At 29.7% G+C, this 72,089-nt stretch overlaps 3 protein-coding genes and 2 long non-coding RNA genes across 7 annotated transcripts in view; 2 read left to right on the top strand and 3 right to left on the bottom strand.

Moving 5' to 3' along the window:
• Positions 1–33,766: 33,766 nt before the first annotated feature.
• Positions 33,767–36,081, bottom strand: LOC131647335 (transcription factor MYB30-like). Its single transcript, XM_058917238.1, has 3 exons — positions 35,572–36,081; positions 34,948–35,077; positions 33,767–34,666 (listed from the first exon to the last, which is right to left on the bottom strand). Exons 1-3 carry the CDS (start codon positions 35,702–35,704, stop codon positions 33,970–33,972), a joined length of 960 nt encoding a protein of 319 aa, XP_058773221.1. The 5' UTR covers positions 35,705–36,081; the 3' UTR covers positions 33,767–33,969.
• A 3,082-nt stretch (positions 36,082–39,163) lies between these two features.
• Positions 39,164–40,663, bottom strand: LOC131647334 (uncharacterized). The gene is made up of 2 exons (XR_009297795.1): positions 40,479–40,663; positions 39,164–40,153 (listed from the first exon to the last, which is right to left on the bottom strand). It is a non-coding gene; the product is annotated as an uncharacterized LOC131647334 (long non-coding RNA).
• Positions 40,664–44,102: 3,439 nt separating this feature from the next.
• Positions 44,103–46,073, top strand: LOC131652848 (uncharacterized). Of its 3 annotated transcripts, none has more exons than XR_009298849.1 (5): positions 44,104–44,650; positions 44,738–45,265; positions 45,507–45,620; positions 45,698–45,784; positions 45,881–46,073. It is a non-coding gene; the product is annotated as an uncharacterized LOC131652848 (long non-coding RNA). The 3 variants fall into 3 exon arrangements; XR_009298848.1 differs by having other exon boundaries at positions 44,105–44,650; positions 44,738–45,295; XR_009298847.1 differs by having other exon boundaries at positions 44,103–44,650; positions 44,738–45,620.
• Positions 46,074–49,970: 3,897 nt separating this feature from the next.
• LOC131650566 (uncharacterized) lies at positions 49,971–50,573 on the top strand. The gene has a single exon (XM_058920272.1). The coding sequence runs from the start codon at positions 49,971–49,973 to the stop codon at positions 50,571–50,573; it is 603 nt and encodes a 200-aa protein (XP_058776255.1).
• Positions 50,574–71,718: 21,145 nt separating this feature from the next.
• The window catches only part of LOC131652847 (chlorophyll a-b binding protein of LHCII type 1-like), a 1,061-nt gene continuing 690 nt past the window's right edge, over positions 71,719–72,089 (bottom strand). Inside the window, exon 1 of the mRNA XM_058922826.1 lies at positions 71,719–72,089. This exon is cut by the window's right edge and continues 690 nt beyond it. Coding sequence (XP_058778809.1) covers positions 71,899–72,089 — 191 coding nt within the window. The 3' untranslated portion in view covers positions 71,719–71,898.

Below are 72,089 nucleotides of genomic sequence, written 5' to 3'. Positions count from 1 at the left end.
TGAAGTTAACTAATCTTTGAGCTAAACCTCCATCCAAACACTTTCTCTTCACTAATTCTCAAAATAAAAGCTTGGGGTAGTGATTCTTGGAGTTAATTTGAAGCAAATTTTGAAGTTGATCGGTGAATTGCTAGATCCACATTTGGTAAACTTATCTTCATGTCTCACAAAGTGATCTCTTGTTGATTTTGGTTGTTTGATTCTTTAAGCTTTCTTTTGTGATCCCATTGGTGTTAATTGCTCATGATTTAATGAAATTTGTATGCTCATTTGCAACCAAGATCATAAGGTGTATATTAAAATGTGTGATCAAAGTTTTCTCCCTTTAGATGTTTTTTTGAAAAATTCGTACAGGAAATCAGTTCCCTATTTGGGTAAATCAATCTCCCTCACTATTTTTACGCCAGATTTGAAAATTTCGTGCATGAAATCGATTAACAGATAATAGGAATCAATTTCCTGACATCAGAATGCAATTTTTTCCTTTTTTCTAAGTTGTTTTGGTTCCTTATCTCCATCTTTTTTCTCTTATGGATGCAAGTCTTAAATATTCATTGTGTGGGGGCTATGGTTTTACCATTACTCTAATGAATCATTAAGATGAAGTCTCACAATGACAAAGGGAAATTCACTTGAACTTGTGGTTTTACTTTTAATCCATTCCCCTCCCTCTTCCTCTCAATCTCATTCCCGTTTTTTATTGTTATTTTACATGTGTTCCAAGTACTAGGAGAATAACTCAATATATCATTTCTCTAACTTATTCTTAAACACGTAAATTGTTATTAATCGGCCTCATTTTAGGGTGACTTCTATATAAGTTACTTGAACAATAAAAAACTTAAGGCTCTATATGGACTATGGTTATTATCCTTTGGCATCTCGAAGTTTTGGACCTCTTAGACTTATTATTAGGAGCTTTGTTGCCTTGATACCTCTGGACCTTATGTTATCTTGTTGATACCTTGTATGAAGTCCTTGGAGTTTACTCCAAGGCATTGGTTTGATTTTCTCTGTGTGTAGGTCATCGTTCTATGTTTTGTTTGAAGTCCTTGAGGTTTATTCCAAGGCATTGTGATTGGAAATTACTCTGTATACAACCGTTACTCTGGCCGATTTTTGTCTAAAATCTTTAGGCGTGGGTTTGCAAGTTATTCATTTGGAGATGTTATTTTGAACTCAAGGAAGTTCATCTGATGCATTGAAACTTTGAAATAAAAATGAAGACTTTTCTTGATTCAAATTTCATCTTAGTTTTTTTTATCTGGTACTGAGAATTATACTTGCTTGGTTTTGTTAATCCAAAAGATGGGAACTCTATACATTGAATTTTTTATGTCAAGTGTTGGCTTCTCGTTGGTTAGATATTTCTTTGCTTTATATTTTATTTTATGCTTTTAGCATAGTCCCTTCATCTCCTCCCATCTTCTTAAATTTTCAAAATCTTCTCCCTTTTTCAAAATCTTATGTTTGCAAAATCTTTTTGTAAAATCTTCTCCCTTTTTACACAGATATACAAAAAGGTTTCAATGGAGTACCACAGATGTGAGGGGTGCTAACACCTTCCCCTTGCATAATCAATTCCCGTACCTAAGATCTCTGTCTTGTTTTTATTAATTTTGTTTTAAAAAGTTCTTTGGATTCTATTTCGCTCTTTTCCAATTTTCTTTGGAAACAATAAAGCGCGGTGGCGACTTTCACTAAAATACGAGTCAAGTAAATTCAATGTCTTTGGTCTCAATTTCCCCCCGCTACAACCAAGAACATTCGCAAGAATAATCTTAGCCAAAAACATGTGGATTGTACTAGAAGATCTCAAATGTAGTTCCTCCCACATATCATTGTTCATGTTGAAAATGTTTCCTTTCAACGCCTTGTGTAATTCTAATTATATCAAAACATCTTTGGCTTGAAATTTCCAAAAGTCAAAATTGATTCTTCCATCAACTTTTTTTCTAAGTTAATCTTCACTGCACTTAAAAAAATTTGCATTGCAACAAAATAAAATTTTCCAAACCAACACAGAGTATAAAATTTATTTTCTGAATATCGGACAAAACTACAACTACAGGGCATACTAAAATTTATAATCAACCAAACTAGAATCTTAATACCACTTATTAGGGGAATCCGATGAGCATCGGAAGTGTCACTGGGCAAAATATTCATGGCTACTAGAGATCTTGATAGCACATATCCGCCAAAAACCTTAAGGCAATAGAGGTATGGATCCCCTCTCTTATAAACCCAACATTTCTCCATGCCTAGTGGATGTGGGACTTTTAACACTTTCATACTTGAAACCCAACAATATCTCCTCCACAAGTGTGAGTCATCCACATCACTAGCCTTGATCCACACTAGGATCCACTTCCGCTCCCCCAATGAACCAAACAGGCTCTGATACCACTTGTTGGAAAAAATAAATCATAGAGAAAAAAGAGGAAAAAAATAACAACACAAGAGATTAATGTGGAAACTCTAAAATCGGAGAAAAAAACATGATCATTGTCAAATGACCACCAGAGAATAACACTATGAAAATTATTACAACATATAAACTACCCTCAACCACCCCAAAATCCCAATACACCCGCACTCTCCAAAGAAAATATTTAACTACCCCTTACAACACTCTAAAACAAAAGTATAAAAGAAAATATAAAAAGGTCAAATACAAGCTTAAAGTGCTTTTGACTGGTACATCTTGGAACAAAGAACTAGCTTGAATCCTATATATAGCCTTGGAGTCCCTTTTCCTTCAAAAAACTAAGCGATGTAGGACTTAGAAGAACTTTAATCCTATATGTAGCCTTAACTCCCTCTTCCTTCACAAAACTAAACGATGTGGGACTTCTTCGACATGTATATTTTGAACCAACCCTTGACCTGATCACATTGTATAAAATAGTTTTTTATTGTTTGCAAGTAGAACATACTCAATATTTTTTATTGGAATTTCAGTTAATGTGTTGGGCCAACATATGTCATCGATAGAATACCGTACTATCCTTAAATATCGCCTCAAAAGTTCCCTTATTTTCTGCTGATGAGGTTTGTCATGTTTGTCATAAGACAAGCTTAGATTCATTTGGGAAACATGCAATTTAATGTATGGAGCTTCCAAGGATTTAAATATTGACATAATTTTGTTAAGGATATCTTGTTTGACATATTTTGATAGATGGAAGTACTTGTGAATAAAGAAACCCATGTGAATTTCTCGATCGGCCTTTTGGATAATAGATCAACACACAGGCCAACTAATGTTTTTGTGAACGGTTTGGTAAGAGGAAAAAATGCATGTGTAAACTCTATTGGGATTTTCCCACTAGTTAGATTAAGTATCGGAGATTTTACTATATGACAAACAACTCTCAAAGTTGCCTTCAAGTAAAATGGTCAAAAGGGGTAATAAAGCAGCTAGTTGTCGGATTGCTTTTAAGTTGTGTGTAATCCTTATTTCTCATTTTTTATATGTAACGAAAGGAATATTGACATACTTTCAAACACATGTTTTAAAATAAAAAAAACTAAATCTAGTTATTTCATCTAAGAAAAAGTTATTTTGACACCAAATCGTTACATCTACACCGTATGTCAGTGTTTAAAATATGATGAATTATATTGTATAAAATAGTTTTTTATTGTTTGCAAGTAGAACATACTCAATATTTTTTTATTGGAATTTCAGTTAATGTGTTGGGCCAACATATGTCACCGATAGAATACCATAGTATCCTTAAATATCGCCTCAAAAGTTCCCTTATTTTCTGCTGATGGGGTTTGTCATGTTTGTCGTAAGACAAGCTTATATTCATTTGGGAAACATGCAATTTAATGTATGGAGCTTCCGAGGATTTAAATATTGACATAATTTTGTTAAGGATATCTTGTTTGACATATTTTGATAGATAGAAGTACTTGTGAATAAAGAAACCCATGTGACTTTCTCGGTCGGCCTTTTGGATAATAGATTAACACATAGGCCAACTAATGTTTTTGTGAACGGTTTGGTAGGAGGAAAAAATGCATGTGTAAACTCTATTGGGATTTTCCCACTAGTTAGATTAAGTATCGGAGATTTTACTATATGACAAACAACTCTCAAAGTTGCCTTCAAGTAAAATGGTCAAAAGGGATAATAAAGCAGCTAGTTGTCGGATTGCTTTTAAGTTGTGTAATCCTTATTTCTCATTTTTTATATGTAACGAAAGGAATATTGACATACTTTCAAACACATGTTTTAAAATAAAATAAAAAAACTAAATCTAGTTATTTCATCTAAGAAAAAGTTATTTTGGCACCAAATCGTTACATCTACACCGTATGTCAGTGTTTAAAAATATGAAGAATTATAACATTTTTAATTTCTCTCTCTAAAATAACTTTGATTAATGGAATATAAAAATTTGACTAATATAATTTATAGTTTAATAAATATGTGTTTTGACATTAAAAAAAATAGTCGTAAGTGAAAAAGTAAAGTTAGTTTATTGAATGTAATAAATTAGATAATCTAATTTTTAATTTGATTATTGAGTACCCTGACATCTAAAGACAAAGTCTAATGTGGTGAATCAACTTTAATTAATGCTTTATATAATATTGGATAAAATAGTTCAAATTTAGTAAAAAGAATATTGGTTGAGTGTAAAGACTGGTTACTATGTTTTATAATTTAATGTCTGATAAAGATTAATATTATATATTTTATTGGTCAAGCAAATAGTTAAAATGATTAATAAATTATAAATAAATTAAGGAGTTAATAACATATGTTTGTAGTTAATATAATAATAAAATTAGCTAATTACACTATTTTATATTTATGTTATAATTAATTTTTTTTATAAAACTAAAAATTTAAAAGAAAAATAAAAAACTTTGTTTACTGTATAAATACAATATATAGTGTATATATTGGTGTTAAAGTGTAAAGTCAAGCTAAAAGGTAAAAGAGGAGAGATATATACTAGGCATTACTCCTTAATTGTTACACCTTCTTATCACTATAAAAAAATAAATAAAAAATAAATAATTAATGTATCTGGTATATAATAATGGTTATATATATATATATATATATATATATATATATATATATATATATATATATATATATATATATATATATATATATATATATATTATTTACTCAATAAATATAAAAAAGTATTTTGTTGTTTACAATAGTGTTCAAAGGTAAATGTATTTTAGCATTTTGCTTACCATGAAATTTTGAGGATTTTTAATCGTACAATTTTGATCCCTCATGTTTCAATTGATTTTGGTACGATAAGTTTTGTAATTGATTGATTTTGGCCATCCAAATTCCAATTACTTGATTTTGACCCCTCAAGTTTGTCTCCTTTTACATTTAATAGTCTCCTGATGACAAGTGGACTAAATTTTTTTTTGTGTTTTCTCTTTTTTTTTTAATTTTCTTTTCTTTTTAATAATTAAACTTTGAATGTAATATTTAAAAAATATTAAATATTTCATCTAACTTATGTGTAATGGAAAATTATTTTGACAAAATAAAATAGACCATTACCTAATTAAAATAACAAACTCTTTGGCCAATAACTCTCACATAGTTAAGCATAAAGTCCTAAAGTCTAGTAATCTTATTAGTCATATAGAATTTCAATTTTTTATAAGGGATATTGCATCTTTGTCCGTATATTTTAAGTTTAATGAAAAATTTAAGATTTTCAAAATATTCCATTCAAAATTTACCTATTAAAAAAAATAGAATTCTAAAGAAGAAAAAAAAACAACAAAAACAAAGAGAAATTTAGTCTACATGTCATTAGGAGACAGTCAAATACAAAAAAAGGCAAACTTGGAGGGTCAAAATCAAGCAACTGAAACTTAGGGGGTCAAAATTAAGCAATTAAAAAACTTAGTGGACCAAAATTAAGCAATTGAAACATAAAGGACCAAAATCAAACAATTGAAAAATTTGAGAAGACAAAACTGCATTTAAGCCTAAAATATACTTGTTACTCAATTTATCCGTTAACATATGTTTGATTAAAAGGTAATGAAATTAATAATAATAATAATAATAATAATAATAATAATAATAATAATAATAAATTATAATTATAAGTGAGTTAAATATAAATAGTTTATATTTCAAAATATTTCCAAAAAAATAGTTAAATAATAAATTTTAGTATAACACTCACGTTTGTATTCAAAAGTTGTAACTCATAGTTTTAAAATTAGAATGAATTGTCAAGATGAAATAAATTATAAGCAAATTTTAACTTTTTAAATTCATTTAATAATTGATGTAGTTAGCTTATATATAGTTTGAATACATCATTTATTTAATAAATCTAAAAAATCAAAATTTGCTTATAAATAAGAATTGAAAAAATAATATTTTAAGAATAACGATTCAAATTAAATTTTTATTTAAAAATTTTTATGAAAAGTTTCTTTATAAATTATATAACACTATAAATATTATTTAAGAAAAAAACAAAACAAACGGGTCCTTTGTTGTCTTCTTTCAAGTCGTTGTTTTTCTGGAAATGTTTTCACTCTTGTTTGTTCTTTTCATCATTTTTTTCACCTAACCAATTTAAGTATGTATGTATTTAATTATGGCTTAATACATCTTTTAGTCCCTTAGTTTAATTTCAGGTTTCAGTTCAGTCTCTTATATAATAAACGTTACATTCAGGTCCTTTATTTGTAGTTTCGTTAACCATATTGATCTTGTCTGTTAAATTTTGTCAATTTCCGTTAGCTTGTGCATATGTGACACTCCAACTGTACATTTATTACTTGACATGGAATTATTGTATTACATATTGATTTAAAATTTTAAAATTAAAAACAATTCAAGCTGAAACATATTTGTAACTTTTGTTCTCTTCTTCCAACCCTAGCCGTCACCCTCTCACTTCTTCTTCTCTCTCTTTCTCTCAAAGACGCAATCAAACATTCCTCCACTGGTCTCTTCATCCATTTTACAGTAACTGAGCCAAATTCCTCCACCCTCTCACTTCTTCTTGATTATTTCTTTTTTGGATTTTAGCAAAAGATTCATGGAGATCTATTTTAAAGAGATTGTTCAGAGGATATACTTTTGCAAGAAGACTAGATGAAAGATCATGTTTGCGGTTAGGAATGGACGGCGACGGCGAGGAGTTGACGGCGTAGGAAACCGCTCTTTATGACCGTCAAATTAGGGTTTGGGGAGCAGATGCTCAGAGAAGGTTTCTTCTTCTTTCTATTTTGTAAATTGTTATTATTTTTTAATTTGATTTTGTTACTTTTAAACTCTAACCTAAAAATAGTGTTCTAAACACCTCTAATTAGGGTATTGATTTTAGGTTTCAAAGTGATTATGTTGTTTTAGATTAAGCAAAGCTCATGTCTTAGTCTATGGAATGAAAGGAACTATATCTGAGGTATACTGGGTTTTATTTGATTTTTTTATTTAATGCATTTTTATTTTTTCTCGTAATGTGTAAGGAGTTTTGGTTTTCTTCTGGTTATACAGTTTTGCAAAAATATTGTTTAGCTGGAGTTGGTAGTCTTACATATGGTTTGTGTTTTTGTGGAAAAAAGGTTATTATTATGCTCTCCCTTACTGATTTTTCTTCTACATTTACGTGGTATCTGGTTTTTTTATATCGTATTTTGTTTATCTACATTTTTCTTCTACATTCATGTAGGGTTTATTTATGCAGATGTAGGTTTTGATATTGACAATTGTAAACTTCTTGGTAATATTGAGTAGCAGAGTTGTGATATTGTTCAGGATGTGCATGGTCATTTGTTGATTATTGGGATAGCAATGTGGTGTTATATTTTTTCCCAATATTAATAATTTGCGGGGGTTTTTAACTTCCGAAAACAAAACCTCTCAAGTTTAAATAAAATACTAGTTTTTTAATATATATATATATATATATATATATATATATATATATATATATATATATATATATATATATATATATATATATATATATATATATATATATAGACTCAGCTTATTAAAAAATGCATTGCTGTCATGCCACATAGGCGAAGTTAACTTTTTTTCAAAAAATTTAACAGCAAGGACCAATTTAACTAACAGAAGAGTTTTTAAGGGATTAAAATGTTACCTTTATTAGATAAGGGACTAAAATAAAATATCAAATTAAGTTAAAGGACTTATGTACTAATTAAACCTTTAATTATTTATGTGTTCATCATATTTTAATTAATGTCCTAAAATATTGTGACTGTTTAAATATACTCTCATCTGTTTTTTTATCTAATAGTTAAATGGCCATAATTCCATTTTTTAAAAATAAATAAGTGAAATGTCGTGTGTTCTTTTACATCTCTATAATCGAATATTTTTACATAATTATCAATTAAATTGATTTAATAGAACCATATAGTCATCTCTTTTGCTGTCACTTTTTCTGGCGGCCAGATTTACTCTTTACTCATTAATATAAATAGATTACAAAAACAATTAATTAAATATAATTCAAAAACAACATATAAATTTGAACAAATGTCCTATTAAAATATTGAAAACTAAAGATAATGAAACGAAGAATCTTGTGCTGGGCTTAGACCAACAACAAATTGGGCCAAGATCAGTCATAAGCCTCTTTTGGCACTTTCTTCAATTTAGTTCTTCTGCACATTTTGACCCAAAAAATAAGAGTTTCTCTGCATGCAATATCAATGTTGGACCTATTTTGAGAAGAAAGCTCATTGTTATTTTTTATTTATTTATTTTTCTATCATGCCTTGAAATTGCTTCCAGAAATAATGCAAAGTCTCATTCACAAATTGTTCAAAATTAAACATTTATTAATGAATTTTAATAAAAGAGTGCATTTTATTGAACAAGGATATATTAAACAAAATAAAAAGCGTAAAGGTGTGAATGCAAGGAGGCTTAGGAAGTCAAAATATACTTCTGCAGACCCATCTTAACTCTCTGAAGAAACAGAGCATTTGTTGGGTCTGGCCCATCTTATTTACTCTGTTGGTGTTAGAAAAATCCATGTGAAATGTGTGTGAGGAATTCTTTGTTAAAGTAACAAAAATATCTTGTTTTCTTTTATTTAAATTTTTTTAAAGGGTTAAATATGTTTGAGGTCCTTATAAATATTCCAATTTTTGGTTTTAGTCCCTCTAAAATTTTCCTTCAAACAATAGTCCTCATAAAATTTTCCATCCACAATTTTGGTCTCTGCCGTCAACTTTCCTTAATGGAAGCTGACGTGGCACGCCACGTGGAAGACAGTTTGTCAAAAATCTGAAAACACTTGAAATTGAGGGGGTTTTAAACCTCCTCTAAACAAATCCAGAAAATATTACAAATATATTGGTTCTGAACTTTTATCAAACACCTTGCGAGTATGTTTTGCAACAGCGATTGTAATACACAAATTCATCAATGGCAGCCAATCTTACTTCTTTTTAAGTATATTTAAGTTAGTGTGTTTCTCTGAAGATTGTTTTCTCCTACGCTATTGTTAATAGGGTGAGAAAATCTCGACATTGCTGCTCCAACCGAGAAGAAGAAGGTAGGTTTTTAGTAGTTATGTTAGTTTTTAGAGTTTGAACCCTGAGCCTTCTATTTGAAATTCTTTTGATATTTCCTAGCCGATTAGTTTCGTAAGATCAATTCGCAGCAATCTTCACACGAGTTGTCTTTAAATTAATCCAATATGAAGTTTGATATTATACTGGTGGTGGTGCTGCTATGGTTGTATATGACATTACAAGCATGTCAACTAAATATCCACTTTGAATGTGATATTTATGAAAGCATTTTATAGGAAATCATATTCATATAGCTTGTGATTATTAGTTGTTTGAAATATGAACTTAAGTAAAGGATTTTCATTTATATACCTATCCTAAAGTTTTTCGTTGAAGACAATAATAATTGTCTCTCATGAGATATATTATAAAGAACAGAGTTTGTAATGTTAATCATGTTGCATATGTTCATTAAAATTTTCCCTCTCAAAATACCATATCAGACATAATCAATGGTGCCATTTTCTGTCTCAAGATTCATTTCTATGGGCAAAAGAAGTGTGTTAGAGAAGTGAAAAGACATGGATGGTAACAGACTACACATCCTAACTTCTAATCTTAACACTAAGTAAGATCATATATAAATAGAGAGGATAATAAATAATTGAATATGTATGTTAAGAAATAGGTTTCATTAACAATAGCAAAAGCCTGCGGCAACCAATTAAGATCAAGTAAAGTTCTTCACAATTGACGGTAAGCAATGACCAATAGAAAACAATTTGTGATGAGAAACATGCCTTGGTAAAGGAAAAAACAAATGTTGAGCGGAACAGTCAGCTTCTTCTAATTTTGCCTTCCATATATCTTCAAAGGGAAAATACTACAGTAAAAAACTAAAAAAGCATTGACTTAATCATGGAGATAAAAGCAAGGCAAACATTAGGGAGCATGATTGTTCTCAAACATGACTATAGCAAAAACTTAGTTCACCAACACCGAAATTTAGAATCAAGTACTAAAATGTGTAAATTTTACAGGGAGTGCTCTTTCTTAAAAATTTGAACTTGCAATTGACAGCACCTTACACGCTTAATATTGCTAGATTGGCTGCCATTGATGAATTTGTGTGTTACAATCGCTGTTAGAAAACTTGCTCGCAAGGTGTTCGACAAAAGTTCGGAACCAATATATTTGTTCTATTTTCTGGATTTATTTAGAGGAGGTTTGAAACCCCCTCAATTTCAATTGTTTTCAGATTTTTGACAAGCTGTCTTCCACGTGGCGTGTCACGTCAGCTTCCGTTAAGGAAAGTTGACGGCAAGGACCAAAATTGTGGATGGAAAACTTTATGAGGACTATTGTTTGAAGGAAAATTTTTGAGGGACTAAAACCGAAAATTGGAATATTTATAAGGACCTCAAACATATTTAACCCTTTTTTAAAATATAAATATTTTATAATATTTTATTGATATTAAACATTTAAATTTTAAAAAGATGAAAATAGTAGAACTTATTTTGTATATATGATGATAAATAACCATATTTTTTATAATAAAATATTTTTAATTAAACTATGAAAGATCTGTCACTAGTTATCAAATATTTTCTCTATTTCTTTTTAAATGTTATATTTTAGAAAAAAATTTATCTCTTTTAAGTATCATTTTAAAGTTTAAAGTAATATTGATTGTTGTTTTATCAAAATTATCCCTAGTTATTTATTACGGAGAGAGAGAAAATCAAATAAATTAATAAAAAATTAAAAGTACTATAGACAAAAAGATAATTATTACTTAAAAAGTAACAATACTAATTAGCTTTTTTTAGTATGTATAAAAAGAAAAAATAACAATTTAATAATAATTAAAATCTTAATCAGGTGATTATGTGTTTTGACATGTGATCTAAATTTTAAAATTGATAAATGAAATTATGTTTTTCCTTTTTTTATTAACAAAAGTATATTTCAAAAGCTAATCCAAAAAAAAATTCTAAAAAAGTAAATAGTTTTAAAATAACTTATAAATAAATACAACTAAAATATCAAAAGTAATTTGTTATGAATCTTTAATAAACTGAGACCTTATGTTTTTTTGCCACCAAAGAAATTATTGGCTCAATCGTGCATTAGGACTTTTTCTTTCTTTAAAGATGTTTTTCGACATTGTTCAAAATTGTACAATCACAATATCAATCCCAAAGTCCTTAAGATAAAACAATCTAGTTAGTTAGGTATCCTTAGCAATTGTTCTAAAAATACACCCAAAATATGACACATAAACCACTTGTAATAATTTTTCAAATAAAGAATTTATTTTTTTGAAATCTACTATTTCCTAAAGGCAATTTTCTTCATACATAAATGTTTTTGAAGGTAACTAGTAATTAATCGAAAAGCTTAACGAGTAGAAAATGTAAAAAAGAAAAAAAAACTCTGAAAATTCAAGTTCTAAAAAAGATATAGAATGGAAAAATTTGAAGTTTTGGTGTGAGTATAAAGATGAACGAAGTTCTCTATCTATACTAAAACAAATCTTAAGTCAATTTATGAACATATGACTTAGATCAATTGACCGTAATGGAAATAAATTGTTAAAAAAAGAAATGTTGAGAGAGAAATAGTGAATGGAGGCTTAGTCAAGCTGACTGAATATATATTATGCATTAACTTATAACCAATAGTCAGAAGTGTGTACAAAACGCATGTTGACATGTGGCGAAAGTAGGTATTGCAACATGACATGTCGATGATAATTTTTAGCTCCCTATATCCCAAATTCAAATTTCAGAACACTCGTTCTTCGCCCCAATCATCGACGAGGATGAAGAAATAAAATTCAAACTCAACCCAAACAGGTTCGAGTATCCCAGCCCGTTACCATCTATGTAATGGAATCTTTTTTTAAATTATTTTTTAAATAAAAAAATCTCAAAAATTCCATACAAATATTTTCAAATAATAAAGTATAAATTAAAATATCAAAGCATTGATCATATATTTAATTTCTCAAATTATCAAAATGAATTAAGCGCGGGGGGGGGGGGGGATTGCGGGATGCGTACTAGTGTCCGTCCTTATATTTTATAATCGAGGAAAACTCAAACCTAGTCAGAAGGAGTTTTTCCATGAAACTATAGGTAAATTCGGGTAGGTTTCCACATGTACAAGTTATGTTGCCATGCCTAGCAGAAAGTATAATGTGTTAATTTCAAATATTTATTGTTTCTTTTCAAAAATTGAAGTTTCTAGTGCAAAACAAAAAATTAAGACCAAATCAAGTTACAAGCTCAGGCCTGACCAACACCGACGGTCATACATATGGTGCTAAATATAAAATTGCTCACTCTATTTGTAACGTTTCTATAAGCCTTTGGAAATATTCTAATGATACTACTTCTGCTAAATAAACACTTAAAAATGTGAAAGTTCTTTAATATGCGGAGTGAAGGAATTTTTTAATTCGCTACACACACTTATACTTAGCACATGGTATCGCAAATATTCTAATAAATCCTCACTTGAATTTAAAAAAAAAAAAAGATTTTATAACTAGTATCAATCACTTCTCTAAAGCAAAACATTAGAAAATGTGTCATCATACTTGAACATTTGCATAACAAGTAAGATTCAGATTTAACAAGAGTGATTATGGTTTTGAACTCTATCTCTAACATAAGACCCACATACAACACATGTGCTATAATAGTCGTGCATGTATTTCCCCTATTAGTGAATGCTTCAGAATCTTTGCCCTAGTACTATCCTAGTCAAGAAACATTAGGGGTATTAATTTTTCCATAAGAGAATCTATGCTAGCAAGCATATCAACCAACTTGATTCTTGACTAGAGGTTTCAAGCACTATAATTCATGATTCAATAATGGATTGAGAGAGAATTATTTTCTTATCATACTTCCAAGAGACCTCTCCTCTGATCATCCAAAATATGTAACCATTAGCTTCTTTGGAAACATATAACCAGGTGTTCCAATCAACATTAGTTTACCCCTCAAGGACATATGAAGGTTTTTCATAATGTAATCTAAGGTTCATGGTCCATTTTGGGTACCTCATGTGTCATTTAATATTGTGTCAATGCTCTATAATTAGTTTACTGGTAAATCTATCCATCTGTCCTACAACATAGTCCATTTTGCGTTTAGTATAATAAATGACAAACCCGAGGCTTCCAATGTTGCTCGCATATCTAGATTGTCTTACACTATCTCTAGTGTTTTTAAAATTTTTAGCACTTGGATCATATAAGGTGTACGAAGGTTTATAGACAAAGTAGATTTATTTATTTTTTATCTTTTCAACATTGTGAGACTTGTCCAAAAAAATTCTCTTTTTTTAAACTTAAATCTTACTATCAACAACGATAACAATCTCTTCTTTGAGGTCTTTCATATTGAAGTTATTATACAACAGCGCTTTCAAATTATTTACGACATGAATGTTTGAACCAGATATGAGAAGATCATCTATGTAGAGAGATATGATAGTACTCATGTTATTTTTAGACTTATAATTAATTTGTTTGTTACTTTCGTTCATTCTAAACCCATACGAGATAATCAAATCATTACATTTTTCATGATATTATTTAAGAATTTGTTTGAGATCATATATAGGTTTATTTAACTCGTAGATATTAATTTATTGTTCATGAACCACAAAGTCTTCTAGTTTCTCCATATAAATTCCTTCTTCTTAGTCACCATTTAGAAAAGAAATTTTAATATCTATTTGGTGTGTACCTCTAAATTATGAATAACGACAAATGAAATAAGTACCCTAATGGATTTTATCCTTGTAACTAGTGAAAATATGTCAAATAAATATATATTTTCTCTTTGTCTAAAACCTTTGACTATAAGATGAGCCTTGCCTTTCTTAACAACTATATCATATTTTAGTTTTTTTTTTCAAAATTTATTTACAACCTATAGTTTTGCATCTAGGAAGAAAGTCTATGAAGTTATATTTCTTTTAGATATTAGAAAGTACACTCTTCATTTATGGCCTCTGGACATGCTTTTACATCCAAATAAGACAAAGGTTCTTGGATATGTTGAGTCCATAATCTTTATTAACTCTTGTTGTTTTTCTTCTTCAAAATTCTTCTTCTTGTTTATTGCTTTCATTTCTTCTGATCACGAGAACGTGACTTGTTATGTTGCTTCCACTATTTCTTTATTTAAAGGGGAATTTCTATTTATGAAACTTATTATAGTTTATCTCTATGATCACTTTGGAATTCATGTCATAAACGTGTATGTTTTATTGTTTACTTCACACCCAATGAATACACATTCATATTTTTTACTATAATGAATTTAACTTGCTTGGAATATAGGATCCTGACATAAAACAGACAATTACATATTTGAAGATATGACAATTTAGGTTGCCTTTTATTCAAAACTTTGTAAGGTGACACATTGCTGTTATATTTGAGAACTTTATTCAACACATAAGAAACAATAAATAATATTTCCTCCCACCATTGAGAAGCAGCACCAGAATTCAACATAAAAACAACAAATAATTAAATTAATGATATATTATTTATTTCACCTTTACCATCCATTTAATGATAATATGTTGTAGTGGTTTTATGTATAATTTTATTGAGATTATAAAACTTGTTAAATAAATTGGATTCATTTGTTTGTGCCTCTATCATTACAAATTTATTTTCATTGAGATTAACACCAACACTGTTGACATCGTCGGGAAGAAGAAAACAACCCTAAAACTCATTGTTGTTGTCCATTTTTTTCTCAATGTTGCATTTGAAGAGTAACTCATCCAAAGGTGTAAGATCTTGATTTGGAAATTTCTATGGTTGTGACAGTCGTATGGTTTCGTACCAATGCAGGAGGGGTTAGAATAAAGGAAGGTTTTTTGGAGATGTCCAAATTGGTGGAGTGGTGAAACGTGTAGTTTGTTCATATGGGATGAAGAACAAAAATTGGAAGATGAGAGTAGTATGATGCCAGAGTTGGAATCTGTTAGGTGTTTGAAGGTTATTTAGACAAATTCAAAAAATAAGAACAAGAATTTCAAGAACAAATTGAAGTCCGTGAAATTTTCTGGAAATTTGAAGATGTTATGTTTTCTTATCTCCTTTATGTTTAATATTTACTTTGTTATAAAATGTAATAGTTGAATTAGGGTTTGAAATTTGAAAATGTTATGTTTACTTATATCATTTATGTTTAATATTTACTTTATTATGAAATGTAAAAGTTAAAGATGCAGTGAACTTGATAGGAATATACAACTATCATAAGGTTTCTTACTAGTAAGTTCATCGCAATAATTTTCATTATGTGTTTTATATATTTTGTAGTTTAAGTTGATGGGTTAAGTTGAATGTTTAAGTTGATAACCTTAAGAGAGTTAAGCAAATTAAAACTTCATAACATAAGACTTTCATTACATGATCAAAAATCATAATCAAATCTAAATAATCTCGCTGAGATAAAGTTAGACCAATCATAGTCATCCTCCTCCTCATCATGATTAGAATTTAAAAAAATCATCATTTGCCTTCTCAACCTTCTTCTTCTTCTCTTCGTCCTGTGAGCTCTCATTAGTCTAAACGCAACACCTTTTACAATAACATCTTGAGTTTGAGGATGGTTTTGCATCAAAACACCCTCTACAACTACATATATCTTGATTATGAGGCTGATTTTGCACCACAACACCCTTTACAACTATATCTTGATTCCGAGGCTGGTTTTGCACCACAACACCCTCTACAATAATATTTTGATTCTCAACATTGTTGGTAGCTTAAGCAGGATAACACATGTTGATTCCTTTGGATGAAGTTGTTTTTGTGTTTTAGTTCTTCTGCTAATATATTGTTTCTTCCGATTCTTTATCTTCTTCTCTTGGAAGTTTAAAAACCAAACTCATCATTGTTTCTTTAATTCTATACTCTATCTGTTCAAATTTTGATGTGCTTAATGGTATTTATGTACTTGTAATACAAGTTTTTATATCTATTCAAAATTGGTTTAGTGTTGATTCTGGTATTATAATTTGACATTTATTAATATGAAATATCACAACGGTTGACAAGAAGAACTGTGATGCAATGATTTGACTTTACACCACGGTTGAAAATAATAACCATAATGATATACAAGGAGTTGGAATAATGAATGAATTGGGATTCGAACCCTGTAACTCCTGGTACATTTAACTACGGAGTTTAACAGAGACCGTAGTGAAATACCTTTTAGTAAAAACAAAAAAAAAGAAGCCCAAAAATGTGTTTCCACCACGATTAAAGAAAGGTTTTTGTTTAATTTTTGAAGAAAGGTGTTTTCCGTAGTAGTGGTTATTGATGTTATTGTAGTTGTTGATATTTAGTTGTTCTACTGCCCAAAGTTATGAAAATCTACATGTTGTGGTTCTTTTGATGTTATTTAGTTTGAGTTTTAGATTGATATTGAGTTTCTATTTTTATGATTCTTTGTGCAACTCATGTCTTGTTCTGTCGAGTTGGATTTATTATATCTAATGTTGATTGTTTGTTTCACTAACCCATATTTAATTTATTTTGGAAATAATCATATAAAAAATTATGTTGTATTCGAAACATATCTTACATTGATTAATGATTTTCTAGCATTTTGTAACTCATCATTGATCTCATGCTCTTTTATGGTTATAATCTCTCCAATACTTCTAGTTTTTGTTCAACTTTTTTTTATATTTGTTCGTTTTTCAAAGCATCAAATTTTATGCTTTCAATAATGAATTAGTAGAAAAAGAAGTGTTGAATAAAGAACTTACAACATTGAAGAGATTTTAACCATGAAAGAACGTGAGATGAATGATGAATTGCAGATTATTTTAAAATCATTGATTAGTGTAAGTTGTTCTTCAAATATAACACAATTGTTCATATAAATATTTTTCTAATCAATTTTGAGATGTTATATATTTAGTTAGGGTTTAGTGAAATAAGAAATCCACATTAGATTTAATAAACTCAGTCATGTTCTACCCGTTGATTTTATGTCAAAACCGAGGCGAAAGATATTATACTCGTCGATGAAATGTCAAAATTGAGAAGAAAGATATTTTTGCCATTTAATAATTGTTGTGAAAAACGATGTCAAGAACAAAATATAATAGGAATTAGGGAAGATAAGAAGAACACAAGAATTGGTTATAACTGCTATTCTTTTACTTTCTCTTAAAACAAGATTACAAGTTTACAAGAATAACAAATAACCTCTCTCACCCTAAATTAGGATTTGCAGTTTTTTAATGATGAGAAACTAGTATGCTATTTATAATAAAACCTAACATACTAACTAATGGGCTTTTTCCACAAGGCTCATTACACAAGTCAACTTAATAAACAAGCTAACTTAACAAATTAGGGTTCAAACACTAAAACCTAATTTTAACATGCTAACAACCCTAGCATCTTCGACACAAGCATGTGAACAACCTTCGACTTCATGCTTAATCCTGTCGAACCAAGAAGCTACCCTTTGACCATACTAGAGTTCGATCTAATATCTCACAATAATTCCAAAAAGGTTCTCCCTGGGAATCAAACCTATGTGAAGAACAATTTAACTCTCGATTATTTTAAAATAAATAGATAATTTGGCAAGTTATCATGACACCCTTTATTATCTCGTCTATGTAATCGAGGTTAAAACCCCTTTGCATCTAAGGTTAAATGAACTTTTTGTAGAGTCATTGTTTTTTGAATTTAGCCTGATTTTGGTGTTTTAGTTCATTGTCAGTGCTCTTTGTTTTAGTTTGTAATCATTCTTTACTTTCATTCTTATTATTAATATATGATTATGGCTTTGCTATTAAAAAAACCATAATAAAATCAGATAAAATAGACCAAAATATAACACATAGACCACTCGTAATGTCTAAGAGAAATTTTCTCAAAACTGACTCACCTTTTAACTGAATCGTTTAGGTCTAAATCGTTTTAGTGGAATCAACATGGCCAACTAGATTTTTTTTAGAATGTTCTAATATTTTTTTATATTACAGAGTTTTTTTAAAACTTTTTTGTAGAATATTTTAATACTTTCTACATTGCAGAGGAGACTTTTTTTTAAAGTATCTCTTACATTAAATTACATATGATTTATTATTGTTAAGAAAATTTTAAGTATTTCAAATGGTGAAGTCGGTTAATATGGGCTGTAACCAGTTACATACATCAAATAAGTTAAATGAAATGTAGAATAAATATTTCTAAAATTGCTGTAACTGATTACGCATTCGCAGTAACCGGTTACACTTGATAGTACTACATTTGTTCCTTTTTATAAGAGAAAATTTACTTTTTAGATTCATTGAATAATCAATGTATCTAGTCTATAAAGAGATCAAATACATTAGTTATTCAATGAACCTAAAAAATGACCTGTCTCTTATAAAAAGGAACGAAGGTAGTATTTTTCAATTTTGCCTCGGTTGTAATCGATTAAAGGTTTATGTTAACTGGTTACAGTCCCAAATTTTTGACTTTTTTGTATTTTGACTTGACGATTTTGTATCCTAATTATTGTATAAATACCATGATGGTGTGTTTGTAATATAGAATGAATGAAATCAATAATTCTCACCCTCAATTAACTCTCTCTCTCTCTCTAAGTCTCTCCTCTCTCAATCCCTCTTTCTCCACCCACTCAAACCCTTCATTATTTATCAATGTTGTGATTGAATGTTCCAACATTTGGCATCAAGAGTTTGGTTTTGATCCACAAACACATAGTGTGCAACATGAATTCTGTCTCCAATGCCAAAGTCCCTATAAACCTACCAAACCTTGATCCGAAGAATTACGGCAATGGTGCAAGCAAATGAAGATGTTGTTTGGCTACCAAGATGTTCTTTAAGTGATCAAGAATTAGATGAATTCCCTTGTCGAAGGTGCAACGAATGCACAACGATCAACACACAAGGAAGAAAAGAAGAAAGATTACAAAGCATTATTTTTGTATCATCGATGTGTGGATGGATGGTGACAACTTTGAGAAATTTGGTAATTACAAATCGTCGAAGCAAGCGTGGGAAATCTTGGAAAAGGCATATGTTGGAGCTGATAAAGGGAATATGGTGAGGTTACAAACTCACAAACGTCAGCTTGAATTGATGCAAATAGCGGAAAAGGAGAGAATTAACTATTATGTGATGTGAATTACTCAATTGGTGAACTAAATCAAGGCGTGTGGAGAAACTATTACAAAGAAGAATGTTGTGTCAAAGATCTAGCGTTCCTTAACGACAAGATTTGACAACATTGTGGTGGTGATAAAGGAATCGAAGGATCTTGGACATTGAGCAAAGAGGATCTTCTAAACTCTCTTGAGGCTCGTGAGCAAAGGATGTATGAGAGAAATAACTACAAGGCAAAGGAGGAGATCACTTTGCAAGCTCGGTTGAATGAGAAGAACAAGAAGTCAGACGGAAAATGGCCCATGAAGAGTAAAGAGAATTTTCATAATTTTGGTGGAAAAGAGTCTCAAAATTCGAAGAATTCAAATTTTCAAAAGGATGAGAGAATACACCCTTGGTCATGATCACAGAAGGTGAATGTAACAGTAGTAGGTTGCGGGTCAGCAGGAGCTTCGAGAACGCTGCAGAAACATATGCATGAGAAAACGTTATGGTGACTGTGAGAGAAAGAGCCTAGTGCAGGAAATAATGGTACTTAGATTCAGGTTGTTTTATGCATATGACAGGGAGAAAGGATTGGTTTGTCAAAATCTATCAAGCCATGAAGAATAAAGTCAAATTCGCGGAGGGCACCACTAGCGGCCGATGGGATCAATGATGTTTGGATCATGAAAAGGAATGGTGATATTCCTTGATCAAAGATGTATTGTACATTCCACGAATCAAATATAACCTTCTAAGTATTGGCCAATTTATTGAGAAGGGTTACAAGATTCGCATGGAAGATAAGACGTTGCTCGTTATGGATAAAAATGGGGTTTTGGTCCTTAAAGCTCATATATCGACCTGTAGAACTTTCAAGATTGAGTTGAAGGTTATGGAGCATATGTGTCTTACTAAATCGGGAAGTCGAGAAGAGTGGTTGTGGCACTACCTCTTGGACATCTCAATTTTCGAGATCTCAATGTAGTGCAAAAGAACATAATTGTTAGTTCCATGGTTTTGTGTTGGCCTTAATTTTGCTAAAACATGGTTCTTAACTGATGTTGATGAAAAAGTTGAAACATCTTGACCAACTATCATAAATGGTTCAACTATTATGTGTTCTGCCAGATCTTTTTCCAAATATTCTGACATCCTATTCTAGAACATCCTAACAGTTTAGACTGGATTTTAATCCTTGAATAGTTGATTGAAAAATATGAAGTTCTAGTAGATTCAGACACTCATACAGGCACAAACAATCAAGGAGTTTTTAGGACGAATGCATATTTGATTTAGTTTCAAAAAAAGGATCTTTGGGATTTTTTTAGGAAATTATGATTTGATTTTATTTGATCTGTTCTATTTTTTGTGAAGATCTTGTAGCTGATTCAAAAAGGAGAAGATTGAATTTATTTCAAAGTCCAAGCCCATACTACAAGAGTCTATAAATAAGGGCTTACTAAACCTAGTTTTGCAAGTATTCACAAATAGAAACCGTGAGTGCAAATAAGGGTTGGTGTTTTGGTAGCCCTTTAAGTTTTTTGTGTGTTCTTTTTGTTTGTTACTTATGTATCTTCTGATACATTGAGGTGCACTATTTGTTCTCAGTAAAGCTTTTAAGCAAAACAGTTGATTATTGTTCTTGGTTGGAGCTTTTAAGCAAGATCGAGTATTGTTTATTTGAAAATGTAATCTTTCTATTTTAGTTCTTCTGGTCACAAGGTTTGTGACTGTGTTTATCACTGTGGTGATTAGAAGTGGGATGTCAATTTCTCATATCTAGATGTCGATTCTTAGGTAGAAGTAACACTGGGTAGTGATTATGAGAAAAGTTATAAAATTGGAGTGTTTAGATTTTGAACTAATACTACTAATAGTGGATTTCCTTTATGGCTTGGTAGCCCCTAGATTAGGTGTTGTAGCACTGAAGTGAGTTAACAATTTACTGTGTTATTTATCATTCTGCATTTTGTTTCAGTTTTGATAATTATGTTGTTAGTCAGCAGATGTTATAACATCTATCTTGACATTGTGTGTTTTGGGGACATCTCTCTTGACATCTATATTGTAAGAGCCAAAATTTCAATAATGGTAACTGGATTCCCATTTAGCAACATACCAACTGAGATTTATGAAGAGTGTGTGCAAGCGAAGCAACACAAAGGTAAATTCAGCAGGGATGCAGGTTGTAGAATAAAGCATCACCTTAAGGTGGTGTATTCCGATGTGTGTGGACCGATGCAAGTTGATAGACATACCTATTCAAGAGAAAATATGAGGTGTTTTAAGTGTTTAAGAAGTCCAATTCCATGTTTGAGCGACAAAGTCGTCACAAGTTCAAAGTTCTTAAAACGGATGGTGGAGGCGAATATGTCTCAAATGACTTTGAGATGTTTTATGATGAAGATGGGATATTGCATGAGGTAGTACCACCCTATACACTACAGCAAAACAGTGTTGCCAAGAGGAAGAATTAATTGATTATGAACATGGTGAGAAACATGTTAAACGGGAAGACCTTGCTGAAAGAGTTGTGTGGAGAAGTGGTGTCCACAACTGCCTATTTGATTAATAGTTGTCCTATAAAGAAGCATGATACAAAAACACCGGAAGGGGCATGGTCTAGATTCAAACCGAATCTAAATCATTTAATATTTTTCGGTTTCGTGGCGTATCGACATGTTCCAAGCCAACTTAGAAAGAAGTTGGATGACAAATGGGAGATGATGAAACTTGTAGGGTATCACCCCACTGGAGGTTATGAGCTATTTGGTGCTGCAAATAGAAGGATCATGCACTACAACAAATAATACATTTCATGACAAACTTTCTCCTCACCCAAAAAAAACTGAGGTATAATGCCAAGGCGTGTCATGTTTTATTTGTTTTATGAAAAACTACATATTCCCTCGGTTTTTAATAAAATCAAGGGGAAAAATAATTCAGGACATGCTTTGAATCCTAGCTTATGCATTTTATGTTTTTGTTTCTTTATAAGTGGGGGACCAACCTATCATGAAGAAGAAAATTACTAGTCAGTCAATGTTAATACCAGTCAAGAAAAATCCCACAACAATATATAACAATATTTAGATCAATAGAAGATTTTTCCCGTATACCATTTTTTAATAAAAAATATTTGGATCATAAATACCATTTTTCGTAAATAATAGATTTTTTCTGTATACAAATATAAATTTCCTATATAAAAATATTTAGATTAATAGTAAATTTTTTCCGGTATACCATTTTTGAATAAAAAATATTTGAATCATAAATACGATTTTTGGAAAATAATAGATTTTTTCGTATATAAATATTATTTTTGTTTAGGCATCATTTACAAAAAATATTTGGATCAATATTAAATTTTCGTATATAAAAATATTTAGATCAATAATAGATATTTTGAAAAAATTATTCCCGTATACCATTTTTGAATAAAAAATATTTGGATCATATTACAATTTTTCGTATATAAAAATATATAGATCAATAATTGATTTTTTTTTTCTGGAAGAAAGAAGTGAAAAAGTAATTAAAGAGAAAAAAAATTCTCAACCTACCCCATGGATCTCTTAAACACCACACGAAATTTCATATTTGCCCACAGCTTCTGTAGATGCACATCCGGAAGCACCCCATATTTTGAAAAAAATTTGATTGCTTCCGTAGATGCATCTACGGAAGCGTATAAAACATAGTGAAAAATTAATTTCTCAATTAATTGAGAAAATCTCAAGTTCCGTAGATGCATCTACGGAACACTCTATTTTCAAACCCTATACTGTGTTTTAAGGGGTTTGAAAATAGAGTGTTCCGTAGATGCATCTACGGAAAAAACCAATTATTTTTTTAAAAAAAGGTGCTTCTAGAGATGCATATACGAAAGCACGAGGCAGTTTTGTCAATTCGGTGGTGCGTCAAATGCCTATGGGGTGAGGTGAGATATTTTCGGAAAAAAATAGAGAATGGAGAGAGATTTGATAAAATATGAGAGTTGTCTTATTTTAATAATAAAATTTAGAACTTTTTTGTGCAATGACCAAATAAAGACAATTTTAATATAGTGACAAAAATTCAAAAAAAGATAGTTTAAACTTTTCTACATCCATCAATTTTCTTATATTATAGATTTATTCCTATTAAAAATGACTTTATAACTCATCACTTATTTTCTCCTTATGAATCACTTAATATAATATTCTCAGGGGTCTTGGTTCCTTTTTCTTTTTGTGTATGTTCTTTTCTTCTTAATATATTTTTGACAATTGCCATTGGCTTAAAAAAACAAAATTATAGTTGGATGTTGCCTTGACAAATTCAGTAAATATTTTTTTTTAATCAAGATATATTAAAAAAACGATAGTTCACAACAAAATTATAAAGAGACGGTTAAAACCGTGGGAAAAATTATCCACCAATTAAAATCTAACTTAAAAAAAATTAAATTTTTTTGTCAAAATGTGATGTCTCATCTTAGTTAGCAAGTATATAAAAAACATTAATAAAAAAATTATTTTTAACTATAGTAACTCACAATATACTTATAAATTTATGACTTAAAGCAAAAACATTTTAATAATTAATCTTGTTAAAACGACTGTCAATGATATTATTGTGTTAACTGTTAACTAAAAAAAGTACACAATCCTGAAGTCACTTCAATATTTTAAAAAAGTAACTAGTTCTAATATTTTTAACCAGATCTGTTTGAGTATTTACAATATTAAATTTTAAAATCAATTGAGACACAATAAAAATAATTAAAATTGAAAATCAATAATTATTTTAATAAAGAATAATTCTATTTTTAACTATAGTAACTCACAATATACTTATAAATTTATTACTTAAGCAAAAACATTATAATAATTAATCTTGTTAAAACGACTGTCAATGATATTATTGTGTGAACTGTTAAGTAAAAAAAAAGAAAAGTACACAGTCCTGAAGTCACTTCAATATTTAAAAAAAAGTAAATAGTTCTAATATTTTTAACCACATTTGTTTGAGTATTTACAATATTAAAATTTTAAAATCAATTGAGACACAATAAAAATAATTAAAATTGAAAATCAATAATTATTTTAATAAAGAATAATTTTATTTTTAACTATAGTAACTCACAATATACTTATAAATTTATTACTTAAGCAAAAACATTATAATAATTAATCTTGTTAAAACGACTGTCAATGATATTATTGTGTTAACTGTTAAGTAAAAAAAAGAAAAGTACACAGTCCTGAAGTCACTTCAATATTTAAAAAAAAAAAGTAAATAGTTCTAATATTTTTAACCACATCTGTTTGAGTATTTACAATATTAAAATTTTAAAATCAATTGAGACACAATAAAAATAATTAAAATTGAAAATCAATAGTTATTTTAATAAAGAATAATTTTATTTTTCTGTGGTTTTAAAAATGTATATGCAACAAAAGGATAACTTTTTTTAATTAAATACGCTTTCCTTTTTAAAAGGAATTTTGAATAAATAAATTAGAAAAAACACTTTTTTTTACTGCAAGTAGATTTTAAAATCACGTACCAAAAAAAGTGTTTTTATATGTAAAAATATATTGTAAATTTCATAAAATAACTTTAAATTTCATTTAATGTGTAAATAATATTTAACAATGTTTCTAGTAAAAAAAGTGCTTAACTATGTAAAACCAATTTAAAAAACAAACAACTAAGGATTAGTGTTTAATCTTAGGTATGCCTTTATTCAATATTTTTTATTCTATGAAGTTCTGGTTTCCATGTTCTTTCTCTTCTCTCTTATTATATTCTATTATTTTACTTCTTTTTTTTTTCCTTTCATTATTCAGCTTTAGAGTTTTAAAAAGGTTGAGATTGTAATCATATTTTCTATTTCCTCTATTCTTCAAGATATAGTGACAAAGTTTATTTATTTTTTAATATATGCACACAATTTTAAAACGGGCAACATTAAATTCCAACGTTATTGCCATAATGCTTAACACATGAGTCTTGAGCAGGAAACTTAAGTTTATTTTTCCCATCCCTTTACAGCATGAATATGTTAATTGAACATGCAAGAATAAAAACTAAAATAATATAAGAAAGAAAAATGCATCACATGAGCATTTATAGCAAAACAGTTTAAATAGATGAAAACATTCTAGGAAAAAAATAGTTTAGGTCAATTTATGACATCATGCATGATGGAGACAGCATAACAAAAAGTTTGATAAAATATTAAAATTCACGTTTCTTTTAATTTTTTTTTCCCTTTTTTTTTCCATTTTTAGTTTAGATTGATGGAGCCTTAATATGTAGTTGTGCCGACAAAGTTTAGATTGATTACATTCTACTGTATTAATTGGCATTTATTATTATTTGCTATTAAAAATATACATTAATAAAAAATACCATTAAAAATATGGGGACAACTAAAAAAACTCATTTTTTTCTTTTTTTCATAAATTTTTTAATGTTAACATATAAATTAACTTAATATAATTTAGAGGGAAGATAAGTTTATATAATTATCATGAGATTTTTGGATGCGTTCTATGCGACGTGTTCTTGGACCGAAAGGTGTACTTCAATTTCATAGATGTCACCATTGTTATTTTTGTTGATCCTTTTGATCCTGTCATGTGTGCGTGAAAAAAAATGTAACATGTTTGTCTGTTAATTTAGTTTTTGAATCCATAGCTCAACCATAATATGAGGGTGATTGGTTCTATTGAAGCATTTAAAGGTCTGCATTATTTCATTCTAATTACATTAAAATGTATGCTTCTACTGTTGATGCCTCAAGACTTTTCACTTTTCTAGATATTTATATTACCATATGACATTTTAGATTAGGCAACATATCATACACTAAGATGAATCTTTTAAATTCTAAGTTTCCTTTCATTGTTGTTGATCAAAACGATGTATGTGATTTAGGTCACCTTGCTAGACATAATCCATTGTCTTATGTTATTAGCTTTAATAAATTTTCCAAACCTTAAGATCTTATTCATTTTTTATATATGGGTCCTCTTGAAATTAGATGTGTCCATAGTCATTCATATTTATTGTTGTTGATGACTATAATAGATATACTTGGATGATATCGATGAAATATAAGATTGAGAATGGACTGAACATTATCAACTTTGTTAATTTAGTTGAAACATAACACAATTGTAAAGAAAGGATTGTTAGGGGAAACAATGAACCATAATTCATTAAAATTGAATTTTACAATAACGGTATCATGCATTAAAAGGGCTAAGTATAATCTCCACAAAACATGGTAGATTTGAAAGGAAGCATAAAATATCTTGAATCTTGGAAGAGATCACTTTTTTTTTCTTTTCAATCAAATCTACCTAAAACATTTTTTATCTTATGTAGAACTACATACCAAGGATAAAATTCGTTGCAATGAAAACTTCTAAAAAAAAAAATGAAAAACCATTATGTTAGGAATTAATCCTCACAAGATTTCAGGGGGAGATTCAAAAAAATTAAAATTTGAGTTGCAAGGGTTACCTCTCATAGACATGATTTTCAAATTTTAAATACTAATTATACGAGGGATTTCCCTCCACAAAATTTATTGGTAAGAAAACTCAGCAACATTGAAAGGACAAAAACATTGTTGTTAGCTATCAAAGGGGTTATCCCTTGCAATTTTTGGAACATTGCACTTTCTGAGAGGTTGTCGTCGTAGAAAAAAATGTTATGCGCAAACTGACACGTGACTTAATTTATTTATTGAAAACATCAGTGGAACGCTAAGAGGACTCACAGAGGAACGCTAAGAGGATTTTAACCTCTTTGATAAATTTATTATAAATTAATTTACTATATATACGATACATTTTTAGTTTTTTTTGTTTATATATTTTGGATTGAGATAGTTGATTTAGTTGAATTAAAAAGTGTGTACTCCAACACATAAGTCAGTTTAAGATTCAAGAAGTGTGTATTGAAAAGTGGAGATCAAAAAGTGTCATTTACATTTTAGGTGAAGTGACATTTATACCTTGGGTCATGTGGAGTGGGTAGGAATAAAGTTGAGCCTTTGGCTGGCCCAGAACACTTTCCCACAAGGCTTTCTAGGGGCTTAGGGAGCCCGGGAAGTCTTTAGTGGTTGTGGTTGGCCTCTAGCGATATCGTTAACTTTGAATTAGAAGTGGAAACACTTGGAGTCAGTTGTATAAGTAGTGGGGAACAAGCGTATTAAATGTATTTCCATCATTAAAACATTTCACTACTTTTTTCTTACACGTGGATTAAAGTGACTATTTAGGGCATGATGGTGCTTATAGTGCACTCGTGTTTGTTTATGTTTCCAAGAGAAAATCCAGTCGTTGATTTTATAATTCCCTTTTCTGCTGATTTGGGTCGTTTACTCACCTTCGCGTTTACATGCGAGTTATTGAGCATGGAGGAAACTTTTCACAATACTTAAGAGTTAGTTTCCATTCACGGGTGTTTCTACTTAGCAAGTTTCTTCCTCCCTTACTTCCTAAAAGCATTTACCATTACAGTTGCAGCTTTTTGCTCAAAGCTTCCACCTTTCTCCATTACTTTTGCTTCATCAACCTCGCCTAACCAGGCACCCCTTTCAACTCAAGTTTTACCTTTAACATTTTATATTCTTTGGTTAAGATGAGTGATAGCGTTGCTCATATAGCTAATGATTCTAAGAGTGATGATTCTTCTATCACGAGAACGGGAACATATCCTAATTCAGATCCTTTTCCCTTTGTTCATTATCACATGGGCCATGATGTTATATCCTTGACCGATGATTCTGATTCAAAAAGAATATATGGGAACTCCCTTGATGAGAGAGCCTTTTCCTTGGATTTTTTCGAGGCCCTCTTGTCAGATGATGATGGTGAGGAGTTCTATACAACTGTTCTTGTGCCCTATCCCATTTTGTTTGCTACGGAAGTACAAGCTGCTAAATTAAGGAGAGAGGGAGAGAGCATTGGGGATTTCGTTCAGACTTGACATAGGACCTACAACCGTGAACCCAATGATGCTGAAATCAAGACCCATTTGGAGCATAAAGGTAGGTTAGATGTAGCTTCATGTAGATTTAGATAAACTAATATGCAAATCCTTTGACGGGTGCTCGATTCCTTTTTATGAGGGTATGTTCACTAGAATTAGATTAAAGCTATCATTTTTTTTTGAATTTAAGGTGGTCGTCCTAAAACACTTGAAGGTTTCTCCCTCCTAACTTTATTTATTGGCTTGGGCTTACAAGAAGGTGTTCCACTTTTGGGCTAAGCAGAAGTCTTGGAAGCCTTCCCTCCGTTTGTTCTTCAATTTGTCCTATTTCGTGCGCACCTCCTAGAATGACATCATTGATCAATGCATTATTGCCTTTCACTCAGATGCCATTAGTTCATCCCTTTCGTAAACGACTAGAGTGATTTTCTAAGGTGTTTCATATTGGTGAATCCTTTTACTCAAGAGATCCATATTTCCTTCTTCTTGATTATGTAAAAGTATATTCATGAAGTATTATAGTAGAGGAAGGAGATCTTTGGTGAGGATGGATTCATATAATTTTTTTAACACGCGTGATTGTATCTTGTAGATAACATGGATATATTTCAGATGTTGTACAATCTCGCCAACACTCAAGGCATCCATATCGATTCTACAGGACGGGGTGTTACGCCCCTCCTACGAATTTTTCTCATACCTTGGCTACCGAGGATACCACATCTGCCCCTGGGGTTGATCATCTTACGAGTGTTGTAGCTACTTTATCCGTAGGAGTTCCGCCATAGTTTCCTGCTCCAATGAAGAAAGGTCAATATTAAGACCGACCTTCCCCTCTAGAAGAGAGTTCTCCTAAACTAACCCAAATATTTGGAGACGTTGCTTTAGGATGAGTCACTCCCTTCCTCCTACTGCCTGTCATTCTTTCTTCTTGGATTCCTCGCACTCTTGAGAAAGATGCTCATGTTGTAACTACAAAGGACATATCTTTCATTCAAAATATTTATAATATAGAGGGGATAGAGCTTCTTTCTAATGCCACCTTCCACACCTAATAGGCTTCTTCCTTGGTCTCTCTGGCCGTTGCTGGCAGAGGGGATGTCTTGGATGTAGGAATCTCTCTAATGAGAGGGAAACATGGAAGGGAAAATGTGAAGACATGGAGCAAAAGTGATACTCCTTTCGTAAGGAACTTGGCGACCTATTGGGGGAAAATCAAGCATTTTTTAAGCTTTGGAAGAAGAAGCAAAGATCCACGACTCTCCTTCAGCCCTGGCCTCCCAGATCATTGGGCTGGAGTCCTCCCATAAAGCAGAGAAAAAATAACATAAAAAGCTTCCAATGTTGTTGTTGAGGTAGACCTTCGTGTAAATGAGGCTCGAAATACTCTTAAGTGGGAAAATGAGACTCATGTCGGGCTCTGATTAAGTTGAGATGGTAGCCCTGAAGGAAAGGCTCTGTGAGTCCCTTCAACAAACATTGTAGGGTGTGTATGGGGTCCTTGGTCAAACAGTGTACAAGATGAAGGAACTCTCTCTTGATGTTTCTATTCTTGTTGAAGGATTAGACTCGTTCAAGGCTGCTCTGGATAGGACTTCCGAGGATGACGAGGGTGCATTGTCTCGAGGCGCAGAAGCTTGTTTATTTTATCTTCTTTATTTTTCCTTTCTTCTTTTCTGTAATATTCGTCAAGCCTTCCTGGCTTGGTGAGGACAATAATATTTTTCCTTCCTCGTGGGTGTCGCACGTGTCCACTTGTCGACCGTAAATCCGCGCTACGGTAGCTACAAATTGTTGCCTTATTTGGGTGTGAGAATCCTCACGAATTTTCTTTTAGGTAGTGTACCTCGCTGAATTGAGGTGTTTGATGTGTTCTTTGAAATCTATAGTCTGAATCGAAGATTCGTCGATACTAGATCTAATTGAGAGGAGTTATTATACTTCCTCCATGTTGTTAGGAACCGTCACCAACCACATGTAAGGTTCATGTCCCATCCCCCATGGTTGACCTGGCTCAGGGTGGACGCCTCCAGGATCCATCGCCTACACTCTTGGAATGGATAGTTCCTAAGAGGGGGTATGCCAACTACGTTGAGAATAGTGCTCCTTTGGATAGTGGCTTAGGAATTCTTGAAAGGAATTATATAACCTTTTGTGGATTCACTATTTAACGATTAATATAGTAATTGTTGAAATTGTAAAAAACCTTGCAAAGTATTTTATTTATAGAGGGATTCATGTGGATACGATGCTCTCCCTCTTTAACACATATTTATGCGAGAGAAAGTTAAAATTGAGTGATTTGGGCTTATGTTCAGTTTTGCACATAAGGTGTGCCTTAAACCTAGGCCTAGAAATGACTTGTAATGCTTTCCATTCTTTGATGATTTTCCATTCAAAATTGGCCCTTGATCCTCAAAGATGAATTTAATTAGACTCAATCAAGATTATTATGATTCTTTGAAGTGGACATAAAATTCCTTGCATTTTCAAAGGAGGACCTATAATGTCTTCTCATATTTAATGGTTTTCTTCAAAAAATTATCTCTTGAATTATGAAGAGAAGTTGTTGATGATGTCAAGGAGGGTCATTTGCAAAAAGAAGCACTCAAAAATGTTGAAAATTGAGAGAGTTATTCCCTTTTGATCATAGAATCAAGGACTTGTCAAATTAGGTCAAACTTCTTGAATCAACTTTGAATCTCTTGAACTTTCCTTGTACTATAAGGCATGAGGAGATATATAAGACCTTGAGGTGATGCTTTCTTAGAGCACACTTGATGATGAGGCTCATAGTTTGATGAAACTTGTTGAAGAATGCAAGAAAATAAACACATGAACCTATGTAATTTCTTGATGAATCAAGCCACATGATCTTGAGATGAACTTGATCAAATGAAGTTAAGGGATTCTCAAGACATGGCATTTAATGATGAGGATGTCACTTTTGAAGTCTAAGTCATTAAGCTTCCATGAATGACTAGTTGCTTGAGGGTCAATCCTTAAAACCCTAGTTTAGGAGAGAAAAAATGAATGCACTTGGTTCCACACCTACAATGCACAAAGCGATGAAAGACACAAAATATCTTCTTTTGTATTTTGGTTAATATAACAAAGAAATATTCACAAGTGAAACAAACATGGGTGTTTGGTGATTTCCCCAAAAGATAACATAAACACAAAGCTAAAGGCCAAACTCAAGGTAACATGAGTGAACCCAATCCTAATAAATCGATTTTGCATAGTAAGAACATAGTTGCATATTCTCTCCACATTGTTCATATCTTCTTTCTTCCACCTGATAATACTCTATATAAGGGTTTTGTTGTCGGAGTCGAAAATGACCTTATTGAAATAACAATCCACTAAGTTCAATAGCTCGTTTCATAGCTATAGCATTCACTAAATGAGGGTTGTCATTGTCGAATTGGACTTCGTTGCAAGCCATAAGGTTTCTCCCTTCTTCGCCTCTGAAAATGATATTGAATCTCCAAACACCTTTCTTACCTAAATTAGCACCCAAGCTATATTAAAGTTCAATATCGATTATAAAATGAGCTCCATTGTCTACATGTGTTTTAAATGTGTTGATTTTGAAGAAATTGTCATTAATACTCACTTGTTCTTAAAAAAACATTTAAAATTGCTTTTACTTGGGTCCATAAAAACTTTTAGATCTTAAAACATATATGACTAAGGTCGGTGCAAGATCCATGCTACTAAGGCAAGTGGCTTATAAATCATTTCTTTTCAATTTCTATTAAAATCTCTTGAAATTTCATTTTTCTTAATTCTAGAATCTAAATGTGGTGTGAACTCAACTCACTAAATTTTAGTTTAAACACTTCATTAAATCAGATCAAAATCAGCAAAATATTACATCAACATAAATTAAAATTATCAGTTAAATACAAATAAGATCATAGATGAGACATAATAATTATTTATTTGTGTTCAACTATGCAAGTTTTAATTTCATCAAATATTCGTAGACAAATCAGGCTTGACAAATAACATGAACAGAGTTGAAAAAGGTAACATCTAAGTTGATCAGTCATTCGATACGACATTGCCAAAATATTGAGATAATCACATAATTGTCATTTTGAAGTTACATGTTGGTGACTGAAGTAAACATATCTATCATTGTTAATTAACGAACGACGATGCTCAACATTGACTGTGTGTCATTCATGTGTCACAATAGTTCAGACAAAAATTCAGTTGGTTTAGTTATCCTTCATATCACGTAGTATAAGAAATGTTTAATGGCTGAGTAATTTAATCATCTTTGTTTATTACTCATAGAGAGTAAGTTAATCATCTTTGTTTATAGTAACTCCAAATCTATAAAGTTATTCCTAAAACGGGGATATAGGGAATGTCCTCACATAGTTTACTAGAATGTTTAATGGCTTAATTGTTTGCACCAACGGTAATCGAATTTCAACTTTACATTGGAACTCAACAACATGCAAAATTGCACATTAGCCAATAAAAGAAAGCCATTGTTTGATTAAGTTTATTGTTTAACTGCACATTAATGTTAGTTGATAATGAAATCAGAGTTATCCGGTCAAAATAAATGAAATGAGAGTTATAATCTCACATTTATTTTAAAGTGATTTAAAATTTGAAATGATTGAAATACTCCGTATTATCTTATCACATTCTATAATAAATATTGAGTTTAATTGCTATGCACCCGTAAAAAAATTTATATCATTATTACATCATGATTATTCAATTATATCATTTTAAAAAAAATTAAAATAAAAGTCAACTATTACTCATTTATTAATGGTTGTGATTAAACATTAAATTCATAAATGTATTATTTTTAATTAAATAATTTTTATTTAGCAATTATCATAAAAATAAATACATCAATAAATGTTGTAAAAATACTATTTAAATTTTTATGTATATATTTTTCTCAATCTCTTTAAATAATAAAGTCCATTATTTTAAAATAGAAAGTATAGTACTAGAAATGATATTAAATTGCATCATATTATGCATATGATAGGAAAATTTCAACAAGACACTAGAAATAAATGACATGAAATTAATTGTAGAATGTGATGATATTATAATGTCATTAATATTGGATTGTAATATACACTTCTACACCACCAAAGTGTTACTAAAAAGTAAAAAAAACCAAAGTGAGATTGAATTAGCCTTAGTCCTAGCTAGAACTAAGAAAAAAAAGCAAGATTTCCAAATCTTACAAAATTGAAAATCCAAAACATAGTCGCAACAATTTTAAAACATGCAATTAATTTCACTAAGGTTAACTTTTTCTTGACAACCACCATCATCTAGAAGCCATTTCTCAAGCATAGAGAATGGCATAATTTCACCAATTTCACCTTTGCTCTCATCTTGAAAAAGTGTAGTAGAATCTGAATTTGAAGAATCAAAATCCTCATAACCAAACAAAGACTCAAAATTCTCAGAAATTGTTGATGACCCTTTTTCAATCCCTTCACTAGAAGCACTTGTTTCATATTTTTGAATCACTTTTGTGTTATTACCATTTGACCCTTTTGGTTTATTTTTCATCCAACCTTTCAACAAACGAGCTATGTTGTCAGCACTTGAAGCATAACACAGAGATTGTGTTTGTGTTTGTGTATGTGTTATTGGTTTTGTTGAACAAAAAGAAGCTTCATTAGAAAAGCTAGATTCAAGAGGTGAAAATAAGTTGGTAGAAGTGCTTTTTTCTGGTGAAAGAGCTTCACTAAGTGCTTTTTTGGCCATGTGAATGTTGGTTTGAAGTCTTCTTTCCCATTGTCCTCTAGCTATTGGTTGAGAAATGGAGAAATCATCTTGTCCTAAACATGATTCAGAAGAAGTGTTTGTTTCTAATTTCTTGAGCTTTTTCTTCAAATAAGTGTTCCAATAATTTTTTATGTCATTATCTGTTCTTTGTGGAAGGTATGCAGCTATTGCAGCCCATCTGTACAATAATCAAACTCATTTAATTTAGCATGTGAAAAAAAGTACTTAAAAACAAAGCACTTTTTCAAGACAAAGTACTCAAAATAACAACTTTGATGAAAAAAGTACTGAAAATAAATATAGGGTTTAAAAATTTACAAATACAAATTCATAACCGACATCAAAATTTTTGGTATCTCTGCAATCGCGATGTAAACGTGATTTAGGTTATAACTGCAATTCGAGTTTATTCTATGCAAACATGATGCGAAAGCGATTTAAGTTAATTGATCAATATACCTATTTCCTAAAAGAGCTTGAAGATGGATAATCATTTTCTCCTCTTGATCAGTGAAATTACCCCTTTTGATTCCTGGCCTTAGATAATTTGTCCATCTAAGTCTGCAACTCTTACTACACCTTAACAAACCTGAAAAACCAAAAGATAACAAATCAAAATCATAACCTTAAAAAATCAAATTTTCCTTTCATCATCATAGTACAAAACAAAAAGAAATCTGATAAATCTAAACAAAACAAAAAAAGACTTTCAATTTCTATAACACATCATTAAAATAATCAAAATTTCCTTTGATTAAGTTTGAATAAAACAAAACAAAAACAAGACTATTTCAAATATCAACCTTAAAAGAATCAAAGTATCTTTGTTCATGGTCTAACAAAACAAGTCCAAAAAAAGACAGTAAATTTCAAATCAAAAAATTAAAAAGAATCAAACTTTCATTTGATTAAGGTATAACAAAATAAAGACAACGCAATTACAAACATTAAAAGAAACAAACTTTTTCATTTGATTAAGGTATAACAAAACAGAATAAAACAAACAACTTATATCAATAGTCACAAAAGGTGAAAATTAAATGAAAAATTAACAAACTAATTAAGTAACTAATTAGTAATTACCAGTATTAGTAGGAACAGCTTTCCAATTTCCAGGACCATGTTCTTGAATATAAGAAACCAAAATGATATCTTCTTCAGGAGTCCAAGGACCTTTCTTCACACCTTCTTTATCACAACATGGTGGTCTCACCATTTTGTAATAACCCCTTTTTCTCTTTTCTCAACAAAAAAAAAAAAAACTTTCTTTATGTCTCTTCACTTTCTTTCCTCTTACTTGTTAACTTAGGAATTGTTGTTAAGACAAGAGTCAAAATGAAAGGGTGTATAAATAGGGGAAGAAAGGGTGCAAATAGTCAAAAGTTGAAAGCAAAAGCATTAACTGTTGTCATAAGGTGTAAGAAGAAATTGGAAAAAGTCAGCTCAAAATGGAGTAATAAGCTATTTTTGTGAGTCTCAAAACCGCGTTGTGCATTTAATGTGACTGCACTGGGAAACCTCAAGTGGTGTAGTACTACTTTTTTAAGTCTTCAAAAATTTTTAAGCTAGCATTAATGATTATGTGTGTGAGATGAGATGAAAGGTGTTGCATGTTGCTGATTTTAGCCAACCCAAAAGTTACATTTTTTTTTCTTTCTTTTTCTTATTCTTTGTGTATATACTATTATGTCCTTTTTATTTTGCAATGCTTGTGATTAGTTGTTGAGCTCATGGTTTTTTAAATAAAGGGTGAAGTTTGTATAAATTTTTTATAGATTTAAATATTTTGTAATATTTTATATTTTAGTCTGATTAAATTTTTTTATTTTTTATTCTTACTTTTTGTTCTAATCTTTATGAAATTGGTTTATATTAAATTTAATCTATGTAATATTAAAGAAATTAAAATTAAATATTTATATATTACAATTATCAATTCAAATGTGAATCAATTTTGCAAGGGTTAATAGTACTTTACCCCCCCTGTAATATGAGCGTGTTTCGGTTTACCCTCCTACCGTTGTCAAAGGCAGGTTTTGGCAACGGTTTTTTTTGAAAAAACTGTTGCCAAAAGGTAGGGAGGGGGCAAAAGCAAAATTCGCTAACATTACAAGGGGGTGAAGTACTATTAACCCATTTTGCAATAACTAAAACTATAAAAAAAAAAAACAGAGAACCAAAAACAAATTAAAAAATATTTATAATGGCAAAAATCAAACAATTTTTCTATAACTAAATAAAATGGTAGTATAGTTGATGAGAAATATATATATATATATATATATATATATATATATATATATATATATATATATATATATATATATATATATATATATATATATATATATATAACATGCCACTTTTTTAGATTTAATACTTAAATATTTCTAAAAATTTAAAATTGTTTTTGAATACATATGTACAAAAGTTTTGCACCATGAATGTATATAAATAAATTTCATGAATAAATATATTATTTAAAATAAAAATATAAATTATTCGAGAATAAAAACAAGAGAGAAAGTGAGAGAGTGCATCTTAACCCTAAACCTTAAGATATTACATATATAGTTCATCAGAACCGTCTCAAACTTTTGAGACACCTTGTATAAGTTGATGTTAACTTCATATTAGTCATGGATGTTTTTAAGAGGTCATATTTAACTGTAAATTAACTTTGTGATATGTATATGGAGACCTTTTTTTCTTCCATAATTTAATCATGAAAAAATATGAAGTCTTGTGCTATAGACCGTCTTACACACATTCAAAGATGGTCGTGTAGTTCACTTATCTTTTAAGTCCAATATATTTTGCATTTATAGTTATTTTGTGACTAACCACTTGCACTTAAGCCCAACATTCTCCCTCTCAAATTTGAATTTTCTACCTCATATACTTGATCTAAGACTAGAATATACTATATAAACTAAAATTAGAACTATGATATCAAATGTTAAGGAGTTCGAGAAACCTTTGGTAGCCACAACAAATCAATGCTTCAAGACCACAAGAGAACGAGAATAATATTTAACCCTGCAATCCTTCCCTCACTCCTGTTCGTCCATAAATTCAAACCACAACTTGATCTGGCTTGCTTAGAAGTTTAGGGAGTGCTAATAGTAAAAGTTGATCATTGCTTCAAGACTTTAAGAAAGAGAGACATCACATCTTTACATAAAATATTAAGACATTAGATATATAAGACATATCTCTAATATATCTAAAATTTTGTTCAATCATAATCGAAGTTCATATGAACTTGTTCAACAAATTTCTTGTAACTCATTTGAAATCTCTAATTGAAGACTTTTTATTGATATTGTATTAGAGAGCTAAGTTATCCCTCAGAGAAGATCGGTTTAGATTAAATTGAGTAAACAATTTCTTTGTTTTCTAAATTTTCTATATCAACTAATTTTATAGATTAACTACTATTTGGTTTGTATAAGTTTTTTTGTCATTTTTATTTGTTCCACGTAGCGTATTTCTTGAGTGTATTTAAATCCTTCACTGTTCAATTTTTACACAAGTGATGCCTATTAGGGGAAAAATGTGTAAGTTTATAGTAAGCATGATCATTTTTAAATATGTTATCAAGAAGTTTTCATATACTACAATTTTGGATTGTTTAAAGTGAATATGTAGTAAATTTTGATCCAACAAAAATATGCAGAACCATTAAAATTTAAGACATTGATGTTGGCAAAGTAGATGCAAATAGAGAACATCAAGATGGTGGATAATGGCAAAAGTAAAATTATATTGTGCATCATAGATAAAGTATAGAAGGAAGTTGCAAGGAACAATATTGTATGTGAAATTTGAGTCAAGCTTGAATAGTTATATATGACCTAGTCATTGGCTCATAGGCTATTTTTGAAACAACAAATCTATTTATTTTGTATGAACGATGTTTCGCAAAACTATTGATGACTTGCTGAATATTAAGATAAACTTTAATGATGAGACAAGACTCTACTTTGGTTAATATCATTACTTAGATATTTTGAGCATCTCTAGAACGTCCTTCTCTATGGTAAAGAAGTCAATATTATCTTAGAATATGTTGAATTGACTATTAGAACCAACAAACTTACAAAGTTTAAAGACTCGAAGGTGGAAGATAATGAAGAGTTTTGAATGTTTCAAGAGGGAGTAGCAAGAGTAGAGGGAACTAAAATGATTAAAAAAAGGTCAAATCCCAAGTCCAAGAGGTTCGACAAATGAAATTACAAATGCTTCATTTTTCATAAAATAGACACTTCAAGAAGGATTGTCTTGAGAAGGGGAGCAAGGGTAATTTCCTTGATATTGTACTTTCCTTATATAATTATGGTTATGAGGGTGTTATTGTGTTATAACACATTTGAAAACACATAAGAATTTGGTCATGCACTCGTTATGCTCTTATTTTGTATGCCAAATGAAAAAAATACATTGAAACTTTGGAGTTAAAATAAGGTAGATTTGTTTGATTTGATAATAATATTTAATGTTTGGGATAGTTTGACTCAATTTTTTAACAACACTAAGCTAGCTACAACAAAAATGAGTTTAGACTTTAACAACACTTATTTAGAAAAAATTACCTACAATGGAGGAACCAAATTAGTTCTCTCCCACAAAGTACGAATCCAGTGTGGCACTTAAACAAAGGCAATAAAATATATTGAATAATCACTTCAAGCATATGGAGTGCAAGAGGTTCAAAAGGAGATAAAATATATATGACAGATGCATAATCACTGTGTATCACACATATCACACATCACTCCCTCATACTAGTACTCACATTAAAAAAACACAATAATACAATATAAATTAATCAACAGAAAACTAAGAAAGCTAGTAAATCTTCATCGTAATACAACTTGATCTTTATATTTATCATCGTCCATTTGCATAGCCTTGAGCACTGTTCACAAGATTTCCAATTGAATTAGTGTTCATGTGTGAGGCAATGAAATAAAAAGTGAAAGTTTATAGAGAAATAGTGGATGATGGTTCAATTATTTACCATTCCTCAATCAAATCATGGTGTATTTTTACATCCTTTCATAAAAACAAAAATAAGAGAGTTGAAAGAGTACCTTAGTAGCAACAAAGTCACTAATATCAGCCACGTCAAGTCACACATCAAAACAACTCCATGAATATAAAGACCATGACTCAAATGTTCACAAGAAGGTGAATCCAAATCCATAAAAACCTTATTTTGCATCCTTGGGGTTACCGGCCAAACTTTGGATAGAAACCCCACAAAAATTAAAAAGCACCTCAAACTCTATAGAGATAGATGGAAATTAAAAGAATAGAAAGCACATACTATTTTAGATTTTATCAAAGAAATATCCCTAACATTGCTCACCTCCCTACCAAATTCTCGATATTTTGAGAAGTCCCTGTACCATGTAGGTAATAAACTCATTTAAAGCAATTAGAAATAAAAACGGATGAGTCTCGAGCACTTCATAAATCATGATAAACTGTAAAAAAAAAAAAAAACTTTCAAAATCTGATATGAACAAGGGAGAGCGCATGTGAGAACAATGAGATGAACAGGTGGAAGCTAGGTCACAAATCTTCCACGAGAATGAGGAATGAAGAAGGTTTCATCCCTTTCATTCAATAGTGTCTTCCTTTAGCACATCCAATGTCACTGAATAAATAAATCAATCACAAATCAAAACTCTTCAATTAACCATAACCTAATTCACCTAAAGCATTGAATTTGAATCAAAAACAAAAATACAAATATTTCAAAAGAAAAAAAAAATAAACATCCAAGGATTGGTGAAATTAAAATAACCTTTTTGTTGTTAAGTCTTTGTAAATCTTAACAGAAACAATTTGGTTAATCTAATTGAACATATCATAGACATTCAAGTAAAGCTCAAGGTTGCAGTGTGAAGATTGACGCAGACGCTGCGTCAATTCATGAGAAACACTCCTATTGACAAGTGAAGGAAGGATGAAGCAAATACCGTAAATCGAGCAACGTGGGTGTTGGATTGCGGAAGGTTGAGACTGGAGCGCGGTGAGCGAAAACGGAGATGATAAGGCTGGAGAGGATTATCGAGATTTGTCGTTAAAGAGACGATACATGACTCAAATTGTAATTTTAGGTTTAGAATTGGGATTTGGAATTTGTGGTTGTGGCTGAAAGAATACTGATAATTTAAAACCCAGTAAAAATATAAAATTAATATAACAGATTGGATGGTTGGAGATTATCCTACAGTACCTATCAGTAGAAAAATAAAGAAATGAAAAATAAAGAAATTGATTCTTTCAATACATTATATATTTAATTTATTTTTTTAACATTAATGGCATAAAAAATATAAAAAATAAGAAATGATATAAACCCATCCTACGTATTAGTAAAACAAAGCAACAAATATTAAGCATTTCCTCTTTTTCTCATTTTTTATTTATTTTAAAATAAATTTTTGATAATTTTTTTATTTAAATTATTATTATAATTATTTTTATTTAAATTCATAAGATAATTTTAAAATTTAAAATTTATTTCGACGAAATCATACATTTTAAATTATCTGATATATATTAAAATAATTTTTTATCAAACTTTAAAAAAATTAATTAAAATATATAAATTTTTAAAAATTATTATAATATAAAGTCTAAAATAAAGCTTATAATATAAAATTAATCAATCCCTTACAACAAGCCACAAAACATGGAACAAATATATTAAACTAATGAAAATATTAAGAGGATGAAAATCTTCCAGTAAGTTTTATAAATATATTATAAAATTATTATATGTGTGAAATTACAACAATAAAAACATCATTCACGCATGATGGTCTGCTGGTTGTGTAGTATATGGGTTCGATCCCTAGATTTTCAATTTTTTTCAAAAAGTGGAGAAAAGAAATTCAAGTGAATAAGCTACGGTTTTGCTATGCCCACATTTAGAAAATCGTAGTTTAAAGATTAGGCCGCGCTTTAAACCTGTTGTCTTCAATATAAGAAACTACCGCAGGTTCAGAACCGTAGTTAAAGGTGAATAAGCTACGGTTTTGTTATAGCCTCAGGTTTAAAACCGTAGTCTAAACTGATTACACGACGGTTTTCATGAAAAAAGTCAACGTGTAAAAAACGCGGCCTATACAACTTTAGGCTACGGTTTTTCAGCCGTTGTCTATACTTTCGTTGCCTAAAGTCAAAAATGTTGTAGTGGCTCCTCTTACATATTGAGGTATTTTTCTGAACTAAAGCAAAATTTGTTGTCTATAAACATGTTTGGCGATTTAGACTATTACACTAGAACTAAACATGACATGTCGAGAATTTCCCATGATGCAATATAATTGCTAAAGGGTATAAAATGTGTTGTTTGTATATTTTAAATGGTTCAAATTTTATTGGTAATGCATCATTAGTCAGTCAAGTCTTTTATGGTAACACCAAACAATAACATTTAATATTAGAGGATGTCAGTGAAAGTAGTTTGAGTGAAGTAGCTAAAAAATGTTTGTTAGCAAGTGAAAAAAAATGAACAAACTATAATATTTTTTTATCATTGCATAGTCAACAAACAATATATGTGACTATATGTTCTTAATGTGTATAATAAATTTTAATAATGATAAGTAGAATAAAGTAAAACTATCATAAACACAGTTAAAAAAAGGATTGAAATAAATTAAAAAGCAAGAAGTTTCAATGATTAAAACAAGAAAATCAAATACTAAGAACAAAATCAAAGGAAAAACTTTTATGCAAAAAGCTCCCCATTTGATAATGTGATTTAGTTACTTTTATCTGTTTCGAATTATTAGTTTGAAATATTTAATACGTTTCTCTCAAGATACTAACATGATATACACACAAACACACACAAATATTTTTCAAACTTCTTATAATTTCCAAAAACTTCTTTTAATACATATTGGTTTAGGCAAACTTTTTCAAAGTTTAAGTATAATCAATTATACTACACTTAATCGATTAGACAATAAAATTTACCTTCTAATTAATTATGACACTAGTGTAATTGATTATGGGGCAAAATCCATAAATAATCGACTAATGACGCCTTATAATAAGTTATGGTTTAGATAAAAAAAAATTGTCATAATCGATTATGGTTGTAACTTAATCAATTATGATGTAGATCCGGCCCTAAAAAACCTTCATTTTAAGTTAAATGTTTTATTATAAAAGGAGAACTTTTGATAATTTAAAAACACATAAGAAATATGAAAATAACCTCTCATCCACTCATTTTGTTTCACCATAAAGAGAAAAAAAAAAAATAACAATCAACAAAATTCAACCTACATCAAACATAACACAAAAACAATACTAGAAAGAAAAATAACATCAATCAAGCTCAATACACTTAAAGATTGAGACATCAAATATTTAAATAATACCAAAAGTTCTTCATTTTGACCTAAACCAAATGAATTAGACTTAATGACTTTTCTTCTACACCCTATTTCTACCCAATCAACAAAAACCCATTGCTTATCACGGTTTATATTATATGTTATCTTTTACATGACAACTAATATGAAACCTTGACTGAGTGGTCTTAGTGAACCTACGGTATCCCTTTCTCTATCAACTTATCTATAACTACGTAGTTAATTGACTTGTATTGCTACATTAACATTATTATCATGTTTGACATTTTTGACACAATAGCCTTTGGAAAAGGATAAAGAGATCATTATGGTGTGAATTTGTGCTTATGTTATTGACTAATTTTGTTTTATACTATATTTTTTTCGGTAGATGTTTTAATATTATTGTCTGTTTGTTTGTAAAGAGATATATGACTTTATTTGCCACATAAATTTTCTTTTTTATTTCTGTTGTAAGAGTATATTGTTTGTTTGTAAAGAGACATGATTCTATCAATAATATTTGTTTTATTGCTATTAAAAAAGTAGTACTCTTTCTTCTTCCCGACAATATATATATATATATATATATATATATATATATATATATATATATATATATATATATATATATATATATATATATATATATATTGTTTTGCAAATTATTCACAATTATTTATAAAAAATATAACAATTATGCTAAAAACCATGTTGAAGAATTTGAAAATAGAAATGTTGTATTGATTAAAAATTTAAACAATGTTTAAATTTTGGAGAAATTGATTACATAATTGTTAAAAAATATTTAAAGCTTAAAAAAACTTAAGGCTGGCGTGTCTAGATAATTAAAAATAATAGTAATAAAAATTGTCATAATAAAAAAAAAAACGAAAATTTATTAAGCACTATCATACTAGCCATAAAAACCTAAATTAAATAACAATTAAAAAAAAACAGAGAAAATAACTAAAATAATTATTAAACTTTAGTTATATCTACTAGGTATTCAACTATTGATTAGGAGGATCCTTCCTTGAGCATGGAAAAATTAAAGAAAAATTAATTTTGATGATGTCAACGTTTTTAAAACTTGTGTAATGTGGAGTAGTATTTATGAGATGTAAATAAGTTTTGACTTTGAAAGGTCGAAGAATGTGTTAAAGATGGGCTCTTAAATTAACCTTTAAATTCAAATTGGAAATGGTGACTGACCAATCACTAGTCAAGTGACTGATATGACTAGGGGTGGACAAAAACCGTGAAACCGGCCCAACCCTTGGAAAACCGAAAAACAAAAAGAAAATGGGCGGGTCCAATCGGACTAACGGGTCCAATGGGTGAAACTTGCGGTTTCACGTGGTTTCAAATGGGCGGGCTGGGTAGGAAATGTTGCACCGCAGGTACCCAGACCCGCCCGAATGACTATTGAGAAACGATGTCGTTGTCATTTGGGGGTGTAATACTAGCTTCAAGCTTCAGACCACATCTCACTTCACACACTTTCTCTCTCTGATGAAACCCTAGCAGCCACAATCTCCTCTCACCACCGCCATCGTTTCATCACTCCCCACCACCGTTGCTCACCAGTCACCACCACCGTTGCTTACCAGTCACCATCATCATCATCATCACCATTTTTATTCATTCATTTTACGTGTTCTCTCTTTTTCTCTCTCTTTCTGATGAAACAAACTATATCCGTCTCTCATGCTCTCCGCACCTCCAAGTCTTCCTTTCTCCATTTTTCTTCTCTCATCACTTTCGTTTGCAAGGTTGGTGTTTGATCTAGTTTTAGATTTATGATTTTCTAAGTTTTGTGGTTTATTTGATTTCTGACTTTTTTTTTTGTGATTCATTAGGATGCATTTTTTCTGATCTATGAGCTGAAGGTGTAAAGGTGTGTAATTTTATTTCTTACCCTTTCTATTTTCTAACTTCTTTAGTGATAGTTCTAACTTTTGATTGGGGTTATTGTTTGGTTTGTTTTTATGATTTGTTCTGTTACTCTTGACTCTCCATATAAATTTCATATGTCTCTCCATCTCTATGAGGTACGTGTTGTTTTGTATGATTTGGTTTCAGTTTACAGTTCACAACAAGTTATTGATCTAGCCAAGCATCAAAATGAGCATTTTAGAGTTTAAGGCCAACAAATTCTGTTACGGGACAGCAGCTAGAACATCTATAGTGTATTCTAAAAGAGTTACATTTCAAAAAGAGTCTTTGAACTTTCTAAATGCAGCATCTCTAACTGAATATGAGAATGCAGAAGGGAGGTTCAACCTTGGACTCGAAAATGCGATTTCGATGAATCTAGATGCGGCTTATCATAATATAATGAGGTACTCAAAAATGACGGTTGGAAGCTCTGCAAGAGGTTGGCAGCTGTAAGCTCTCATAGTATCTGCACATAAGAGGTTTACCGATTCTGAAACTATAGTTAATTTTGCTTTAGACGATGCCGCGAGCGTAGAGTAAACATTAATTTATGTGAAAACTAGTTATAATTACAATAATTTTCATTTATTATGATATGAACTTATTGTTTGGTGATGATATTAGAACACAAGTTCTATTGAATTTCTATTAAAACTAGTTAATTGAATTTCTATTGCTTTATCTTTGCAGACATTAATGGAACAGAAGTTGGAAAGGGAAGCATGGTATGAGCTTGTGAGGCTGTCTGGTGTTATCTTGGTGTATTGTGTAAATTTTTGTTGTCTTGTTTGGTTTATATAAGTGGTATATTTTTCTTTTATATGCTTCCTTTTTGAAGTTTTATCAATTAAAGTTATGGGAATAATAATAATGTTATGCAGGGTAGAAGCTTGGAGCAGATGAATGAAAACCTCCTTCCATAACCAATGGAGATATGGTTACATATGGCTAAAGTATCTTTTGCAAATGTAAGATAATTTTTTCATTTCTCTTTCAGTAAGGATAATATTTATGTTGCTAATTATTAATCTTCCTTTGTTTTTTATAATGTGTCTTCCTGCCAGGTATAAACAAGCAGCATTTTGCTCCGAGGAAGTGATATTGAATGTGTTGGTTGTAAATATTGAATGTGTTGGTTGTAATAATTTGTAATTGTAACTTATAAGATTGAATGTGTCATTGAATCATACTGGTATCATGTTTAACTAAGGTCCAAGATGATATTTGGCCAATTATTAATTATATCATTTTGTAGAAGTGCTTGTTAAACTTTCATTTTTTTGGAAGAGGAATCGACCCAATAACCCGACTAAACCATTTCGGTTAACCCGCGATCCGCACAAACCGAACCCGTTCAAACCGTGTTTAATATTGGGCGGAAATGGGCCTTCATAGTGGAACCGTGGGTTCGGTTGGGTGAGGCTTTTGGGCCCGAAACCGCCCAACCCGGCCCGTTGTCCAGCCCTAGATATGACGTTATGTTGATCCATGAAACGATGGCCCCTAAAGTCCACCCTTTACATTTTAATGGTGTTTTTAAAAGAAAATTTTGATCTTGCTTTTAAATTTTTATACTACTTTTAAGTATTATTTTATTACTAATCTACTAATAGGTACATCAATAAAAAATGTTTAATACGTTTTATTTAAATTCAAACTATCAATACAAATAAGTATATCAATAACAAATAAAGAACAAACATCGTAGTGCATTCTTTATCATAAAAAATAGAATTCTTAAAGTGATTAAATGATTTGGGTAACAAATTTAACAAAATTAGAGTCTTGTCTTCATCTTCAATCTTCATTTCAATATTCTCAAAATCATCAATAATTTTGTGATATATTGTTAAATGCTCCAGTATGAATTTGTTATCTACTATTCGAAATGAATAAAGTTGTTATTGTTTTAGACACAACCCGTGAGTCAAAGACTTGGTCATATACAACGATTCAAGTTTTGCCTTCATCAAAGTCGCAACCTTATCCTTGACGACTTTCTTGAGAACTTTATCCCTGATACACAAGATGATGACACTCCTAACCTTATCCATTATCTCGATCTTCTTTACTTGTGTTAGGCGTGCAGTCATCGATGTCTCACCATTCATTGCTTCAATACACTTTTATTGAGTTAAAATTGCTTGCATCTTTACCTTCCACAATGCACAATTTTTGTATCCAGAATACTTCTCAGCCTCTCCTTCATACATGGTGCTCACTTTAAACAATACCTTTTTTTGTATAAAAAACAATATCCCCTTTTCCCACATTCGACGTTACTTGTTGTAAAAAAACAGGTAGAATAACTCAAAGTAATTAAGAAAAATTATTCAGAGTCCAAACACACCAAAAAATTTATTCGAAATGAATAAAGTTGTTATTGTTTTAGACACAACCTGTGAGCCAAAGGCTTGGTCATATACAACGATTCAAGTTTTGCCTTCATCAAAGCCGCAACCTTATCCTTGACGACTTTCTTGAGAACTTTATCCCTGATACACAAGATGATGACACTCCTAACCTTATCCATTGTCTCGATCTTCTTTACTTGTGTTAGGCGTGCAGTCATCGATGTCTCACCCTTCATTGCTTCAATACACTTTTATTGAGTTAAAATTGCTTGCATCTTTACCTTCCACAATGCATAATTTTTGTGTCCAGAAAACTTCTCAGCCTCTCATTTATACATGGTGCCCACTTTTAAACAATACCCTTTTTTGTATAAAAAACAATATCCCCTTTTCCCACATTCGATGTTACTCGTTGTAAAAAAAAACAGGTAGAATAACTCAAAGTAATTAAGAAAAATTATTCAGAGTTCAAACACACCAAAAAATTTGATGTGGGGTGATAAAGAACAATTGCAACAAAAATAAATGGCCTAAAGCAACACAATAATCTGCCAACAGTAAAAGTCAAATCACAAGAAGAAAGAAAAAAGATAAAAGACAAGAACACAATAATTTGTTTACGTTGTTCAATCAAACCATCTACTCTGGGAGAGATAGCAGCTCTCTGATTCACTATACTCCCAAAATTTGTTATCCTAGATTACAAATGAGTTACAAAAAAAAGTCGTTGGAGGTCCCACAAACCAAACCCTATTTCTACCAAAGTGTTTCCATATCTTCAACTCTAAATATATAAATCACACAAGCCCAGGGAGTTTTGAAGTGTTTCTCGACTCCCTTTGATACCTCAAAAGGTTTTCCAAACTCCAAAAACTTCAAGGAATTTCAACTCTTGCCTCTCCGAGTTTCCCACTAGTATTTTAAAATCCATCTATATATCTTCCTAAAAATTATGAAATCAAGAATGATAGAGATGCATATTTATAATGGTTGAAACCCAACAAATCCTCAATGATCCAAAAAAAATAACACATTAATTGTTAGAATAAAAATATTATGAAACATCTAATGATATATTTTATATTAGTTTAGAATACAATAGATATATTATGATATCTTTTATGTTAATTTAAAATATTATCAATATCTTTCATATTGATTTAAAATGTTATAAATATTTTATAATATATTTTATATTAATTTAGATTATCTTAAGAAATCTCAAAATTAATATAAAATATTCCAATATTAATGAACACATCCACCAAACAAACTGACCAAATTTAATACCCACGAATCGTTCGAATCGGACTTGTCGTTCGATAGACCTACCTTAGCAGCTTTCTGATCTTTAGTAATCTCGAAACTTTTTTTCTTTGCATCTCTCAAATATTTTAAAGCATGCTTCAATACTAATAAGATTCCAACAGTTAAGAAAGATTTGAAGAAAGCCTAAAGATTTTAACCAAAGTTGAGAATATATCTTTCACCAAAGATTAGAAATCGATGTCCCGTTAAGTCAGTTTAGTTGGTAATTGTACAAGAACATCAGGTGCAGGGTTCCGGATTCGAACCCGCGACATCCCCACTTGTTGATCTTTGAAGGGTGAACTCCAACCACTAGACTACTTGACCCAAAAAAATTGGAAATCAAAACAATTATTGAGTTACTGAATCTGATATTATTCACTTACCATCGTTTGATTGTCATGGTATCGTTCCGTAGAATCAATTTAATTTATATGAGAATTAATTCAATATACTTTATTAGTATAAAATAAATTTCTATAAAATACACTTTTCAAAATTCACATATATTTTTTCTTATAAATGTAGTCAATATCATTAGGGGTGTAAGCGGACCAGAACAAACCGATTAAACTGACAATTCAAACCAAATCAATTCAATAGTAAATCGACTTTCGTTAGTTAGATTTAAAAACTAAACCAAACTGATGGAAACTGGCTTGATTTAGTTCTGTTCTCAATTTTAGTTTTTAGAAACTGCCAAACCGATGACTACATACTTAATCTTTTCTTCAGACCAAATTTTACACCTGCCCAACCCTTCTCCATTTTTGTTTACACTTTCTTCCTTCTCCATTTTTTGTTACACTTTCTTCCTTTCGTAAAAATATGCAGCAAACAACCAAATTTCAAACATGGAAAGTAGAAACCTTAAGTGAAAAAAAAATTGATCTCACGAGTGTCGATGTGCTATATATCGATTGCTTTTCTTTTTTGTTTAAGTTCTTTTAGTTAGTCTTCATCATTTTATTTATACCTTTACGGCCCGTTTGGTGCGCAGGATATGATAGAGACATGATAGGATATCAAGCAGGATAAGGATAGGATATGATACAGACATGATAAGACTTATCCTATCATGTGTTTGGTTGACACAGGATAACAGATAGTATATATATATATATATATATATATATATATATATATATATATATATATATATATATATATATATATATATATATATATATATACACACACTCACACACACGCTTGTAAAATAACTATATTTTTTCTATATTATTTTGTAAAATATTTTAAAATTAATAAGTTAATAAAAATAATATTTTTCAATAATGAAAAAAAAATCATTGATACTATTGAGTAAAAAATCATTGATTGGAATAAAGCAACCTTGTGTAAACTTCTCTGGAATCTTCATATGAAGGCAGACAAATTATGGATTCGATGGCTTAATTCGTACTACATCAAGAACAGATCTGTTATGCAATGGCAGGTACCACCAAACTGTTCCTGGATGGTGTGCCGCATAATGAAATGCAGAGAGATGGTTCAGCATAGCCAATATTGGGCAACAAGCATTCAAAGTGGAAAATACAGAACTGCGGACATGTACAAGGATATTAGGGGAGACCGTGGTGATGTGTGCTGGAAGAAATTGGTTCACAACAACCATGCTCGACCAAGAGCCTGTTTCACCCTATGGTTGGTCATGTTAGGAAGGCTCCCTACGAAAGATAGGCTTGCGAAGATTGGTATTATCACGGATGGGATTTGTGTATTCTGCCAGGAAAATGAAACCTTGCCTCATCTCTTCTTTCACTGTGAGTACACTCAGCGGATATGGGTGCATATATTGGAGTGGAATGGATATTCCAGATCAGTGCTGGACTGGGAAAGAGAAAAGTTGTGGCTCATTGGAGAAACGAAAAAAAAGGGCTGGCGTAGAGATATTCTGAAGATATCACTCACGGAAACAATCTATTATATATGGATAACTCGGAATGCTGCTATTTTCCAAAATCAGGTTCCTATCAATGTAATCCAAAACATTAAACAAGCGGTGGTAACTAGATGCAGCGGTCGAAAAGCGTTGCGTACTCATGTGAACAAAGAACTGATGAGAATTGGCTAATCACATGTTTAGTTAGTTGGTGGCTGATAAAGCACATTTGTAACTGTTGATTGTCCTTGTAGCATGGGTTTTAAACCGGCGTGTACCTAACTGTTTTGGAAATAAAATTATCTTTTCTTCCAAAAAAAAATAATTTCCAAATTTATATATATATATATATATATATATATATATATATATATATATATATATATATATATATATATATATATATATATATATATATGACAAAATTACCCTTGCAAGAATATATATTTAATTTGATAAAAAATAAAATTAGAATTCATATTTTTAAAATTTTAAGAATTATTTTATTTTTAAATATTCTAATTTTTTTATTTTATTAAATTAATTATTAATATTTTTAATTTAATATCAAATTAATTTTTATTTATATTTTGTAATATTTAATTTTTTTATTTTAAATTATATTTTATAGGGGTAAATTAGTAAATCATTTTCTTATCCTATCCTGCCGGATTCTAACCCAGCTCATATTCAGGATAACAATTTGAACTAATGAGGCAGGATAGGATAAGTTTCAGGATTAATTTATCCCATCATGTTGTGTCAGCAAACACTAAATTAAGATAGGATATGATACAGATATCCTATCCTGTCTCTTATCCTGCGCACCAAACGGGCCCTTATTTTCTTCAACAATTTTTTTTAGCCTAGTTACAAAATAGCTTTGATGTATGTTTGAAGTGTGAAATATTTTAATTTTTGTATACTGCAACCTTTTGTTGTTAATTGTTGTGTCTTATTTGTTTTATATATATATATATATATATATATATATATATATATATATATATATATATATATATATATATATATATATATATATATATATATATATATATATAATTTATAAGTTGTTTGATAAGTAGTGATGAAATGTATTATTAGAAAACTAATAGCAGAAAATACATTGAAAATATGATAAAGAAAATATGATAAAGGAGAATACACATATGAATATAATATTTGAAAAAATATTGTAAACCAATCAACCGAACTGAAACAAATCGATTAGTTTGACTCGATTCCATTTTTTAAAAACACTAAAATCCAAACCAAATCAAATCAAACTGATAAAGATGTCATCTACTCATATATATTTTTGATAAAAACCAGTCTAAACTAGACCGATTACACCCCCTAAATATCATATACTAAAAGGTTTAAATACAAATATACTGGAGTGGTGTATTCTATTTTTTAAAACTTTTTTTTACAATACAAAATGTCTATATTTTTATTCTTTTTACAATACAAAATGTCTATATTTTTATTCTTTAATAGTTGTCCTAAGGAAATATTTTGTCCCCAAAAAAGTTGTGCTAAAGGTAAATACGTTAGAAAGACACAACTAATAATGAAGGCAAGATGAATTATTTATTATTCTCTCCTTATCAAAATGCATCAACATAATTTATCAGTAAAGTCTCGCCTTAACATAAGGCATTAACATATTTTATTAATTCATAACTTTTATATTCTCGCCTTATCAAAAGACATCAACATAAATTATCAGATCAACTCTCATCTTATCAAAATGCTTCAACATATGAACACACCATCATATTTGGTTAAGCAACAAATCAGAACTCAAAAACTATGAAAACAACATCATATCAACTGCCTTATAAAGGTTTTACACAAACCTTCTTTGGCCTCAAATATCATCAAAGAGAAAAAAAAAAGAGAAAAAGGTATGAGGGCAAGGAACCCTCATTATCCATCTGCTTAAACATCCATACATGAATTATTCCCCCTCCCTTACCTTGAATTCAAAGAAACTTGAAGCTTTAACAATAGAAGTTTCTCTCTTCTCTTTCCAAAAGCTCTCTTAGGGTTTCTCTTCTTTTGCCTTTTTCTAAACTTTTCACGTACGAACTAATTCTCTCTCAACTTCTCTATTTATATAAATGAAAAACCTAATTTTTCTTTTATTTTATTTTATTTCTAAAAACTCCCCTAAACTCTATATAACTCTACTCACCTCCCTAATTTTTGTAAAAGTCTATTTTATTGCCCCAAAGCTAATAGTTTCTTATTTTCTCAATTAATTAAATAATTAAAATCTAATTAAATCTACTTTGCTCCAAAACCACCAATCCTCACTTCTACACTAATTATAACTAAAATTCACCAACATCAATTATTCACTAAAAACATTCCAAAATTCTATATAAAAATATAAATATAAAAAATCGGGGTGTTACATACTCCTTTGTCAAGGTGAGATTCTAAACATGCATCTCTAAATGTTGTCTTCAGCCTTCTTCTGACCTTTCTCAGACTTCTTCAAAGATGCTTCAAGCTCTTCTATCCTTTTGTGGGAAGGATTCTATGCCTAATTTGCTTAAGCTAGAGCAACATTTGTTGTAGATAGCGATTCTTGAGTTAGGATCTGTTGACATCATTAGTAAGTCTAAAAGTTTTACGCTAAATCTCTACTATTAATATAAATGAATGAAACAGTCATATTAAATAAAATTAAAATTAAAAAAATATATGATTTTTCAATTGTAAGTCTTAAAGACTTACACCAAATCTCAATCGTTAACAGCATTCGATTAAACGGTCTTATAAATAGCTTATTTTTTAGGAGAAATAATAGACCATATATATATATATATATATATATATATATATATATATATATATATATATATATAGGGGACGTATCAAATGAGAATTTTGGTTATTATGAAAACTGAGAACTTTTAATAATAACCGTACGATTTAAAATCAATGTCTCAGATTTCACTCAAATTTTAAAAGACAATAATTAATAGATAGATTTTGATTTAAATACATATCACATAAATGCATATCTGAGCATTGATTTTAAATCGTGCGGTTGTTATTAAAAGTTCTCATTTGATACGTGTATATATATATATATATATATATATATATATATATATATATATATATATATATATATATATATATATATATTTACTCTAAGAGTAAGTTATTGTAACTTACTCCACATCCTGACCATTTATTTTTTTCAATCTAATGGTTAAAAATAATAAGTAATTAAATGTGGAGAGAGAAAATTATTCCTTTATTAACTTTAATTATTATATTGAAAAGAATTAATGGTCAAGATGTGGAGTAAGTTATAACAACTTACTTTTAGAGTAAATATATCTCTCCCCATATATATATATATATATATATATATATATATATATATATATATATATATATATATATATATATATATATATATATATATAGATCTTAGAAAGAGAAACCAATCCAGTCCATTAAAATCAAATTTAATGGTCGTGATTCATTGTTCTCATTTCTCATAATAACCAAGTGTTCTCACTTGAGTCGTCCCCTATATATATATATATATATATATATATATATGTATATATATATATATGTATATATATATATATATATATATATATATATATACATATATATATATATATATATACATATATATATATATATATATATATAATGGTCAAACAAACATATTGACATTTGTATATATATTCTACGTTGCTTTAATTATTTTTCTTATATTAAATTATATAATATTAATTTGTTTTATTTTTGTTTTTAAATGTTTGTTGAATTTTTATTTTAAATTAACATATGTATCATTTTAGAAGAATAATTGATAGATAAATATATACTTATTTAAATTTACACTTTTAAAAATTATTAATGATAAGTATTTTGGTAGAGTATCATATATGCTACGGATGGACTTCTAGTTTTTACAAATTTAAATGAGTTGACTAAGTGACTTTTGCTTTTTCTCAATTTAATTCAATCCAACAAACACCTTACGTACTACTTCCTCCGTTTTTTATTATAAGTCGTTTTAGATTTTTTATATGAATTAAGAAAAATCTAATTGTTATATGAAAATGAGAAATTATGAAGGTTTTTACAAGATTATCATTCATTAATGACATATGGAAGATAAATTTATATAATTGAAAGGAGAGAGAATAATAAATATTTAAGGATATAATAGAAAAAATAACATTAATTATTCATTAGAACTGTAAAGTGACTTATATTTAAATACAATTTTTTTTCAAAATGACTTATAATAAAAAACTGAGGGAGTAGTAATTAATTGACTTGTATTGCTACATTATTATCATGTTTGATAATTTTTACACTGTAACCATGCTTCTTTGGAAAAGGATAAAGAGATTATTATGGTTTGACCATTTTTGTTTTAATATTACTCCATCCGTTTTACAATAGGTGTTCTTTTTGAAATTTTTATGTTTTTTAAGATAATAATTAATTATGTTGATTTCAATAATAAAATGAATGTCATTTACTAAAATAACTTTATTAATAATAGATAGTGCATGAGTTAAATAAATCAAAGCACAATAAATAAGAATAAATCATTGAGTTAAAAATAATAAATAGCATTGAAATTTTAAATTGACAAATAATTTGAGACAAATAAAAATAAAAAGAGAACATCTATTATGAGACAGATGGAGTATATGGTTTGTAAGTTGTATTGTTATATGATTTTATTTGCCCAATAGTATTTTTCGTGTTTGTACAATTTCTTTATTGCTGAATTGATTCGTCTCTACTACAAATAAATTAGTTTTTTCTCTATGTTTTCCCGTCAGTTATTTGACAAAAAAGAAACAACATATACACCACTTATTATAACTTCTTTTATGAATGACAAATATTTGGATAATTTAATTTATTTTTAAATAATTTTTTTTTATTTAAAATAATTTTATTTGAAACTTCGTCTAATTGAATATAAGCTAACTTTATAGAATTAAATTCTTTGTTATGAGACTATTTCCTCTCTTATTAAATTTTGTTTTAAAAAATAATTAACGATTGTCTAATAAGTTAACTAATAATTTATAGTTTATATGTGGTGTCTGACGACTGATAATTTAGGGGTTATAGTTGATAGCTGATAAACTAATTTTTTTTTTGAATCAAAGGGATATATATTAATTCAAAAAACCAAGAATACAATGGTGATCCCTAAGGATCCAACCCTCCTAGAAACAAAAGACTAGAACGTCTAGCCCTATAGCATCAAAGAAGCCATGTGTTCCCTAAGCTTGGGAATCCTCCACCCTCTATACACTAAATTGTCTATAATTTTCCTATCTATGTTTGTATTATCCACATTTGTATCAAAACAAATATTGTTCCTATAACTCCAAAGATAGTAAACTGTTTCTGCGATTGCCATCTTCAAAAGCATGGCTCTCCAGCCTTTCCCTCTCGTTTTATTCATGATCCAATTCAATTCATACTTCCATTCCAACGGCTCATGTTGAATGTTTAACCAGGTGAGAACTTTGCGCCATATCTCTTTTGTATCCCTGCAGACAAAGAAAAGATGGTCGATAGTTTCCTCATGCATCTTGCAGATATTACATCTACTATCGTGCAACAGACCAAGTCTAGCCAGTCTTGCTTTGGTAGCAAGTCTCCCATGGCACACAATCCAAAGGCAGTGGATATCCCTAGGTCTAGCTCTATTGTGACAGAGAATTCTGAACCAAGGGACCCTGTTATGGTCATCATTCAGGGCCAGATAAAACTCCTTCATGACAAACTTATGGCTGGTAACTGCTCTATCCCAATTATGCTGCACCAGGGACAAATTATCTCTTTGCTGCATGATGCTCTTATAGATCCAGGTACTATCATGTTTCACCACTGAGCTCATAACATCACTGGCCTTGATATAGTAATTATGAATCCATTTAACCCACATATTGTCAGCTTTTCTACAAATATTCCATAGGCATTTCAATAGGTTTACCTTATTCCCCACTACCAGATTAAAGATTTTGAGCCCTCCTTGTTTCGTGGAACTGCAAACACGAGACCAAGCCACGGGACTTTTCCTGCTTATGGTGTGGCTACCAGTCCAGATGAAGCTCCTACAGTGAGCATCAATCTTCTGGATCACTGCTTTGGGCAGTGGAAAACTTTGCAGCCAGTAGAAAGCTGTAGCACTAGTGATACTCTTTACCAATTGAATACGACCTGCATAGCTAAGGAGATTGGTGGACCAGTGTTTCATCTTATTAACAATCTTTTCAATCAAAGGAAGATAGTGATTGATGGATAACTTCTTACTTGCGAGGGGTACCCCTAAGTATTTAACTGGCAGTGTTCCTTCATCAAAATTAGTGATATTCCTAATTCTCTCCTTACCCTGCACATCCAGACCTCCAAAGTAGATCTTACACTTAGCTGGGTTCAATTTCAGGCCTGTGGAAGCAGTGAATATTTTCAGGGTATCCATCATCTTTTGCATTGAGCCAATATCACCTCTACAAAACAATTGAACATCATCTGCAAAAAGAAGATTAGTGAGGCCAATATTCTTACATTTTGCATGATGTTTAAAGCCAGGGTCAAGCTGCATTTTCTTCATAAGCCTATTGAGGTATTCCATGATGATGACAAAAAGCAAGGGTAAGATTGGATCTCCTTGGCGAATCCCCCTTTTAGCTTGCATTGCAGTAGTGTAGTTCCCATTGATGTTGAACTTGTAGTTAATAGTTGTGACACACATCAATGTCCATCTAATGAAACGATTAGGAATACCAACCTCTCTCATAATGCACTCAAGGGATTTCCAATTGACCAAATCATAGGCCTTTTGAAGATCCAATTGCATCATGACTCTAGGGGTACTGTTTTTCCTTTCATAGCCTTTGAGAAGTTCATATGCTAACAAAATATGATTATGAATATTCTGGCCATGTACAAAAGCAGCCTGGCAAGAACTGATGATACTACTTAGAACTTTTCCAAGCCTTGTGGTCATGATTTTGGCAATGATCTTATAAAAGGTAGTGCAGCCAGCAATGGGTCTGTAATCCTTTACAGTTTTGGCATTATCATTCTTAGGGATAAGTGTAACAACCGTACTGTTAAACTCCTTATTCATATTTCCAGTAGCAAAGAATTCATTCACTGCAGCCTCAACATCATCTCTAACAGTACCCCAGCTAGCCTTGAAGAATTTTGATCCATAACCATCAATGCCAGGAGCTTTGTTATCACCAATCCCTTTGAGGTCATTTTCAATCTCCTGCATAGTTATGGGATTTATCAAAGATTCTGTCTGCTCCCTAGTCAGGTAACTGCCATTCCTCATAGCCTCTAAGTCAATATGGTAAAGCTCATTATCATCAGAACCCATCAGGCCTCCATAGTGCTTCAGTACCTCTTCTTCAATATCCTTTTGAGAGTCCAGTAGCCTGCCATCACTGTTATGTATCATATTCATACTTCTGGAGCAGTTCTTAGCTTTGAGGGTAGCATAGAAATATGCATTATTGCCATCTCCCAATCTCAGCCAATCCACTTTGGCCCTTTGCATTAACATTTTCTCTTCAGTATCATTAAGCTTAGTAACCTCCTCAGTGAGATTTTTCACTTTCTCAATGAGTTGTACATTCATTCTGTTAGCTATAAGATCATTCTGAGCTAAAATTAAATCAGCCCTGGCTTTTAGTAACTCCTGCTTTATACCTACAAGAGGTTTCCCAAGTCTCCTCAAAGGTTGTTGTAATCTTCTGAGCTTGGTCCAAAGCACCCTCATGGGTTGGCCTCTGCAGGGTTTATTCCAGCTTTGCCTAACCACCTCTTCATAACCATCCAGTTCCACTAAGCAGTTATTGAATTTAAAATGACCTTTTGACTTAACTTGATGATTAGGCTCTGTTATGCAGAGAAGAGCATGATCTGAAACACTTGGGGGAAGAATTTTCAGAATAGAATCCAGATGCAATTGAAACCACTCAGGATTTCCCAAGACTCTATCGATTCTGGAATAGATAGGATCCACCACATGCTTATTTGACCAGGTAAAATAGTCCCCTATACTATCCATCTCAAACGACTAGTAGCTTCCATCATATTAACCATATCACTGTACTCAGATTCAATAACCAACCTTCCTCCAATTCTATCCTGTGCTTTTGCCACATTATTAAAGTCACCCAGCACACACCAAGGTCTATTTTGGTTATTGTTCAGTTGTTCAATTTCCTTCCATAGGTCCTTCCTTTTACTAAGTTGGTTATGAGCATACACTGCAGTGAGCCAGAATTTAAACTTACCACATGTGTCATAAACCCCTACTTGTATAAATTGACTAGTACTACTCAAGTATCTAATATCCACTTTATTGTGATCCCACTCGATCCAAACTCTGCCATTGTCATGGCTAGCATAGTTGTCAATGTGATAAACTAATTTAAGTGTGTGATAAAATTAATGGCTCAACCAACTAATAAATTTAAAATGACATATGAAAATATTTCTTAATTAATACTAAATGTATATTTCAGATAAATCCTAAAAGTGAGTTTAGTTAAAATAATAAAAGGAAAGGGTGGAAAACTACTGTGTTTAAATGTGTTCTAGTTGAGATTATCTATTGCTGCTGGACTTTCAAATATGTTGTTTGCTTTGGCAAAAGACTTGATAGTGATATAGTAGTCTCTTGTATTATTGATTGTATTACCTAATCTCAAACTTAAACATCACCGTAGTACTCTTATGATGCCTTGAAGTGCTAGGTTTTTGAGTTGGTCATTTTGTCGTTTTGGTAGCTGGACCTTTGGTTCGCTTGGTTGTAATTGTATTTTTTTTAATTATTATTTTCTTCCAAAAATAAAATAAAGATAAAAATAAATGTGAAAGAAAAAAATAATATGCTATAAGATATAAATATATTTGAAATCAGTGTTTTAAAATCGAACTGGCCGATCGAATCGGGAACCGAAAGAGTCATCGGCCTGTTCTGATTGTTGGACCGAGTAAGCTATTGAACGAGTGAAAGTCGATAAAATCGGTGAACCGACGGTTTTAGAAAATCGACGGTTAAATACTTGCCTTTTTTTCTCAAACAAAACAAGGTCATTTTGATAATTTTTTGTTTAAAAAAAATAAATTAAAATATAAGTAGATTTTGTTCTAAACGTATTTTGAACAACTTTCCTACCTTATAATTAAATATTTTTTTAGAATTAGATTTTGTTCAAAATTTATTTGGATATGGATTTTGTACTATTGTATTGTGTGAGATGAGTAAGTTTAGAATTTGAATTTAAATAATGAACATGTGAAATTACAATTTTTTAAAATTTTGAAAATTTGAAGGTGTCGTGAATTTTTAGAGACCAAGTCATCCTGTTCAAGAGATTTAATATTTATATAATTTTGTTACGGAGTCCAATTTATTCAATCGAGTTATCCAATTTAGTCATGCAATTCGACTAATGACACAGTAGTTTGACGAATGAATCAGTGACCCAGTCTGATTTTTAAAATATTGTTTGTAATGTTGTTTGTAAATTAACTATAAGTTTATGACACAATGACTAATATCAAACAAGTCTTTTATTATCATATGAGCTTATAAGTTATAAGCTCAAAAATATGTCAAAACATTAAACATAACTCTTATTTATGGGAAAAATCGAGTATTATTAATAATCAAATATTATTTTTCGATATTATGCATATGTTGTTGACAATATCTCAATCCACCCCTTAATCTCTTAGGCACCTAGCGAAATTTTATTTCTGCCCCTTGAAAATTTGAAGGTGTCGTGAATTTTTAGAGACCCGGTCATCCTGTTCAAGAGATTTAATATTTATATAATTTTGTTACGGAGTCCAATTTATTCAATCAAGTTATCCAATTTAGTCATGCAATTCGACCAATGACACAGTAGTTTGACGAATGAATCAGTGACCCAGTCTGATTTTTAAAACATATTTTGTAATGTTGTTTGTAAATTAACTATAAGTTTATGACACAGTGACTAATATCAAACAAGTCTTTTATTATCATATGAGCTTATAAGTTATAAGCTCAAAAATATGTCAAAACATTAAACATAACTCTTATTTATGGGAAAATCGAGTATTATTAATAATCAAATATTATTTTTCGATATTATGCATATGTTGTTGACAATATCTCAATCCACCCCTTAATCTCTTAGGCACCTAGAGAAATTTTATTTCCGCCCCTTGAAAATTTGAAGGTGTCGTGAATTTTTAGAGACCAGGTCATCTTGTTCAAGAGATTTAATATTTATATAATTTTGTTACGGAGTCCAATTTATTCAATCGAGTTATCCAATTTAGTCATGCAATTCGACCAATGACACAGTAGTTTGACGAATGAATCAGTGACTCAGTCTGATTTTTAAAACATTGTTTGTTATGTTGTTTGTAAATTAACTATAATCTCAATTCACCCCTTAATCTCTTAGGCACCTTTTTTTTGCTCAAATTTGGGTTTTTTCGGAGCTACATCTATGGAAGTAGTTTAAACAGGTAAATGTTGGGAAAAACTTCAAAATAATTCAGTTAAGAAAAGGTTTCGTAGATGCACCTACGGAACAAATCAACGTTAAGTAAAAAAAAGTGCTTTCGGAGATACACCTCCAAAAACATGGGGTATTTTTGGCAACGCATATGGTGCGTGAGAACCCCCAAAGGGTGGAATAAGAGATTGTCTATGTTGTTTAGAAAACTCTAACAAATTTAGTGAATTTGTTGGTAGCTTCAAACTCACCAATTTTTTTTTACTTGTAGAACAAAAATTATGACAATTAAAATAAATAGTCTCAAGCAACCAAAATAACCTACAATCGGTGATAGAAAATCCACAACACGTAAGAGGAAGACAAAAACACAAAAAAACTTGTTTATCCAGTTCTATCAAACCAATTTATTACGGTGGAGAGATAAATTCTTAGATTCACTATATTTCTATGAATTGTTACAAGATATTACAAAAGAGTTACAAAAAAAAAGTCACTCAAGTTCTCAAGAACAAACCATATTTTCTACTTAAGTGTTTTTCAATCTCTACAGTTCTATATATGAATGACACAAGCCCATGATATTTATACGTGTTTCCCAATCTCTTCGATACCTCCAAAGGTTCCCGAAATTCTAAGAACACAATCACAAGAATTTGTATCCTTGCCTCAATAAGTTTCCTCTAGGATTGTCATCTCTTCTCTCTATTTTTGAGCCTTCACGCGGAAGGTTGCTTTAGAAAGAATGATAAAGATGAATATTTATAACTATTGAAATCCACCAATTTTATAACGGACGCCAAACACGAAATTAGAAGATTATAAATATCTTATAATATCAATTATATAAATTTAGATTATCTTATAGTATATTTCAATATTTTGGATTCGTGATCCAAAATGACAAAGCATAATGCTCGTGAACCACCTTAATCGGATCCAATGCCCGAGGACCGCCCGACGCCAAACCCGACTACCTCCGCCATGGGACAGGAGTTGGGTGTCTATCATCGCACCACAAACTACTAGCGCCGCTACAACAACTCCTTGTTTTCATTAATCGTCGGACCTCTGCCACCATGGTTCTGATGTCTTTCTTTGACATTTCTATTGCTTTTTGGCTTTCTCCAAATTTGATTTCTTACAATATTGAAATATGGTTTCCTTCTCTTCATCACAGAAGTTTTTTAGACATACTTATTCAATTCTCAACCTTTACTTTAAATTGCGGTCATGCCAATTTATCCTTCAACCTCCTTGTTGCTCTCTCCGATTTTGAATCATCATTCAACACTTTTGATTAATTTTAAGCTACACTTGAACCTTGATCTTTTGACTTGCACCCCCTTACTTCTAACCACTTTTTCCTTATTAGGTAATCTAATAAGCCTTCATACACGACTCTTCAACTATATTTGACTCTACTAGCTTTTGAATACTTCTCCAAAGGTCTCTACTTTTTATTTTTCCAACCCTTCAACTAATTTCAAAGCATATTACGCAAGGCCAACATAATTGGACTCTTGATATGGGTACAATCTCTCTCTTTATCTTAAAATGAGTTAAATAATAATTAGAGATCTCTATAATCGTTTCCTCACTAATACTAGTATTCATAGCAAGAACCTCTACCTCAAATTGAGTCTTCTCTGCCATAGTTTCTAAAACATTCATCTATAGATATTTACTCTTCCTCCCCTATCAGGTCTCACGAAAAGTAATACATCTATGAATGACAAGGTTTGAAACTCTAGGTTCACTTCCCACAACTCATAACCCTTCCCACCTTTTGAATAGCAATTAAAGATACAATTCACAACCTTACTATCAAGCTTGATAAGCTTGATCTATGAAATAGGAAAAGCTTTATTGACCTTGAACATGTTATAATTTTGTTGATATATATCTTAATTTGGTGTTCTTCATGTATGCTTACCAAACTCGTATAGTCAATGCGATTTGATCACAAGAACTAATTTGGTGTATTTGTTGAACTCATTGTAGCCCTCTTGATCATTAGAAATAATTCAATATATTAATCAAATATAATGCAGCTCTTTTGATCACCAGAATTAATTCAAATTTATTTGAGAATTAATTTTGTATTTAAATAAATATTTATAAAAAAACTTATAAAAATCCACATTTTTTTATAAGATCATTAGACATTTTTGCTTATAAATATAATTTATATCATACATTAATAATTCAAATTTAAAAATTTAAAAACTATTTTCTACAACACAAATTTTATATATTTTAATTCTATAATAAGTGTCCTAAAGAAACATTATGTCCAAAAAAATGTTGTCCTAAGAAAACATTTTGTCTCCAAAAAGAAGTTGCCCTAAGGATAAACACGTTAGCAAGAGACAGATAATAATGAAGGCTAGATGAATTATTGGTTATTAGGAATTTGATGATGGAAGCCAAATCCACCTCAAACTTTCATTTTGAGATTCACATTTGATGAATTGCAAAGGCCCACTCTTGTCATAAATGTGATGTTTGCTTATACAAATGTGAGAGTGTACACATATTTGTCCAAGTACGTCTAACTTTGCTGGCCTAATTAACACTTTAAATATGGTGTTTGCTTATACATGTGTGAGACTGTACACGTAATCCATTACATAATGTTGTCAATTTAATTCATTAAAATATCATTTATAAGTCTCACACTGGTTGTTTATAATTATAACACTTCAATGATTATAAAATTTACATAGACATCTATCTATTCTTACTTTTTTTTTTTTTTTTAATATAGACGTAGTGGAAAATAAGAGAAAAAAAAGTACTTTTTAAGAAAAAAAAGACAAATAATTGAGTTCTTCATGATTTGCAGAGATTTTCTAAAAATAAAAATTTATTAGGTGCTTTCGAGATAACCCAAATCATCGTATAACCAACCAAAATCAAACCTAAACTTCAATATTACCCTATCATAATTCTCAAAATCTTCGAACAAATCTATGATCCATCTAAAAATTTTATACCAAATAACATTTGTAAAGTTCAAAAGAATAAATAAATGATCCATTAACTCAACTTGATCCAAACACATAATACACTTAACCGATCAGAATCATGTAAATTCTACATCTTACAAAATTTTGGCTTCCAATCTTAAAACAAAAAGTTACTATTTTATAGGATTCAACTCGGATCCAACACGTCCGACCTTTAATTAAAACATGGATTACTCAAAATATGGTTTTTAATTTTTCAATTATTTATAGTATGTGATTTTAATTTTTGAAATATGATTTTAAATATTTATTTGTTTACTTTTGTATTACTTTAAATATTATTTTTTGTTTGTTGTTATTAAAGACAATATACATTTTTATTTATTTTTGTATGTATACTAATAAATGTTTTTCAATCTTAATTTTAAATTGAAATAGGTGATACCACCTAAGAACAACCATAGGTCCGCCAGCGGCTGAGTTGAAAACCATGAGTTTTTGGCAAAGAATATTATTGTAGTATGTCACAGAGTGACATAGTCAACATTGTGTGTTCAGCAAGCACCTACACTTCAATTAGGAAGTTATTGCCTCCACTTGAATACAATATTTATGAGCCTTTGGAGTGAAGCTAGAATATATATATATATATATATATATATATATATATATATATATATATATATATATATATATATATATATATATATATATATATATATATATATATATATATATATATATATACATATATATATATATATATATATATATATATATATATATATATATATATATATATATATATACCTACAATTTCAAACAAATTTAGTAGAGTATATTTGAAAAAACATTGTAAATCAATATAACAAAATTTATATTTTACTAGTCATATAATATTTTTTTATATGAATAATTATATAATATTATTTATAATTTACATTTATAATTATATATCTCATGCATTTAATTTTAATTTCAATTTAATTTTAGATGAATATCAATTAAAAAATACTTAAATTACTAATATTTTAAATTATAATAAGAATATATTTAAAAAGTATTTATATTTGAGTAAAATTGAGTGAACCAAATACAAATTCTTAAAAATATTTAAGTTAAGTTGCACCATTGTATTAGTAGGTGCTCTCTAAGAAGCATATAAATCAAATCTAAGCAGCTTCTTGACCATAAAATCAAATTTAAGCAGCTTTTTGACCATACATGATGCATTCCTTGTGTTTCTGAAAGACATTTTCTTTGGTTTTTATATTTTCTAGTTGGATGTCATGGCATTCGTCATATGAATGAAAAATATTGGGCTTGGGCTATACCATTAATAGGTCCAACTATTTAGTTATCGGTTCTATTTTATTATAGGAAATTTTACTTTTGTACCCTTACTTTTGTCTTTGTATCCCTATAATTTTTAAATAATGGCAATTTTACCCTTCAAAGCTTTTAATCATTTTACCATTTTATTTTTTACTATTCACCCAAAAATCAGAAAATTCAAAAATATTGCACCACTACGCAGGACTCTCGGAACACTTTCTGCAAGACTTTCGGTATGTAAAATAACCAGACGGTCTCAGCTTATCCACCTTCAGGGCTCCTTGCTTGTATGACCATCTCATTTCCCTAGGAAGCCCATGATTCTTAGATGGATGTAAGTTCTCTCCTCTCTTTCCAATTGTGGGAAAGTACTCGTGAGTCCAGCATTGTTACAAAATTATACATATGATATAAATTAAAATACATACATCAAAGAATATAAATAAAAGTATACAAATTACATACATTTAATTAAAGGATAAAAATTAAATACATAAATACCTGTACAAAAGTAGGATATCCACCAAGCTGCTTGCAACTAAACATAGATGCATCTCCAAGATGTCGGTATAGGGTAACCAATGCAGCAGATGCCCAACTGTAAGCACTAATTCTCTCTAGGTCTCTAAATAATAACAAATATCGTGCCTCGACAAGAGTAAGCGTCTTGTCAACAAAAATGGTACAACCCGTCAACATCATAAGATATGCTCTGGTCGCAAATGTCCAACTACCAGCAGCTCGATGCTCCATAAATCTGTCATATAACCACTGCATCGAATAATAAGCGCCCCTGCACTCACAGACATGTCGGACAACTGCACCCCCCTTACATCCAGATATTGAATGCCAAGCTCAACAACAATGTCCTCAGTGACATGCCCGGGGTACCAGAACACACCCTCAATGGGTAAGTGCAACAGACACACAATATCATCTAATGTAATCGTCATCTCACCAAATGGCATATGAAATGACGATGTATCTATATGCCACCTCTCCACAAATGTTGTAACAAGTTTTGTGTCTATCTTAGTCAGGCTAGTTCTCTAGAGAGAAGTCAGACCTGGCCTAGACACCCAATGCTCCATCTCTGGTGGGATCAAATGAGGAACCCTATCCTTCGGCTTCAACCCATGTCCTGCAACTTTAAGTTCCTTTTTCGGACCTCTTTCTTGAAATTAAAAAAAATGTCACGTTATAAAATATAAAAAATAGATTTATTTTAAAATAATCAATGTAGAATAAAGTTATTTTACTTACCCCGCCGAACCATAGATGTCGAGCAACATGATGCTCGTATCTCACAAGTAATGACGGGTTAGAAGGCCCTCCAGAATATCCAACTGACACCTGTGGGGGCTGTGGAACTGGTGCAGAAGGACCAACATCATCTACAACGCCTCATCGTCCCAAAGTGCGGCTAACAGGTCTCCCTTCTAATCCTCTGCTACACACCACTGTGAAGTTTTTTTTTAAAAATACAAAAACAACATTAACAAAAAGAAAAAAATTAAACCTAAACTGGAACAGTTGGAAGAAGTGTTCCGGTTTCTTAATTGACCTGAACTGGAAATCCTGCAAAAAGTGTTCGGGTGTGTGATAGTATAAATCGGAAGAGTTTTCAAGAGTGTTCTGGTGTGTGCTATCCTAAACCGGAAGAGTTTTCTAAATTGTTCCACTGTGTGCTAGCCTAAATCGGAAGAGTTTGCCAAAGTGTTTCATGTGTGTTAGTGTAAACCGGAATACTTGATCTGTTCCGGTATGCTTTGCTGTGAACCGGAAGAGTTTTAAAATGTGTTTTGGTTTGTAAGAAATGAAAACCATAAGAGTTTGATAGCGTGTTCGGGTTTGGAATCTCTTTCTGTATTCAGAGCATTTTCGGTAAAATGGGTGAAAAAGTGAAACTGTGAAAAAAGCACCTTATTTATGCAAAGGTATTTTGGGCCAAAATTTTTAAACGTCGGAATACAAAGACAAAATAAAATTTTCTTCATTAAAATATTAGCTGAAAACTATTTTACATCATGCAAGGTTGGTTTGTTTCTGTTTTTATTTTTAAAATATAATTTTTATAGTATACTATATTTTTTGTTAAAAAAGAAGATACATTCTTTTAAAATAATTTTTTGTGACACATGGTGTAAGTGTGTGTTTTATTAAGAGTCTCGCAATCTTGTGAAACAACACCATTTAATTTATAAATAGACGATTCTAATTTCAGAAAAAAATTCAATTGAACTATCCTGTTCACTGTTTATATTTCATATTTCTCTTCATTACATCAAAGTTTACATCTATTTCATGCAAACTCGAATATTGACTGAATTGTCCTAAGTATTCATTCGTGTAGATGCACGAAATATTATTTAAAAAGTGTTCATATGCATGATTCAAGTCTTGATACATTCAACTTAGAGTCAATTTCTAACAAATATTTCATCAAATACACTTATATTTAATCAAATAGACTTATATTTAATCAAATAGACTTAATCTAAATATAAGGTTGTGATGATGACAACCCTATCCTCAAACATATCTTTATGCTTGTGTGTCAGCTTGATAGCAAGTCTTACTCAACCCTAATATCATTTTCTATTTTTATCTCTCTTTTCTTTGTCCATCTATTTTACAAATATCTATGTTTAAGAAATAACTTATTTATTTAAATATAAATATTATTTAAATATAAATATTAAGATAAATATAATATTATAATAATTTTCTTTGGTATTCACAAAAATAAAAATAATATAATAATAATAAAAATAACATTATTTATTTTTTTATTTCTCTTTTCTTTGTCCATCTATTTTATAAATATCTATGTTTAAAAAATAACTTACTTATATAAATATAAATAATAAGATAAATATAATATTATAATAATCTACTTTGCTATTCACAAAAATAAAAATAATATAATAATAATAAAACTAACTTTCGTTTATATTTTATTTTAAATATTTAAACTTTTGTTTATATTGATATAACTTTTGTTAGTCTCCTATTCTAACTATTTTTATAATCAATTGGTTAATGTGAATACAATTTTTTTTCATGTGAATTAGAAGATGATGATAAAATTGTATTACATTATTGTTGTTTGGGAAGTCTAATATTCATTTAGGTAAATACATGTCTATAGCCATATATTTGCATAACATAAATATAACTATTTTTGTATTGAATAACATAAATATAACTATTTTTCCTCTTGAATCAGGGGTACAAGATATATATGAGACTTCCATTTTTTTTAATTCTTGCATCATGGTAGTTTTGAAGGACTATGAGATTGTTGTTGACATAAATACATATATTTTTAATCATAATATATTCTCATTTCTACGATAATATTATTGTTATTGTTACATTCGCTTGTACTAAAGTTATTTAAAGAAGAATAGTTTCATTACAAATATGATATTTAATAAATAATTTATTTTTATATACTCTTATTACATTGGCATTTCAATTTTTTTATAACTTCTTATCCTAATTTTTTTTAAAACATGCTATTAAACAAAAAAGATTTCACATACATATCAATGTTATTTTTATACACATTTAAAATAAATGTTTTATATTTTAAATTTTCCGAGTCTTAATTTTGTTCGAACAGAATCAATAATAGTTAAATTTTTCTTATAACAAAGTTAATGGGTTAAATTTTTATTTTGTTCTTCCAAAAATTAAAAAAATTATTAAAGAGTAAAGTATGATTTGTTTTAATGGCTTTTATGTATTCTTTTATTAATAATATAATAATATTTAATTATTTAATTTAATTTAACATTTATAAATTTTCTCAAATAATAAATTCATTCTTTAAAATAAAAATAAACAAAATGAAGATATAAAATATTATCTAAAAAGAATGTCACTATAAAAAAAATCTACTTTTGAAAATATTTCTTTTTTATTAATATTTATAACTTTTAATTCTCACTTTTATTGTTATGAAATTTTTAAATCTCACCTTAATAGCTCTTATTTTAATATTATAAAATGTAGTGTCTCAATTTTTTTTACTTTATTTTAAAATTTAATCTTATTCTTAAATTCTTACATTTTATAATCTCAATTTTTCTCTAATACTCACTTCTAATTATCACTTTAAAAAAGTCAAAATTTTAACGATTTTAACATAAAACATGCTAGCAATTTTTTTTTTTTTGCATTCCTCAATAAAAAAAGAAAAAAATTGATATTATAAAAAAATTACATCAAATACTCTTATAAATTTATAATAATTTTATATTATAATTATGATGGTTAAATTTTAATATTATAATATAAAACGTATATTTCTATATACCCAATTAAAAGGCATCTCTCAAGTAAAATGTAAGATAAAATATATCATGTGAAAGAATAATATCTCTTCTATTTTTTAATTGACTATCACTTTTTAATTTTCTTTCTTAACTATCTAATGAATTGTCTATTTCATAAGACTCATCATTTTTGAAACTTTAATTCTCAATTTTTAATTTTATTTTCTTTCATTTTCATTTTAATAGTCAATAAAGTTATAAGTTATAACTAATACACACTATAGACAATACATGAAAACTAAAAATAAAAATTAATTAAGAATTAAAGTAAGAAAAATAATATATAACAAAAATGAAAAATAAAAAGAATAAAGTAAGAATTAAAGAAATGTTATATATACTTTTTTATTTAAGAAAAAATTATATTTAATTGAGTTACGTTTAAAAAATAATTGATGGAAATTGAGTTACATTTTAATGATATTTAACTTTTTAGTATTTAGTGTAAATAAGTCAAGGAAATATGTATGATTAATACTTTAATGATTTTTATGTATTATTTTATTATTAATATAATAAATTTTATTAGATTTATTAATTTGACCGCTGCAAATTTTATAAAATAATTAATTTGATCTACAATATTTTGATTTTTGGTATTTAGTTTAAATAAGTGAAAATAATCCGTAATTTTGTTTGTAAATTCAAAATTAATTTAATATAAATATCATGTTAACCGATGAAAATATATTTTATAATATTTTTATCATAATAGTATTTATTTAAAGAATTATCTGTGATAAAATAACATTTTTAAATTAAATTATTAATTAAATCTTAAAAGTAAATAGTTAGAAAATAAATAAAATAGTAATTAAAAAATTATTGTGATTAATTTTTTTTTCATGTTGTAACTTTTTTAATTTATAAAATTTTACGGAAAATATTATTGTATAAATTCATAATATTTATTATTATTATTATTATTATTATTATTATTATTATTATTATTATTATTATTATTATTATTATTATTATTATTATTATTATTATGAATATAATTTATGCAACTATATTTATTAAAATACATATTTAATTAAAATAAAATAATATTTGAGGTAAAGATCAAATTAATCTCATGCAACTAGGGGTGGGAATAGGCCAGGCCGGCCTACAGGGGCCTACGGCCCAGCCTACATAGGCCTAGGCCAGGCCAGGCTTATTTAATAAAAAGGCAAGGCTTAGGCTTTTTTAAAAGCCTATTTTATTAAATAGGTCAGGCTTAGGCTATTAATAAAGCCTATGAAGCCTTATAGGCCGACCTATATTTTCATATATATTAGAAATATGCTAAATAAGTTGGTCCATGTAGACATATATATTAGAAAAAAAGGCTAAATAGACTACCATATATATATATATATATATATATATATATATATATATATATATATATATATATATATATATATATATATATATATATATATAACCAAGGCTAAATAGGTCTACTTATATATATATGCATATATAGGCCGACCTATGAGGCTTCTTAAGTAATATGGATAAATTAAAAACTTTAATGAAATAAAGGCTTTTTAAATAGGCTTTTAGGCCAGAGCAGACTTTTAAAAAGGTCAGGTCAGGCCTAAAAACTGAGCCTATGATAGGCCTTAGGCCTTTTAAGTTTATCGTAGGCCAGACTCAGGTCTTCTAAAGCCTAGCCTATTTCCACCCCTACATGCAACGCCCCGAGTCATTATTTCTAAATCTAAACAAGTTTGGTTGAGCCGTGAATTACCAAAAAAATTAAGTAAACCGGTTAATAACCAAACCATTTAATAACCAAACCATTTAATAACTATATCCGGATTATATGAATCGATAACCAAACCATTAATAACTAAACCGGTTAATAACCATTCAATTATATCCGGATATTTAAAAGTGGTTTAGGTTTGGTTATGGATTTGAACATCAAACCGGATATTTTGCACACCCCTATTTATCACTTTCTCTTTTTTCTCTCTACTATTGCATTTACTCTGTTATATTGATTTGTACAGGATAATTGCATAAATAATAGGTTGTCGATTCATATTTTTAGCCATTTTCCATATCATCAGGGTTATGCTCACTTAGAAAAGTGGTTTCATTTTTAGAACAAGAAAAACATTCCTTTAATTTGAGGATGCACCACAAACATTCCTTTAATTTAAACTTTTGTACAATAAGAAATTAATATTCATGATCATCATTCACATTCATTTCAGTTCACTCTCTTAATGCACCATATATTACACAGTACAGTATATTATAATAAGAAATTCACATTGTGATAATCAAGTTAGTCACTTCTCATTGTTTTTTCTCACTTTCCAGGAGCAAAGTTTGTGGCATAGGCCCATGCATTGTTGTTAACTGGATCAGCAAGGTGGTCAGCAAGATTTTCTATAGGTCCTTTTCCTGTTACAATTGCTTGAACAAAGAATCCAAACATTGAGAACATGGCTAACCTACCATTCTTCAGTTCTTTCACTTTCAACTCTGCAAATGCTTCTG

This window comes from Vicia villosa, linkage group LG2, assembly GCF_029867415.1.
Source record: "Vicia villosa cultivar HV-30 ecotype Madison, WI linkage group LG2, Vvil1.0, whole genome shotgun sequence".
Lineage (NCBI taxonomy): Eukaryota > Viridiplantae > Streptophyta > Magnoliopsida > Fabales > Fabaceae > Vicia > Vicia villosa.
Note: the sequence above shows the minus strand (reverse complement) of the source record. Positions and strands in the feature narration are given on the sequence as shown.

What these genes read in the sequence shown, in the direction of transcription:
- LOC131647335 (XM_058917238.1), bottom strand. Translation starts at nt 35,704, where the DNA reads ATGGTGAGACCACCATGTTGTGATAAAGAAGGTGTGAAGAAAGGTCCT. An exon ending in AGCTGTTCCTACTAATACTG is followed by an intron (nt 35,078 to 35,571) that starts GTAATTACTAAT and finishes TTGGTTTTTCAG; the next exon opens with GTTTGTTAAGGTGTAGTAAG. An exon ending in CAAGCTCTTTTAGGAAATAG is followed by an intron (nt 34,667 to 34,947) that starts GTATATTGATCA and finishes ATTATTGTACAG; the next exon opens with ATGGGCTGCAATAGCTGCAT.
- LOC131650566 (XM_058920272.1), top strand. Translation starts at nt 49,971, where the DNA reads ATGAAATGCAGAGAGATGGTTCAGCATAGCCAATATTGGGCAACAAGC.